Raw genomic sequence first — 68134 nt, 5'->3', positions numbered from 1 at the left:
AACAGCAAAGAATCTATCAACGTGTCTGAAGTCACAGGGATTTAAAGAAAAACTGCCTTCCTCTTTACTGAAGACTCGATCTATTTATTTACATTCCGTGCCAAGTTTCTTTTTAATGCCTGGTCAATGGCAATGTCTTTACCCCGGTACTCTTAGTGAATATAGAATACCGAGTCCATTACTCTCAGGCATTGTATTTATGTATTTTTTTCCCTATTAAATTAGAGTTAAGTCTGCAAGAAATGCAAGTTACATGTGGCACGGAGATTTTAGACGCAGGCTGTGTTTCGAATTCTCATTTTTGTTTGGATTTGTTTTGTGATCGCTTTTACTACCCCATAGCCCTCCTTGTCCTTGGTTCACACACCACAGTGAGCATTTGATGCATATTAGGAACAGAAGTGGATGTGCTGGCTGCGTCTCTATGAGGGGTAATAGAGGTATTTCAGATCAAGTGTGTGTTTCAAACACCTAATCAGCATTACAGTCTCCGGGTTACACTTCTGTCAGTGTCAGCGTCCATCCTTTCCAGTGTTTTTCACTTGGCCGCCATGTTTTTCGTGACATTTTAACGACCCGGATTTGGATTTAGAGTTACCTGCTGAGAGAAAAATCAAATCAAACTGCTGTTCGCTTCTGAGCCAAAACAAGTGATTCCGCCAAATCGAATTCTAACTTTTTCTCTTCCTCGAAAGCCAAGCATAAGGGTGACTCAGTTCCAAATTCTTCTTGTATTTGATGCAATAAAAATTATCATGTGAAATACAAAATTGACCTGAAAAAGACAATTATTCAAACATATTTCACATTTCAAACCTTTAGTGCACATTTAATATTTACTAACAATATTATTCATCCTTCGGGAGAACAGAGAATATTGTACATTCCCCAGGCGGAATGTCACAAACTATTAAATCAAATAATAAATGCACCGTGTAACTTGCTTCATTTTTTAAAAAAAATCAATAACTTATTCGAAGCAAAATAAGATTCAGTGTTGTTTATATACATTAAAAGGTGGCAGTCAGTCTCCTACTAGCAGTCAATAAACTAATTCAATAATTAATACTTAACCATGAGTAAACACAAGGTATTGATAGCTGTTAAAACATAGGTGATGAGCCAGACAAAATGAAAGAGACCACCAAACAGCATCCCCATGTCGTGTTATATTGACTTCGTTAGACCTATGGGAGTGTTGGTTCCCAAATAAGGCAGGCATTTCTACCCAACCAGCAATAAATAAGCAAAATGGCGGGAGCTTTACGTTCCGACTGGGCTATGCCCCAAAGCTGTAAGAACCAAAACAAAAACTTCTGGCATTGTTTTTGCTGCATGCTGGAAAGGTCGCGGATTTCTCGACGGTGTGAGGGCAACTTTTCAGACAAAGCCTCCTTGGGCAGATATAAAGCGAAAATGCAGCATACTTTTCAAATTTTAGCAGGAATGTTGAGAGGAACTAACTATCACAACCATTCGGGAGAGTGATTCTATGTCCACAATAAGTTCTGAATTCAATTTATACGATCTGCCCAAAGTTTTTTGTTTGTTTGTTGTTTTGCTTCTACTTGCTAAATATTTGCTCAGAGTACTGATCATTAGGATTTCGCTAATACTTTGCATATATATGTTTATTCATCGCATGGTGAAGCATAAGATGCTATTCCACCAGCAGAAGCATTGGTGATATAAGACCAACCATGTCATTACACTGGAGCTCTATATCTGTATTTATATCCATATATCTTTGAAACATATTCCGAAAACTTTGAAGAAAATGTTTTTTTTCCGAACTAAGCTAAAACTTTAAAGACCTACTGGAAGCACTGAAATTCTCTGGAGTAGCTTATATATGTAGAAATCCCTTCATGTTTTATTAACTGTTTGTCTATTTGTTTGATTATCCAATACAGAGCTATCCAATACAACCTTTGTCTAATACCTTGCTGGAGCAAGCTATACACATTATGGACACATGCGCCTTAATGGCTGTTTTGTCTGGTTAGTTCACTGGCTAGAAGAATCGCCATCATCAGCATTGCATTTTAAACCTCTATCTTCACCATAGCGTTGCTAGGATGAATATGAAGCGCAATAAACTGAATTCGTATCCCTCCCAATACAGATTAGGGAATCAACCTGTTCAACTCAGGAATCCAGTGTGAGGCCTGCATGGCATTCTTATAGTGCACGTTATTTTCGCCCTTGAAAAAGCACATGTTATGATGAAGTCTGTCAACGTCATTTCATGATGTCCCGAGATTGCACAATGACAGCCAAAGAAACGTTCAGGATACGTTTTGGATTGATTTGTGAGGGGGTTGAGGGGGAGTGTATTTCGCAAAGCCTGTTCAACGTATTTTTTTTGGTGATTGTATTAATCATTTCACGGTAATGTAAATCGTATTAAACGGATACACTGGGTCCTGGGTTGGGGGTGGAATGGAGTGCGCTGAGACAGGACAGAGGCGAATTCGTATTGTATATGACAAAATGCACAGCATTGCAAAGGATGGTACAATACCCAGTGCCTCTAGACGCCGTCAGAAGTGCACCACTAAATAATTAAAAAAAAACACCTAACGAGGGCAGCACAATGTCAAATTCACTTTGACCCCTTCGATGTTCATCACTTCTGGAGTCCTCTCAAAATGCTAATCCTTAATGTGTTTAAGGAAGATTGGCTCCTTAATATTTAATATTTTACCTGAAAGGATAATTCATCTGAAATTCGCTCCACGGTACCAGTATTTTTTTTATTGTACAAATCTTTGGAGTCAGCAAGATTTATCATAGATAGGGCGATAAATTTCCAACAGATCAGCAACACATGGATGCATCAGAGGACACAATATCTATTTTATATAAGAGTAGTAAATTAGTACAGTCAGCTAGAGCAGGAATGTTGCTGCGATGTTCTGGTCTGACTACCCTCCCTGAAATAGCAAAATATATGGGTCATGCATGGGGCTCTGAGAATCGAGAGTCCAACTTTACGCTGGTTTTCTTTTCTCAAATGCACTGAAAAGCGTTGCATCTTCATTGACGAGCCGCTCTGCTGAAACAGTGCGAGGGCACAACTCGCTGGCAATTAAAAGGACAGTCGCCCGAGTAATCAGTCATCGGTTTAAAAATTGAGTGTCACCAATAAATACGTCATGAAAGAAAGCGTTTTGCGTCCGTTCTGCTCCACCACTGAATTTAAAGGCACTATATTGAATTCTTGAAATACTTGGACAAACTTGAATACAATTAGCTTTGTTATGCAGCAGAATATGTTTCCAAGGTCCTAACCCTCCACCTAATTACTGGAATATTAACATAACATTCCCTTTAAGAGCTTCCGACTATCGATTTGGGAGCGTGATGTGCACGGCGTGTGGATTCCGAATGTGTAACTTGTTCGGAGTCTCATAATAGAATTAGGAGGTGGCAGTGATAGGGGTGGGGGGTTGGGGGGGAGGAGGGCGGCAAAGAATAATCTGGAGAGTGAAAACTCCCACGCAGTGCTTTGATCTCCTACCTCCTGGCAGTTTCAAATTGACAGCCTGGCTGAATTGCATTTGGAAAGGTGCAGCACGCTCGGGGAGTACTCCAAAACAATCGGACACATAGGAGCTACACCTGTACTATAGGAATTTACAATGCAGTCATTTCCAGACGGAATTGATTGCCTCCTACAAGCACAAACATTTTTTTTTAAATGCACAGGCTCAGCCCTCCAGGACAATGAAGAAATAAACTGACATACAACTGCAGCTGGTGAGAGCAATTGCATCGACGCCTGAAGCCAAATTATAGTGACACGAAATTGCAAGCCATGGAGAGGGGTGGGTGGGGGAAACACTCACATGGCTAATGGTAATTAAGTAAATCCGTGACCAACTTGCCGCTTCTTGACTGGCAGAGAGAAAAAAAAGGCGAGCTTAAACTTTTGTGTTCACAAATAACTCCACAACCCCAATTAAGACTGGAGTGTTTTGAAATGGGTTATCGAATCGTGCCAACAACAGCTACGATTATGTGTTGTTGGCTGACATTAGATATGTGCATTATCTTGAACGTCACCTGTACTGTCAAATAATCTTGGGGGGAATAAGAGAGGGTGAGATGCACAAAATAAAACTACAGTTTCGAAGAAAGGTCATTGGTGTCGAAACGTTAACTTTTTTTTCTCTCTCTCTCTCCATAGATGCTGTCGGACCTGCTGAGTTTCTCCAACGCTTTCTGTTTTTATTTCAGTGCTCCAGCATCCGTAGTGTTTGGCCTTTATTTTAAGGTGACATCTCTCCGCTCAGTGTTTACACGACTCGAGTTTGAAGTAATGCAGAAGGAGTTAAATATCGCAGCAAATAAATAATCCCGAAATTTACACTTCCAGTGAGCTGTATTGTTAGATCGGAATCAAAATCTCAAAGATCGGCAACTAATATTTTGAAGTGGGGATCTTCTGCTGGTGTTGAAATGCAGAGACCGGAAAATTAGGTGAGCAGAAATCTTTTTCTCTCTCTCTCTCTCCCGACGGGGATGTGTGTACAGCTGTGTATTCGAGTCAGAACAGATACCCCCCTTAGTCCTCGTTCAGCTTCTCTTACGGTGCTATCACGGGCTGCTTTTTGTTTACCAATGGTTTCTCCAAAGATGTGAAGCAATAATGATGCTTTAACCAGGGCTGTCAATCAGGATCAGATCGAGGAGCTGGCCAGAGCACTGACAAATCAGACACGTGGCGAAATTATCATGCCTCCCACCCACTGCCCAAATAAACCCAGGCGAGGGAGCCTAGTAATACAGAGTGCGAACCGAAAATGGTTCCATCCTTCCCTTGCCGAGGCGTGTTTAAAATATTGGGCATGATATTATCCTTATGCCTAATGTTAAGCTGCATTGCAAACGCACGTTAACTTTTTTATCAACCAGCATGTTCAGAATACGGGACAAAACGCTTTCTGTAGTCCAGGCGCGGGATCCACTGATACCACAAACTTTTTTTTCACATCCATAGGTCCATGACACTTGTTACCCACAGTAGCCTGCGCACTTGATCCGACGTCAACTCTACCAGATGATCCTGCCATTATTTCAGTGGGCCCGTGTCACTGCTAACTGGAGTTTGAAACGACCACCGTCTGATATGTAATCAGTGATGGTAATGATTATTGCTGAGCCGCATGGTCACTCAGCCGTATCTGCCACTCATCACTTCTACGGTTTTCATCAGTCACTGCAAGAGCCGATAAAAGGCATTTTTTTTTCAAAATGAATCAAAACAAACTACAATCGGACTTCCTTGACTGTTTGGATCATTAGAATCTTCAGCATTATCTCTTCTTTGACACAGATCATAGTCTTTCTTGAACAATTTAAGCAAATAGTCATAGTTTGGGTTTTGTTAAATGGTAGAGTCTCTGCCTCATATAATTACGTTAAACACCCTTTAAGTTGCTTTAATTTCTCTTTCCCAGCCATATACTGAACTGTTATCACCGTCCCACCCCCCCGTCCCCCCCCCCGTCCCCCAGCAGCTTAAGCTATTTGCAGTCACCATCATTGTCATCACCAGCTTCTGAGAACCGGAACGCTTTATCACTGCCATCTCCAGCCCCCAAGAATTATTTCCAACAAGTTCTCAGCCCTGTCCCCGGAGCCAGAGATGTGTTCCGCTGATTCCCATCGCTCCCCTCTCCCGCTTCGGGTCATTTTTAGCAGATTCTCCGTCTTGCTATCTTTCCATTATTGCTTTCAGTTTAGTTGGATGGATCATAAATACTGCATTCTTATCAAGTTGTTCTTTAATTAATTTGGTGATAGTACTTACCGCATGTTTACGGACGACAGCGGAAAGAAAGCTGATATCCTTTTATCTACTTGGCAACACTCTACCCCATTTGACTACAGAGTTGTACTTTAAAAAAAGGTCAGGCAGTACTTTGCCGACATGAGAGAATTGGACAACTTATCTAATGGGGTAAAAAGGACTCAAGGCTTCAGGGAAAAGGCGTGAGTTTGGGACAGGACGGGTTGTTCCTTGGCGAGCTGCCATGGGCACGACGGGCCGAACTGTCTTCCGTACAGTAGCCATTTTATTATAAAATATGTATTTATCTTTTCACCCGCATGAATATGCAAAACAGTATAAATATCTTTAAATACTGTTAGTATATGTACTATCGAATAATAAAACTGACAAACTCACGTCGGTGATCAAATGCCACAGTTACAAATCTTAATGAGAAATGAAAATCTTTAAACAACATGTTCATGCTTTGCTATTATCTGCAAACGGAGACTTTAGTAATTTTGCGTTTGTTTATTTACTGAGTCAGACAATATTTTCCATCCTTGAAAGGTCACGACCATTCTGTTCTATTCTGGCTATTCTATTCTCAGATTATCCTTCCGGGTCCTGCTTTAACATATGATACAGGTACCCCCTTCACTGTTTGGTTTCAGAAACCAGGATGCAGTATCCAGGGCACACCCCGGAGGCAATGGATGTGCCTCTGCTTTACCGCTCGTAAATTCTCTGTCATTCTTCGTCTATTCTAAACACGACCGTCTTCCAAAGATAATTTGATATAGAAGTGTCAGGTCTCTTCTCCATAGCCATTGACACTAACCACATTTCAGTACCACACTGTTGTGTGACTGCAACAATACATCTTTAGGGCTTTTGCCCGAAACGTCGATTTTACTGCTCCTCGGATGCTGCCTGAACTGCTGTGCTCTTCCAGCGCCACTAAGCCCGAATACATCTTTATAGCCTGATCTTTGTTCTGGATGCGAAGTCATTCTTCCTCCAGACACTTCATCTGTTTTACCGATTCTAGATCGCAACACTTTCCAAGAATAGAAGGCCAGGGTATTGTTTCAAAGCAGTGGAGCTGTCTACTTCGGTAACCTCAATGTTCAAAACTTGCACTTCTTCACTAATTAGCTGGAAGTATTGGTTTGACTCTACAAACATTTCCCTAACCCTTTGCCTTAATATTGTTTATGTTTTATTTTGCTTGCGCTGCCAGTTTTCAAGTTACCGGCCCTAACATTCTGCTATTCACCTAGATTCCCAAGTCACTGTTGCGTACTCTATCCCATCGCCCACTCTTCGGTTCTTTCCAAGAGGACTGTTAGCTTAAATCAAAAGGACAGCCAGGCACATCCTTGATAGTATTGAATTTGAGCCATAATGTGGCTCCAACCACTACTTAAACACAACATACAATTCCATCATGGCACTGATTAATAATGCCATAGTACTGTGCAGTCCACCATGTGTAGATCTATCTGGGCTCTCAAATGCCTTTTCGGAATCAATCAAGTTCCTGTTAAATTTAACTTTTATTTTTTTTGTAATTTCCTCTCGGTGTATAAAAACGTTGATTGCTGCATGAGTTACATCGAACATAACAGCACGGTACAGGCCCTTTGGCCTTCGATGTTGCACCGACCTGTGGACGGAATCTGAAGCCCATCTAACCGACACTATTCCATTCTCGTCCATGAGCCTATCCAATGACCATTTAAATGCCCTTAAAGTTGGCGAGTCCACGACTCTTCCTCATCATTTAAAATCTTTCCTTCGTGCGTTTTTGTTCGCAAATGGACATTTAAACAGCAAAGTAATCTTGAGCACTTTCCCTAAGATATCAGGTATTGCAGCTTGGTGTTTTGTTTTCTCCCTTTGTTGGCCTGAGGCCTTTAGCTTGTTTCATAAGGGTCACATTTATTAGTACAGGTGGACACATTTTCCTTTTAGCTATGACAGCCCCCCATATTCACACAATCACTGGCGTGATTTAGTCATCTCATTGTGCTTTTCATTAGTTTGAGATTTCTTTGCCTCATTCAAGTTTCAGTTTATCGACGCGTTTAATTTTCGCTGCAGTTACAACTTTGCTGTTGTGATTCGCCCAAGGTAGCGAGGGCGTTCCGGTTTAATTGAGACGATATCAGCATAAAAGACAAAAACACCAAGGGAGGGTGGTTAAATAAAATCAGTCCTTGGTAGAACATACAGATAATGTTACTTTGCCTGCACATTCAGTACCGTCGCATATTCTGCAATGGTCTCTGAAGGTGGTGAAGTTACGCATCATTTGGGAGAAGATAAGGCATTGCATCTGATAACTATGGGGTTGGAATGCGATGAGAGTTTAAGTGAGACGTATCAAAGAAGTTTCACGTGATTGATGGATGTACTAAGTGGCAAGTTAACCCCGCGGGTGGGCGACGATCATTTAGGTAACTTGCGAGAAATCAACTGGGTGTGGGCTACACACGGACCTCGCAACTGGTCTGAGGTGAGATCTCAGACGCCGTCAAATCTATTTGAGGATATCCCACCTGAATTCACAATCGATGTTCAGCAAAGCGATACAGGACAAGCAACTCCATAGTTAACCAGAGGAATTGAATTAGGTGTCTGTCCAAATGTGTTCATGATTAGACACAGGTTTAACTATGGAATTAAAGGCTACCATCTTCACTCACGTTATTTTGTAAACAGTTTTGTGTTATCCCTATGTAAAATAATCCTTTCAAAGCACGACCTTCCGGTTTTTTTTAATGCTTTTGTTGGAGGGTTGAGAGGGTGTGGGGCTTGATGAAGAAAGAACTTTCTTGACGCCATTCAATATTTTACATGTCCAAACTGGGTCAGCTTGTTGCAATCTTCCGGATTGAACTGTTGCAAACTCTTTTTGAGGCAAGTTGCACCGGGAAACTGCGAGCAGACCTCATTTTGTTTTAATAATCACACAAATAAGTTCTTGGAATGTATCACTATTTCAAAATTCTGCCGCGATCCAGTGACCATAACAGAGCCCAGACATTTCCTCGCCCGCCAGGTTTCCAAAGCAAAGGCTCCATCTCTCCGTTTACCTGTAAGTAGGGCAGCTCCCGGTTCAGTCACAAGGAGAGGGGACCGGACCAAAAACAAAACAAAAAGCTCCAATTCCTGGCCTTTCCTGATCACTTTTCAGTATCTCCACCAACACACACACACACAAAACGCAATGTTGCTTGCCTGTAGACGCAGGCCATGTTTAATACGGGAAGGCAACAGAACATAAAGGCGGCAGTTGTGAGAGAAAGGTTACAGCAAAAAAATATAGATAACACAAAGAGAAATAAAAACAAAGACCTGACGCCCTTCTTTATTGTTAATCCCGAACACACGGGCGGTCCGTTCTGTTTAACAATGCATAAATAATAAATTGCCTGGTATTCGTTATTTCATCAGGTTCTTTCTTGCGGCCTGTCATCACATTGACACCACAATAAGCACATATCTGGTGTAATTTAGGGTAATTGGTAATGATCTATCTTTTTGAGTTTTAAAGTCAGCTCCCTTTCAGCTCAGTACAGTACAAGATTTGTCTATTGGCCCTGCTTATATGACTAAATTATGCGTGTATAATAGCTGTTGGCTGGTGCGAGTGTTGACACTTGTTTTATTGGGGGCTAGAAAACAATCCGAGAGATTGTACAAAAAAAGGGACACCGGACGGTTTAAGAAAGGGGGGGGGGGGAGGAATAGCAGTGTTGGACAGCTGTAAAATCATGTAGACAGGTTGTCGTACACCAGTGGGTGCTCCACTGAATAGATCCGAATGCAAAACATTTAACACAACACAACACAGAGTGGCCCAACCGTGCGAAGCCACATGTTCCAAACTAGGCGGGGCTTGCCGCTAAAGTGACCTGTCAGTCAAAACATCAACTTCAAATGATATCTACGGATCTGCCAGGACCTATGGGCAGACACATCAGTTGGAGTTGAATTGGCGATCAGATCGCTTACAGGGAGACTCTGCAGGCTAGGACAAAAAGAGACGGGATTTGGAGACGACCGGGAGCGACTTCTTTTTTCCCCACCCCTCGATCTTTTTTTTTGTTTTGTTTTGTTGTTGCCGTTTTCTGCGTTTTGAGTTCGTGGAGATCTCTTCTGAGGAGATGGCCTTCCCTCAGCTCGGGTATCCTCAGTATTTAAGTGCGAGCCAGGCTGTGTACGCTGCCGATCGGCAGGGAGTGCTAGCTTCTTCCCGTGGAGGCGCCGAGCTGGGAGCTAACCCCGCCGCCGCCGCTGCTGTAACCTCGGTACTGGGAATGTACGCGAACCCTTACACAGCCCAGAACTACAGCGCTTTCCTCCCCTACACCACCGACTTCACCATGTTCTCCCAAATGGTAAGTGCGATCAATCTTCTGCCACACTTTGTGCGGGGCATTCTTACCCAAACGCTTCAATATTATTCTCTTCTAAAGAAACCCAGTTCTGCGGCTACAGTAAAGTTTCCCAAAAAAAAACTGTCTCGTGCGCATCCCCACAAATATGTAAAAGACCTGAGGTGAGAAACAGATTTCCCCCCCCCACCCCTAATTTTCACCAAAGCAATCTACAGTTACAGCACCGAGCTTATAAAGCAGCGAGACATTATCTGGCCGCTCGTGTACTGCTAAACGTAATATCAGTAAACGGCGATCATTATGCCTTTCTTATTTTGGATTGAAGTTAGTGCCATAAATACGGTGTAAACGTTCAAGAATCACTGTTCCGGATTGCACGACGAAAGGAATATTGGGCCCGTGGGTAGAGAGAATTAGAAACCAGCTTTGAAAAGTTTGACATTCTCTATCGTCCGGCCATATTCCCGGTTCCTCTTGTTAACAGCGCGCAGGGACACGTTATAAACTCTTATCGTAGTATTTTCTGATTAACTGTGGCCACCTCGCCATGTCCGAAGATCATGGCAGTTGTCTGTTGTCTTAGTATAATTATGGACGAGCTAGGCCAAAGTTGTCTTGAGTTTCGCTCCAGACAGCAGTTAATATATGCAATTCCGCAACTGAACGTAGAGCTTTGTTTTAACCTGTCATATCCACACACGGTACAGGGAATGAAGGCACCTCACTCTATTTTATGCGTCATACAATGTGACTAAAAAATATCATTTATTTTGCTTATTCCAATTGCGGATACCACAGTTTAAAAAATGCAAAAGTTTTGCAATTAACCGTCTCTATATTGATTGTATAACCTTGAGAATGAATGAAAGATCACTGCAAATTCGGCTCAAATGTGATTTTAGAATAACTCGTTTTTCGCTTTTAGACTGCGGTTCTCTTCCTGTCTCGTTTCGCCCTTTCTTAAACAAATCAATAATCAGGCAAATTTGGTAATCTGGGTAATGGACTCTGGGCCCTGGGAATAAGGGTTTTGCATAGATTTGCAGGGGTGGAAATCCGATCATCTCATGTCGAGACTGAAGAAGTGCAAGGAGATTTTTTTTTGAGATCAGCCCAGACAATTATCTACAAAATATTGAACGGTGACCACTGATCCTCCAGTTTGTGAAGATTTCCTGTTGGCTTGATAATAATCCAGACGCCCTGTTCATTCTCCTCTTGGAACAGATAACAGGCGCTGCCGTTGAATTTAAATTCGTGCAGGTTTCCCAGAACAGTTAAGATTGTTCACGATTCTTTTGATTAAGCGTCCTTGGAGTTATCGTACAATGCCAAAAGCACATAATATAGAAATGTAAATGGTCAACCCAGAATCCTATCTAATATACGAGAAAGTTGGCCTCTGAAAAACTAGAAGAGCATGATGTTTGTAAGCAGAAAGTGAAGAATTAATATAAACCTTTCCAAGTTTACATTAGTGGAAACTTGCAAAACAAACTGAGCAGAATTTGTATTTCTGAATATCAGAACAGTTAAAGATCCATAAATAGACCGCTTTCTGTTGTATTGTTTACATTGCGGCTATGTCAGTATGATCTGAATTATATAATGTTTTCAACTTTTTAAATTTAACATGGAATTTTTTTTCAAGGAGCTGAAGTAGACTCAGGATCACCGATGTAACTACAGTCCAGACATTTAAAAATATTCCTTTTCCTCCCTCTAAAATGTCCATGCAATGTTTGACTTGTAACACTGAAACGCAATCATGAGAAAAAGATCTCCGCCATTGAAATCAGTCATTCAATCTTGAAAAAGATATTCTGCCTACTGTTTTAAAACATGTTTTGGAAAAGTGAGTCCCTTGAAAATTAAGTGATTGAAATGATTGGCTCAGTATTTTAACAGTCTTTCGCAAAGATTTGTATAACCAATTACAAAACAGAAAACACGAGGCTTAGATTGTATCCCTGCAATTTAAATCTCAGTTAAAATATGTTCGACATTGCAGCCCACTGATAACATAATTTAAAGTTGTAGTGTCGGTCTTAAATGTAGAATATAGGTTTTCTAATAAGTAATTCTAAGTTTTCTATTTATAATTCGGTATTTTAGTCACTAACAGCTATGTTACATGCATTTCACTGCGAGTGGTGCTTGGCAGCTGTTTTGGACTACATGTTTGAGTTACTAAAGTTTGGTCTAATTATACAATTGTGACGACAAGATTTCTCTTTTGCCTGTCTTGCGGAAAGTTTAATCTACTTTCGTAATTTTTAAAAAAAAGTTTGAAAACTTAACACTAATTCATGCCAACACCAAACTTTGAATTGCTTATTGTGTGCCCTGTTTTCGTGACAAATTCAGACCTCAAATGGCCGACTGCAGATAATGTATGAGACAAACCTGACCTTGTTTTAACGCACTCTCCCTTCTGCATCCCCCGTCCCTTTGTCTGACTTCATTTCAGGGATCACAGTATGAATTAAAGGATAATCCTGGGGTTCATCCGGCGGCATTTGCAGCACATGCGGCTCCTGCTTATTATCCCTATGGACAGTTTCAGTATGGAGATCCTGCCAGACCCAAAAACGCCACCCGGGAGAGCACAAGTACTCTCAAAGCCTGGCTCAACGAGCACAGGAAGAACCCGTACCCGACCAAAGGGGAGAAGATCATGCTGGCCATCATCACCAAGATGACCCTGACCCAGGTCTCCACCTGGTTCGCCAACGCCAGGAGGAGACTCAAGAAAGAGAACAAAATGACTTGGGGTGCTCGAAGTAAAAGTGATGACGGTACTCTCTACGGCAGCGACACAGAAGGGGAGAGCGAGAAAAAGGAGGAGGATGAGGAGATTGACCTGGAAAGCATCGACATCGATAAAATTGACGAAAACGACGAGGAGCAGAGCAATGAGGAAGAGGAGGAAAAGCTGAACCTCAGTAATGAGGGGGAGAAAGCAGACGTGGAGAGGGAACATGATCGGACATTGCAGGGGTCTGAAAGTGACAGTAAAGCAAAGGAGACGGATAGAGTAGATGGAAGTGTCGTTGAAAACAATGGCACCAGGGGCGTATCTCTAGCACAAGGAAATTTGCTAATCCCAAATCATAGCAAACCCAAAATCTGGTCTTTGGCAGAGACTGCAACCAGCCCGGACAGCGCCCAGAAATGCTCTCCGACCAGTCACACACCGTCGACCATCCAGCACCCAGCTTTTCTCTCAAACCACGGACTCTATACTTGTCAGATCAGCAAGTTTCATAACTGGACAAACGGCGCTTTCCTGGGCCAGAACTCTTTGCTAAATGTCAGGTCGTTTCTGGGTGTAAATCATCATCACCACCACCACCACCATCACCCTCCACAACATCCTCAGCAGCAACAGCCTTCTGTGCTAACAGCAGCCCTGGGAGCAGTCAGCAATGAAAAATCAACAGACATCCCCAGCCCAAAACACACAGGTATTTTACACACACAACCCTCCAGTGAGCTTTACATTTTTAATGTTATATATTCAGCGCTCAGCCGATGCCAGATCTGACGGCTTCCAGCGATGTAACTGAGCTTCAAAGGACAAATGCAACCGTTCCCCCCGCCCCCCCCCCCCTTTCTCTCTCTAAACTTGCATTTTAACTTCAAAACTCAAATCATGTCTTTGCCTGGAGACTGACCCGGAATGTTTATTTTATTTTCCAGAAAGAGAATGTATTCCAGGCGAATCTCCATCACAATCGCTAAAAATATCGTTTCAGCCCGTAAATGAAAGGTGAGTTTTTTTTATGGTTAACGCATCAATTTTGTTTTCAAAAGGCAGGCAGGTTACAGGAATACACAGTATTCTGCACATTGTTGACGCGGTTTATTTATTTTAAAGGAAGAATTCTTAGGGAATTATCCGTCAGTGTTTATACATTTGGTGATAACAGACGTATTTATTGAGTCTGGAACTTTTGTTTTGGTCTTTTTGAGATGCATACTGTATTTACACAATATCTTATAGGACTGGCCACTCAAATATTTGTGCTTCTGTACTTTTCAGCTCACGGTCCCAGAAGGAAGGAACACCAGTTCTGGCAACCATCTCTTCCGTCTGAAGAAGTTTTACCGTGAAAGGAAAAAAAAATTAAAAAGAAAATTGAAAAAAAGCTAATTTTGCTTCACTTTTCTTGCCGCAGTGTCAAGCAACACAAAATCCCTTTCAAAACAAAACTTGACAAATATGTAACGATTTGTTTCACATTGTAACATATCAGCACGTGTTATTCTAATTGATTTTGTTTTTTTTCCCTGACGCGATCATTATTGGTTTGGTAATTATTTTCCCACGTTCCGTGTTTTTTTTTGTATATAGAGTGATTATAATTGTAAATAAGCGCGTGAGCAGAACTTGTCAGAATCATATATTTTTGTCTAATAAACTAAAAGAAATTAGAGCAACCTCCCATCTCCACGTAACCTTACGTGACCTTGTATTGATTTTCAAAGCGTCACATTTTGCAGGGTTTTGAAAGGATTGTCAGTGTATTGGGGATGGGACGCTGACGAAAACAGCCTGAACGTATTTTTGTAAACACAGTTTTATTGCTGCTGTCCGGACTACTTTATCTCCAATGTGACATTGAATCCAAAGGTGAAGGTGCGAGAAACAGACAACAAAAAAAAACTGTTCCAAACTAGGTTGCGATCTCAGCAAAGTAAATGTCCCAGTGTTTATTCTCCTGGTCCCCTATGAAACCAATCAGTGACCTTTAAGGTGCTACTAACACGACAGATGGCTGCTCCTGGTGGAAAAGGGGGAGCTCAATGAAGCAAACAGCTGCTAAAGCAATTAAAAAATAATATGGGAAGTCTGTGTCCAAACAGGGAGGTGGGGGAGAAAGAAAAAAAGAGACAAGCTCATCACGGATCGGAAATAATAGCAACTGTGAAATAAAATAGTAACAAAGAGTCAGAGCAGCGAGTATCGATTGCTTGGCTGATTTCACCTCATTGGAATAACGCTTTCTACTGCTGTCTGACAAGCACAAAAAAACCCTTCCTTTCGAGCGATACAGTTACATTATCAATGGTATTCAGACACATACGCCATTTGTATGAGGTTATCCTGAAAGAAATGCTATATTTGATTCTGATGAATTTATATACAATGCATTTTTAAATGATGATATTTAACGAAAATGTTTTTGTCGGGATGTGACAGATTATTTAATTTTTAAAAAAGGCGTGTGTTGACACCAGAAATAATAACTTGGTCATTTTACAAGATTCTAAATGTATCTAAATGTATTTAAATGATTTGTTCGGAACTTAAAAATGGAATCTAAGTGATTTATGTTGCATATGTCAGTTATTAAAGAGGTGAAACGTTAAAGTCGGTTCCAAAGTACGTTTAAAATAGTAACTTCAAAAATTTGGCATTTAGTTCTCAGATCCTAACTATTTCTTCATTTATTTAGCAGCAATATTATTAAGGTACCGTGTGGACATTTTGCTGGATTGTAATTCGTATTGTGTTTGAGGTGACGCGCTTGCCTTTGTGGAACCTATCACAGTCCGCACTCTCTTCAACTCCACGTTGCCACAAGGTTGGCTCAGTTAGATACAGAGTTTCACTTCAGACGAAGAGGAACCCTTCTCTTTCGGATGAGACGTTGCTAATTTCGACGTGGCGCGCCGATTGCATGTGCAGAGTGCTGCGCCGAAGCAGCTGAGTATGGGGAAACTGTGGACCGACAGCTCCCTCTATGGATAGCTCCAGAGGCTGGGGGGTGGGGAGGAGGGAGGTGGGGAGGTGTCGGCCCCCGAGCACATACATTAGTCTGTCGATTTGACTCACCAGTCACCGAGGAGATCCACGCCGTCTATTTACACACGTGACAAAGGTTCCTTTTCTATCCAAAATGCTAATTGAGGGGGAGGTATAGCTTTTACAGTATTTACACACTAGGTAGAGAGTCTCACAGTTACTCATGTGAATGAAAAAAAAAGTTTCAGATGCTTGGAAACAGATGATTAACGTTTCAAGTCTATCAATTTCCATCAGAACTTTATAACCCTAGAGTTAACCCTCTCTCTCTCTCCACAGATACTTCGTGACCTCCTGGGTATTTCCACTTTGTGCAGACTTGAAGCATATACACTGTTTTTTTTAAATATTCGTTTAACCTATCTTTTTTTTTACACGACGAGCGAGTGACATGAGCGAGGCCTCAATCTTTTCCGCACTTGCACTCTCAGCCGTTGTAGTGCGAAGCGCGGAGGAAGCTGCCAGCCGCCGACTGCGCCCATTGACTAGTTTCGCAAATCCTTTTCGGCGGTTAGGGTTTCGAAAGGGCAGCCCCTATTTCCACACCTATTTTTCGGACAGGGTGGAGGGAACAGAAACGCGCGGTCACACGCACAAAACAAAAAGAAACGCAGCCAGAGGCAGTGGCACCCTTTGACACGCTGTGACCGAGAAACTCAAGACACCGCGTCTTTATTTTTTAGCGGCATTTTACCCCCGCCCCAACTCCCCAAGAGACATGTAGAGAGAGAACTCAATCACAGGCTGCCACCGATGGTACCATTCCTGTCGTTTTGAGCACACTGCCACATTGTTGCTCGGCTGCAAACCTGTCCCGCCACACTGGGAAGCTTTAAATCCCAGTTATGGTTTTTTATTTGAGTGGGGATTCCTTACACTTGGCCTGCTGGGAATTTGTAGACTACACTTTCCGATTTATTTTGAATAGAATAACTAACTCTTCGAGCGCCTTGCTGCTGCATTGATTGCAGCATGTTTGAGACAGACTTGAGTGTTAAAAAAAAGGATTTGAATGACAAAGGATGCCCAAACGACAAAACACCGTTGGCAAAGCATTCACCGAAGAACGGGATAGAATCGATCCTGTCAATTATTTTATGTTATGCTGTTTTCTCTCCACCCCCCCCCCCCCCCAGACTTTGATTAAAAAGCCAAAAACACCCTCTCAGTTCCGCTTTTTGTAAACAGGCTCTGGAAGGATTGTATCTAGTCTCACTGGTACTGAGGTCAAAAGATAAACTTTGTAAACGACTTTTAGGATTCAATTCGCTTTAAGTGAACGAACTGAACATTCCGAGTCTCTCTCTCACCATCCCCGCCCTTTAACTTTTCGGGTTCATTCGTCACCCGCTCACATGTTCCCAATGAATTTCTGAACAGAAATCGTCAAAGTCCTCCTGCTCTACCAACTGAAACCGTGACGATCACCACCGTTAGCAAATAATTGTGTGTTGCAAAAGATTCGTCTCCGAACCCACCTACATGCGGGAATCACCACACACCACACCACCCCCCCCCCCCCCCCCGCCGCCAAACCATTCGCTTCTAATATTTTCCAAGTCTTCCCCAGCAGCTAGACCCACACCTGCTACTCTGCCAAGTCAACTCATCGTCCAACTGGGTGTGTGACGTTGAAAAAGAGGCAGATAAATAGATGGAGGACAATAGATGAATAGGTAGATAGTAAACAAATAGAGGGGAAATCGTACTGTGTATTTCTTGCTGGTTTCTTCCATTCCACTGACTTCACGGCCGAACATACTCAAGAGGCATTCCCCCCGACCTCCCCCACCCCGTAACCCCGCCAACTGAAGACAATATTAATTATTGTTTGGGAAAGTACCACAAATATTACTCTGAGTAACTCTGAACAAACAAACGTTGCTGCAGATGCTGAGACAATTTGCAATCTGGCAGTAAGCTTGCTGGTTACCAACAACAGAACGAACCACTCTGCAGCACATTTATTTAAGACAAATACCCTGTAAAGTTAAACGTCCAGCGGGTGCGAAAACACACTGCGACAGATTTTATGGCCACCGTCCTACTCAGTAATTTTCAACGCAGTTTCTCTGAACGGCCCCACATTTGAAATCCTGAACACTGCAGTAAAAAGTTTACAAATATGCTACTACCATATTACACGAGGATACTTTGGAAGTGACTGGGATGGGAAATTGGTCGAATAACATTGGCCGAAGCAAAATGTAAAACTTATCTGTTCAGCGCCGCAGAAAGAAAATGACGTACTTATGTACAGATGATTTAAAATTAAGCATCTGCTGATTCAATATAAACAAATAAATTAATTAAAGGGCAACTAAATGATGCAGAGGATGTTTTGAGCTAGTTAGAGAAAGGGGGAGGGGGGGGGAGGTGGGTGGACTTATGAGGCAGAGAACCCCCGCCTGTGTTTGCGGACCAGCCACTTCGGAAGTCAATAATTCGGGGCTAAGGCTGCAAAAGATATTCCACCAGAATGCTCCCCCCCCACAAGACCCCCATTTAATCCGACAATTTTAATTGTAACTGCACGTGTCGACATCACAAAGCTGCTCCCAGCGTGACCGTTCTCTGATGTGTGGGAACAGAATCGGAGGAGTTTCCTCGTCTCAACTGTTTTAAGTTGCAGACAGGTCACGGGCAGCTGTTTTGGGAACGTGTCCGAGGTAAGGCAAAAGACCATGTGATGGGGATGTTGCATGAATGCACAGTTCGCTTCGCGGTCATTTATTGTTCGCTCCATTTTTACGGCTGTGCAAATAACCACGGAGCACAAAATGCGCTAAAATGTTGCTGGGACGGGTGTGGAGGAATGTCACTCTCCCCGCGAGTAAACACGCCGACTTATGTCAGAACATATCCCGAAATTGTTGCCTGTTCGGTCACGCAGACATTAGAAATAAACACTTGTGGGGACGAAAATAAGAGGGAAAAACAAACAATGCGATTCCTCAAAATTACCAAGTAGCCAAATATATTAAATATAAAAGTATTGTTAAAGCTCAGCGCATCCACATCAACCCATTTGCTCGTTAGTGTGTTCCTTCCCCGGCTCCCTCGTATAAATGGAATGAAATGATTGCTGAGGTTTATTTGCTGGATAAACACTAACTAGGAAAGCTACAGTTTTAAAAGGCAGACGAATTCTTCCTAAATTCCGGTTGCTCGCTGGAAAGATTCCCAAGTTTCTTTTTTTTTGGGGGGGTGGGGGGCGCAAGGGATAGGGCGTGAGTTTTGCCTCTCGTTTTTATCCTCTTTTTAAGCATTAATCAATTATTCACAAGCACATTTATCTCCTGTAGAAGGTGGTGAATTCATATTCATTTCTGTGTTTTACTACCCTGACACTGATTAATGTAACATGCACCACGGCTCCTGTGTACTATAAGACTCTATGAATCATACGCTATAAAGTTCCAATCGTCCTTGTAAATGACTCTAGAGAAGTCCCTGCAGTCATGCCCAACACTGAAATGTCAAACAGACTCTTACTTAAACAACTGATGAATGATTATTAATAAAACGGACCGATTAGTTCAATATTGCAGTCAGAGCCATTAAAAAAATCTCTCGCTGAAATGCATTCACTTCAACAAATAACATTTGGTTTATTTTCACGTTTTACATACACAGGCGAACCGCTTTGCTCCACAATGACGTACAAAATAATCTGCTCGTGTCACATTTATTTGCATTGTTACAAGCCATTTTGAGATTAGTGAATTATTCTGGCCGTGAGCTATAACACTATGGTTTTATATGGATATAATTATTCATTTAGTAATAAATGTACAGTGAAGTGTCTAATGAGCAATAATCACGGTTGAATCCCTCATTATTCTATTCCTTGCAGCGTTATTTTATTGCATCCCGCCAGGATGTGGGGAATGGCAAACATTAGATAACATCCCTTAATGGAACACTGTATTAGTCATTCCCCGGCGCACAATAAACACATATAAACACATCATTATTAATAATCATAATAAATGGCTAATGAATGGATATCAATAGCATTACCCAAAATAGTGGAACCAAAGATAATATACATGCACAATAACTGCTGACTGCCTCAGGGAGGCTGACTGTCTAATGTTTTAAATTATTAATCTTAACAATAATTAGAACTACACTAACTGTTTTATGCATAAATGATATTACCTTCAGAAACCAAATGGTGCACTAAGGAGATTTCTGTCCAGTGTTGGTCCAGTGTTGGAAAACTATTGAATAATAAGTAAAACTGCCTAGGTTCTTTTTAAAAAGGAAGGTCCTTGTATATGTTTGTAGGAACTTGATTTTGAAAGGAAGTAAGAGGACAGGGCCACACATGTCGTTAACAGAGGGGTGTTTTGATATTGATTAAAGGGCTGTGGTAGAAAATGGAAAATAAACCTCCCAGCTGAAAGAATGAGGGAGAGAGAGGTAAACAAGTGTTGTCACCACATAACCTGAGTTGTCTGCCCCATATGTCCATTCACTGTTTTCATGGCACTCGATGGCAGTGAACATATTGGTCTGTGAGCAAATTCTCAGAGTCTGAAGTTTACTCAATCTGTAGAAATGAAGAGCAGAAATTGCCAATGTATTTCATGTAACAGGCACTTAATTTGCTCCAGTTGTTGAGTTACAAGTATCAGTAACTTACTATTAATAATTATAATCATTCATAAGCACTTATTTATAAATGCAGCCCTAAATAATCTGACATGAAATCGGTGAAAAAGACAATTTAAAGGAAAAGGTCCTGCTACCAGATTTCAGAGGAAGAATGCAAATTTTATGCTTGTCGGTGGCACATTATTTTGGAACAGGACAGTGAGACTATACTAGATAAAATTAATGAAAATCTAATCATTAGCCTCAGTGTTATACAGACATAAATAATTTGGATGAAATGTTATAAACCAAAATGCTATAGTTGTTGGTGTAATCATGGAAATACAGTGAAAGTATATAATGTGCCACCTACATAAATCACTGGTCAGTCTGAAGTTCAGAGCTGTGTTTTGGTTAAAATAAAAATGTAGAACAGTTAAAGTGTCTATTTAAAAATTGACTTAAAGCATGTAAATTTGTGTAAAGTGCAGGAAAAATCAGACAAATTCACCAATGCTGCAAATATGCTACAGACTTTAAATTGTGCATTACTTTATTTAGAATGCATTGCATTATAAACAGTCCATTCATAAGGTGTTTTTAGTTTGTGGATCTTCAACGCAGATGCAGACTATTTGGACCAAACTAAAAGGGTATGTTCTATAGTTGACACAACCCATATTTTTGTGGCCCAAATAGAAACAAAACAATAATTACAGATGCATAATTTTGTTTCATATATTTAGAATGGTATATAATTGAAACTGAATATAGCAACCTGGATGGAGATGGTGTATTTTCCACAAACATGCTTAATTTAGTTTTAACATCCTTCCTTTTAAATTGTGCAATTGAATGCTGTGTTATTTTAAACAGGAATCCTGTTTTTTTTAAGTGTGGGGTGAAAGTAGTCATTTTAAAACAGACATTATTTCACATTGCAAAGTACACTGCTGAACGATGTTTAACAAATACAGGTTTTGAATTTTTTAGGTCCATTTAGTTGATCACTATTTATTACTGATGACTTCACACTAGTTGAAATAATTCTGCAATAAGAAATATTTGATAAGCATGAAGATTTCGAATGGAATGATGTGGCTGCTGTTAAAAGTTTATCACTTGTCCCTTTGGCAAAGGCAGAGTATTCACACACCCTCTGTCCTGATACACAAATGTCATCCCTTTTGTAAGCTGCTGCTTTCCTTTTCAAGATGTTGGCGGTATCTCTGATCCTTTTAATCCAGTTATTCAGTTTCACGAGTGCATTGGGTGAATCTCTGCACAATAGCATAGCCCAGCTGGTAACAGCAAGTCACAGAGTTCAGCAGACACACCTACTGCTGCTTGACACAACTTTCAGCTGTAGTTAGGTGCATCTTACTCTAATGACATTGTAACTGTAACCTCATGTGAAAGTTGTGAAAGGGGAAATAAAATAGAAAAAGAAGGGAGGTTCAGGCGATCCTTGGCATGCTGTGGTGGGCTTTGGAAACCTTTCTTAAGATTATTTTGTGGAGAAGGAAGAGGCGGGCAGATTGTACAAGGTTACATTTCAGACATCACAATTTATGTGTGGCGTTAAATTCTAGGATGGGTAGAATCAACCAATGGAATAACAGAGCCTTAAATTTATATCTATAAAATATATAAAGTTCAGTTTTGCAAACATGCACCATAAAATTGTTATGTATTTGCCCATTTTACTTGGTAAGGCTGAACATATAAATACAGATTTTTGATGCAGTAAAGTATCACAATTAACTGTTGAGTGACTGAGTTAAAGCATAATATTTTAATAAATTATGAATGCAATTGCATAATTTCCTCTTATCAACTTTTATCATGACAATTATGTTCATAAAAAGTTGAATTTGCAAAATAAAAATTACTGAATTGTATCAATATTCCATAAATATTACTAGTTAGTATGAGAGAATTATTTCTAATTGTAATGATCTACTTATATAGAAACCAGCAGGACAAGTCTGATGCTATCTGAGTGAGATGCCACTATACTCAAATCTGGGGATTTGCTTCTTTGAACTTCAATTTTTCCAGTACTCAGAGCATCACTCCACATACTTCAGCCTTCCAATGTACACAGGGCACCAACCTTTGAAGATAATCAGTCCTTACAAGTGCATCCCACTTTATTCTACTAAATTTGCTAGAAAAGTTCAGTGCAATGCAAAAACATTGGATTTGCACTGGGTCAGAGCTCATTCACAATGTGTTGGCTTCAAATCTTATCCAGCAGTCAATATAACATGGATGCACAACCATTCCAACTTAAAAGGGGATCAAATCTGAATTGATCGCTATATGTGAATTTATGGCAGTCATTTGGTGCCAGTGTAAGTCTTGCACAAAATTGATAGGCAACAGCAAAAAGGTTCTTGAAATTTGTTTAGAAAAATAGATAATTTACAAATATAAAAGATAAGCAACCTGTTTAGTTATTTAGTAGTTGAGTAAGTGTGCCAATGTATAACTATTACATAACTGTACCTCACTGCTCTACATATATAAATTTTAAAAAATTGAACAATACATTTAAAATTCAATATGAACCCTAGGAAAATGTAATTAAAACTGTCAACATTCAAGCGAACATATAAACATCGATGGGGCTAATTTAAAATGGAAATAAAGATACACGTATGTAAATCTGAAATGAAAATGGAAATGTTGGAATGCATTGAAATTCAATCAACATGTGAAAGTTGTTTCAGATTTATATTTCAGATGTAACCTTTCATCAGTCCTTGTCCTGTTTCCAGCATTCCTCTTTGCTTGACTCTTCCATCTTGCTCTCCCTTGATCTTTTCATTGTGAGCTGCTTTTTTAAAATGTCTTGCTCTGGGTTCCTACTAGAAATTTCATTTACCAAGCTTTTTTTTTACGGAAAATGACATGCAAAACCTTTTTTTCAGAAGTTTATGACTTTGTTTTCATTAATTGATCAACGTTCAGCAAGTAAAAATGTAAGAAAATGTCAAGGGCACAATGTTTTTTTTTCTGTCCATTGAACCATATCACCTTCATTATTTGGTATTTGTATTTTGAATATTTCTAATCTTTCTCTCTGTATTACCCAGTCAGACAGATTATTTCATACATTCATCTTTGAATGACTGAGGAGTTTGTCTTTAACAAGAATTTGAAACTATTTCCATTTATTAAAATTATGCACCTCAGCCTGATGTTCCTTTGAAGGGAATTCATGTGAATGCCTTATCAACATTTTTTTTTACAGTGTGGAAACAGGCCCTTTGGCCCAAGTCCACACCAATTCTCTGAAAAGTAACCCACCCAGACCCATTTCCCTCTGACCAATGCACTGAAAACTATGGGTAATGTAGCATGACTAATTCACCTGCCCTGCATATCTTTGAACTGTGGGAGGAAACTGGAGCACCCGGAGGAAACCCACGCAGACGCGAGGAGAATGTGCAAACTAGACACAGACAGTCGCCCGAGGCTGGAATTGAACCTGGGACCCTGAGCCAGCGTGCTGTTGAATATTTTGTATGCCTCCTTCATTGGTTTTCTCACTAGAATAGGTTGAGCTGCCATCAGTTTGCTTCATAACCCATCACATTTAGAGTTGACATCAACATCTCACCAGGTGTGCAGGATTGGGGTTTAGAGTGACAGGCTTTTCAAAATGTCCTTCAGTCCATCCTGTCCATGTAAGTCCTCAAGCATTTATCTGTTCTAATCCCATTCCCTTGCACTTGACCTATAGCTTTGAATACTATTGGCATTTTAAGTATTCATGTAAATATCTCTTAAATGTCTTCATGGTTCCTGATTCTCTCACCCCTTTAGGCAGTGAATCCCTGATAGCCACAATCCTTTGAGTGAAAAAAGAATTTCCTTAAATCTGCTCTGAATCTCATGCTCCTTATCCCACCTCCCTCCCACCTCCATCCAGTTATTGATGTCTCTACAAGGGGAAATTCTTCTCCCTCCCTACCCTATCTCCGTCCCTCATAACATTCATACTCCTCATTCAGATTCCCCTCCCAGCTCCTCTGTTCCAGAGAAAACAGCCCCAGACTATTCAGTCTCACTTCATAGTTTGCTCCAGGCCAGGCAACATCCTGGTGAATCTCCTCTGCATCCTCTCTAGAGCAATTACATCCTTCCCATTGTGTGGGGACCCGAACTACACAGGGTACTCCAGCTCTGGCCAAAATAATGTTGCATACAGCTCCACTGATGTCTTGACAAAGAAAGGCAAATCCCATATGTCTCCTTTAACACATTATCTAACTGACCTGCTATCTTCAATGATTCATAGACATGCACACCATGATCCTTAATATTAGCTTCAGCACCACTCTTTCTCTTGTCGGACATTTTATGTGTTGACATAAAAAGCTCTCCAGGACAAGTTTAAGAATGCTGCCCCCCTAAACCTTTCACACTTTGTTTCTTCCACTTCGTACTGGAAAGCTGAAAATCTCTGCTAAAGTTATTAAATTATATTTACACTTTTCCGAGTTTTGCCCACTTATCCATCTTTGTATCTCACCCTGATAGCATGTGCATAGTATGCTCCTGGCAGAGTAATTTTTTTTTTAACCTAAAAACACTTGGCCTAATTTGAAGAATCTTCCAAGATACTTTCTGTCCTTACTGCAACGATTGACTCCTTGACCAATATTGTGACACCACCTCCTCTTTCACGACCTACCCCACCTCAGCTGAAGATTATATACCCCAGAACATTCAGTGCCAGTCTTGTCCACCTCTCAAACGTGTCCCTGTGTTAGCAGTGATATCATTAGGTCAAATCTGCCATATGTTAATAGCACCCTCATGTCAACCATCTCACTTGCAAGACTGCTTTAAAACAAATGCCATGCAGTCTTGCCATGCTCCCTTGTCTGGAACCACTCTGTTTGCACTGCCTTCTAGTTTGACTTGGTTTTTCTTCTATACAAGTCTGTGCATCACCTCCAATTTTAGCTCCTCCCAGTAAGTATCCCCCTGTACAAGTCCCATCTTCCCCAGAGACAGACCTAATGACCGAGGAAGCTAAAGCTGTCTCTCCTTCTCCAACCCTTCAGCCACACATTCATCTGTTCCAGCCACCTATTCCTATACTTACTAGTACATAGCCCATGAGTAATTCAGAGATTGCAACTTTTGAGGTACTGCTTTCTAATCTACTATCTGTCTCACTAAATAAGTGCTACAGGACCTCATTGGTTCTAATGTGAATCACAATCTCTGAATGATTTGGAGGTGCCAGTGTTGGACAAGCGTGGACAAATTTAAAAATCACAAAACACCAGGTTATAATCCAACAGGTTTATTTAGAAGTGCTAGCTTTCGAGGTGCTGCCTCTTCATCAGTGCCTCGAAAGCTAGTGCTTCCAAATAAACCCGTTTGACTACAGTGAGGTACTACGTGATTTTTAACTTAATCTCTGAATGTTCACCCTCCCCTTTAAGTACCAGCATTCTAAATGTTGTCTGACCAGCACATTATTATGTCTCAGAATAATCTTTTGAAATTTATGTTGCACTGTTGCAATTATGTATTAGGTATTCTATTCATCTTTTGATTGTGTTTCCAAATTATCAAATTGCTGAAAGAGAATAGCAAGATGTACAATACTTCGTTGCTGAATGTAAGTTGATCCAATTTCTGACTCTGTTAGAAAAAGGAGTGAGTTGGTCATTAGCACATTTAGTTCTCACATCCAGTACATTCTACCATCTCTCTCAGTTTTGTGTCCAATTATTTCTTTAATAATCATAAGTATTACTTGGTTTTAATTCCTCCATCATCTCAATTCTTTCTTTTTCTAAAACTTCCTTTGGCCCTACAGTCCACTTCAGAAGTTTGTGCTCTCCTACTTTTGATACTGGCACATTCCTAATTTTAATTTCTCAGTTTACAGCTTCCTAAACTCTAGAGTATATTCCCTAAATCTCTGAACTGCTCCACATCACAGTCCACTGTTTTAAATCTTCCTCTTCAACTACATTTGTGGTCACATGGTTCCAACATTTCGTGTGGCTTGGTGTCATATTTTGATTGACAGTTTTCCTGTGCAGAATGAGCCACGGGATATTGTTACAATAATGAAGATACTGTAGAAGTGCAAGCTCTTGTTGGTGATTACTTCTGTACAAACATGTTACTTTGTATGTATGATTGTTGTTGTGATGAACCGTTCCATAACTGAATTGTTATAGATCTGATTTATCCAACAGCTACTGGAAAGAAGCACTCACTGGAAGTGCAGGCAATCTGATGCTTTTGTTTTCCATAACATTCTTCCCAAAGTTCCCTGACACGGCCATTGTGGATTAAGTATTATACTCGAACAGTAGTCTGACCAGCACAATATTAATAAGTAAAGTAAGTTATACATCATACATAAAAATTATATATATAGTGAAAAATGATATATTTTATCAAAATGTTTCATGTTACAGTCATCAGGACATTTTGCAAGTCTACAAATTCAGTTGGAAAACCAACATTTGTGCCTCATGAGAGGAGAGTGCTGATTGGTTTGCAAGTGGAGTCTGATTGATAGAACTGTTGCCATGGAGAATGCACTCATTAATGTTGATTGACAGTCAACAGCCAGGCTTTGTTAAATATTACCAGACAGGTTGACTCTGATTGGTCGGACGGCTGTCACTTATTTTGTTGAGTCAAAACAGGCACAATGTGTGTACATGTTCTTTCTACCTGCAAAGAACAAGGTTTTACGTGTTAATATGTATAACTTCCTGTATACACAATTATGCCGCATTATGACAATCCTAATACTGTTGTTAGTCAGAAGTCACATGACAGTAGCTAATAGTCCAACAGGTTGAAGGGCATCGCTTGTCACTGGCCACTTGGTTGTTTCTTTTCTTCCTGGTGGTGGAAACGGAATAAAGATTCATGCACCTTGTGCCTTTCACTGTGTCTTACACCTGCACACACACAGCATGAGTGCTAAGGAATAAATAAGCACTACCACATTTAGGCGGTAGTGTGGGGGTAAATTAAGAAAGGAAAAAAATAGAAAGAAAAGAACAGGAGTGTCAGATGTCCTGGTTATTGTGAGCTGGCTATGAGAAAGCTGGACTCTTCACATATAAGTAAAGGGTGACTTGATGACAGGATACCAGTCGCTGTGGTGTTAGTTCAGGAGTGATTTGGGTAAAAGCAAGAATCTCTAGATGCTGGAGATCTGAAATAAAAACCAAAGTGCTGGACAAGCTCAGTGGGTTTGTGCAGAAAGTAACAAAAAAGAAGAAAAAAACCAACAGGTTTATTTGAAATCACAAGCTCCTTCTGATGAAGGAGCAGCCCTGCAAAAGCTTATGATTTGAAACAAAGCTGTTGGACTATAACCTAGTGTCGTGCGACTTCTGACTTTGTCTCCCCCAGCCCAACTCCAGCACCTTGACATCATGGTTGTTTGTGTAATTTCTTGCATATTCAGGATACATAATAAAATATTCTGACTTTATGTAATAATCAGTATCAGAATCAATTTTTGAATACTTTGTCATTAAATGTGAACAGCAAAAATGATACATTTTTATTCTCCAGTGTACACCACTTTGGAATCCAACTTAGCTCCACTTCTGGCTGCAAAGCAATTCAATATAATAGCTGGTAAGTTGGTTTTTGAGCACATTCTAATTCTTCCAACAAGTAAAATCCTAAAGATCCACTGTGTAGCAACTAATCATCTTTAAGCTATTGTCTCCATTACTTCAGATGGAAGCTTTTCCTATGTGTTGATCAATTTGAGGAAAATGATTTGTAATCACCAGCTGAAAAATGGGAGACAGCAAAATTAGAGTTTATTTTACCACTTGTCCTGTTTTTGTTCCATTAGAAAAGGTCTAAAAGGGGAACCCAATTTACAATCATGCTGTTCACATGTTAAATAAAAGTTAAAATGGTTTCCTTTGTGAGAAGAACATCCTGACACCATTCTGAATATAAGGTAAAAGTAAAGTTGTCATAGTCCTGTGAGACCATAAGACTGCTGTTTCCTTTTTTTTGAACTTCCTCTTGATCATTTGCAGCAAATATTTTGATTTCTTTTTATAAAGCAGCTTTTAATTCTTTAATTAAAGATATAACTATATAGATTAAACTGAAGAAACCATTTACCGAGATTTTCTTGAATGAAAGAAAGTAGAATTTTATACCCACTAACTTTGAAAAAAGGTAACAAAAATGTGAGATTGAACACATGTTGCATGCGCACTCACACACACGTGTGTGTACAGGGTACTTTATTTCGCTTTGTGTTGCTTATTCATGTTTCATAAATGTGGAACTGTGACTGGTTTCTAGTGATAGGGATACTTGTTTTCAATTATTGTGGCTCACGTATGTAAACAAATTAATTAGCATAATTCTTCTGTAATTTGAGATTGCATTCATGAATTATTTGAGGAAGAGCTGTTATACTTTAAAATATATCCATTTAATTTATTAAAATTTGTTTAATTATAGCTTGGTTCTGTCTTATGACATTTCCACTTTGTGTAGGCTGGAGTAAAGAGGTCAACTTAACTGTATTCTTATGCAACTTGCAGGTTCAATTCCATTTCAACCTCTGTAGACTTGGTTAGAAGCTATTATATGGCTGGAAACTAGCATCAAAACAATTAATTTCTGCACTGTTCACTGATAAAGTGATAAAATGCAACTTCAGTGGCAAGGAAATAACTAAAGCCATGAGTAAAATCAGGTGGATAGTCATAATGTTGAAGTGCAGTCTTATTCAGTCTTCATCATTACATACAGTTCAGCAAATTCTGAAAATCAACAATATATATAATTTGTTTCTCTCAGTAATGTTAATCTGATTAATGTGTACCCAAATCTTCTGGCCTCTCAGATCAATGGAGACCAGATATATGTCTGAATTTGCATGTCAGGAATGTATATCGCATACGAGACAAGCTTCTATATCAATTAAGTTCTTTAGCTCAGTGAGTTGAGAATGGAGCAGGAAGTTAGGGTTCAGATATTGGTGGAGATCCAGAGGAGAAAGTGGCGAGCTAGAGCTGCCAGGTTACCATTCTGACTTTCGTTTCAGGACTTGTCACCATCAAGTTTTGATCCAGCAATTGGGAAGATGTGAAACAGCTCTCAATGGTGGGAAGCTCCTTACTGTTGACTTCATACAATTTTCCTAACTTTCTTGACAATGCTCACATTGTTCACTGCCTTCCTTAGAACTGACCCTGACCAACATGGGTTATGGTGAGAAAGTTAGGAAACTTAGGTAACATGTTCATTGAGGAGTTTCTTCACGTTACGAGAAAAATATCCAATTTTCTTTCAAGTGTTAAACAGCAAAATGGGATTCTCAGTTGTGAATGGTGAGAGGTCTTTTTGCAATGCATAATGGAATCGAATCTCATTACAACTTATTTTAACTTCATTATTGTACAGTTTTCCATTCTCTCACATGCTGGACATAAACTAGATGCTGAGAATTTCTGACAGGGAGGTCAGAATGGTGATCTAGCAACTCCACTTTGCCACTTTCTCCTACAGACCTCCACCTCCACTGATATTAGTCATCAGATATCACTCTTTGGGGCTGTCCAACTAAATCACTCAACAGGATAGACGACATGGGAGCCTGTTAGAAACCACTGCTGAGGGAGGGAAGCTGAGGAGCTTAATTGCAGGGATTGGTAGCAGCATTCTGGAATGCAGAGGGGTTTACAATTTTGAAGGAGCAACCCAATATATAAATGGAAGGGATGATGGAGTATTGAAGGAGAAGAACAATGTGGGACAGGGGATCATTGAGAGTTAACAGCACACTGGCTTCTATGAAGGGATGCTATACTACTGTATGTTTCATGTTTACTTGATATTCCTGGGGCTGGGAAGGTGAAGTGGGAGGTGAAGATATAAATAGATAGATTGGGTGGGAAAGTAGGAAAGTTTAAAGCTGATCGGATTGATGGTGAAGGTTACTTAAAAAGTGTACATTTGAGGGTTCGGCAAAAGGAAGAGGCTAACCTGAGACTCACTGTGTGAGGAGCAATCAATATTTCCTTCATTGTATTATGAATAACAAGTGCACAACAGAGATGAAAATGGCTGCCACTAAACCTGGTATAGGTTGTGTAACTGTTTTTTTCTGTGAGGAAGAAGGTTCCTTTTCATAAGGTGTGGGGACATTAAAGGGCTTCTGTATTATACAGACATCCATAGAGTACAGTTGGAAAACACTTACGAGCACTACATGCTATGTCAACCTTACATATTAGCCTACGGTGTGAAGTTCAGATTCTTATCCCAAGCATTCTTGACCATATTATGCAACATCAGTAATCAATCCCACCAATGGCTGCGATGCACCAGCAATGTGTTGAGGCCTGGAAAGATTCACCCTTTTTGCCAACAATCACCTTCCAAGGTCTGTGCATGGTCCAGAAGCTGCTAATTTCACACCTTGGACCAGAAAAACTTTTGTAGCCTCAAGAATAGTTAGCCTCAATATATTCAATATTTTTGTTAATGTCAGGCGTATGTTCACACAAAAATAACTGATGATAAAAAAAACTTTTACAATTATGAGAACATACTTACAATGAGAGGACACCATGACACCTATGTGCCCTTACAAGATCATTGTCCTTTCCTTCCCATTAGGCCACAGTACAATCTCAGGTGAGTTGAACAGAGCCTGTCCTACAGTGCAGGTCTTGGAGTTTTAGTCAGGCAACCCCTGGGACATTTGTGTCTAGAGAATGCAGACTTGGTGAGTGTACCCTGTCTAGAGGCTTGACCTCCCAGAGGCAGGATGAGGTGGAAATTACGGCCACTGCTGGACTTTTCTGGGAGGAGACTTGTGGCAGGGTTGTACGTAGTTCCTTCTCAGGTTGTGTGCCTTGGCAGTAAGCCGTTTCTTTGTGAGGAAGGGGAACCTGGAGTGAGGGCGAAATCCCTTTGCATCTCTATCACCTTGTCACCTTGTCATTGAGCACCAATAACTCGAGCAATGGAGTGCAGGTTTATGCACATATCCAGCTGACTCTGAGAATACTGGATATTGCTCTTCATGGCAGCCGCCAACATGACTGTGGAGGCAGACAGATGTTTGTGTGTCAGAGGGACCAGGTCCCAATGGTGTTGGTGCAATCCTGCAGCATTTATGTTAGTACCTGCTACTCCTGTGTCTGCTTGTGTATGCCAGTGAAGTTACAAGTAACCAATACCATGGGATCATCTCCCACTGGCGGACAAGCAGGTACCTGCTCTAGCAGTCCTCTGATTGCCAGTGACCTGGGACATCTCTCTTCCTCGGAGAGCTGCAGAGACCTGGCAATGATTTGCATGAAAAATTGAGCTCCTGACTGTAATCTAGATAAGCGACCCACCAAGTGTCACTATCTGATTGATTGATTGTTGTTACACATACTGGGGTACAATGAAAAATGTTGTTTTGCATGCTATACAATCAAAATCGGTTAGAGATTAAAAAAAATTTGCAGATGCAACAGATAAGCAGGAGGCTGGAAGGACACAGCAAGCCGAAGCATCAGGCAGTAGAGAAGTCAAAGTTTAGAGTGTAACCTTTCTTTAGGACCTTTCTCCACGTCCTCATGCTGCCTGGCATACTTGTCTATACAGACGAAATCACCGTACAAAATGCATCAGGGTAGCAGAAGAGAGTGCTGATTGCAGTGTTACCGCTGCAGAGAAGGTGCAGAGGGAGAGAGATCAAAATTAACATTTCAGAGGTCCTGTACAAGAATCTGATAACAGCAGGGAACAAGCTGTTCCTGAATTTATTTGTACTTGCAAACAAATTCTTACATCTTTTGCCTGATGGAAAAGGGTGCAAGAGAGTATAACTGGGGTGGGAGGGGTATTGGATTATGTTAGTTGCTTTAATTAAAATCTGAGCTGGTGGAGGATACAGGAGGCAGTAATGCCTGTGTATCCTCTGAGGCAACAGTGTTTTCTTCCTCAAGATGTGGAGGAGAGGATGTCTTTGAAGGGCCAGACTCTTGGCGTGGAGATCATGCTAGCAGGGGACAAAAGAGAAAATGTGTGTTGACAACAGATGGAACTATACCAAGAACATATTCACAGTACTGGTAACGCAAATGCTGGCCCAGCAAGGGACAGTGCTTCTTACTTGCTTGCCAGGAGATGCATGTTTCGGTATCTCCACAGGACTGGTTCTGGTCCTTGCCAGCAAGGGCCAAGATCCTCTCTTTATTGGAGTTAAGGAGCCAAGTGTCAGGCATTTCTGCACCCACCCAAGTGCTTTCAGCCTGATTATAGACTAATTTCTCTTGGAATGAGGCAAAGGGAGGAATTATGTGAAATGAAAATGTACCTGGTGTTGGTGCAGGTGGAGAAAAGGTAGTGAGGTATCCTAAGTGAGTGAATAGAGGCATGCAGGAGTATAGGGGTGCAGATGGGGGGGATTGTGGGAGTGGTTTGAACCGATGAGGGAAAATGTTGCAGGTCATGGTGAGAGTAGTAAAGCATGAGACTTGGTGGAAGGTGGACGCAGTAGAAGAGATAGAATGAATGCGAAGCAGCAGAAGAAAATAATGGCTGTTAACCTGATGATTTGGAGAAGGTCATTGACCTGCTTCCTACAGTGCTGGGCACCTCAGTGGATGGCTGAGCAAGCACTGACACGGGTGGCACCTTCAGAGCAGTAAGACCTCTTGTCGTGGTCGGCTTTGCCAGTCTTTGGGGAAGAGATCAGCCCTCTTCTGCACCATCCCAACCACCAGTACATTCCCAGATATGTTCACAAAACGAGTTGCCAATTTCCCCCTCTCTGCCAAGTCTGGGATAAATGACAAGAACCATGCATGGCAGTTCCAGATTGGCAGCGTTTGACTGGGCGAGCAAATGAAAAGTCTTTTAAATGGCTTTTTAAAAGTCCCAGCAGTTGTGAATGCTGCTTCATACTGCAAGTGGGACAATCTGCTGAGTGGGTCGCCTGAGAGAAGTGGTGCATAGTTAATGAGGCAGGTTTGGGACACTCCCACAAGGGAAGTCACTAGGCCTCGCTAAGAGAAATATACCATGAAACTTGGCAAAAATGGCACTTAGTTGTTTTCTGGTAAGACTCAGCCCATCCTTTATGTACAAGCTTCTCCAGCCTAAATAGGAAAGATAATCTCTCTTCTCTTCTGAGTCAGTAATACCACACCCTAAGGGTGTGGAAAATATTGTCACTTCTGTGCCAATCAATATGGTTTGGGGTACATCATAAGATGAAAGTTGCAGCGTAATGTGTGTACCATTTCTTGTAGATCTTTAGCTGCACTGAAACTGACCAGTGCAAGATTTCATCCAGGCAGTCAGCTCAATGGGACTTGAGTAAAAACTGGCATTTAAAACGATGTTTGTTTATTCTTATACCATGGATGTTGAAACTTCAAGGTCCAACCAGAGTTTTTAAAAAACTTGGTCAAGGGAACATAATTGGACGGGAGCCAAAAATTCAGTTTCCAGTTGGCATGTTAAATTTCCCTATTAAGTTCTAAGGATATTTCAAACAGATCAATGTTCCAGCAGCAACCTTTTTGCATTCATTAGCATACTATGAATAGATATTAACACCCCAGTTCACTGGAATTACAATTGTGTACAATCTTGTTCATGATAAACAGGAAACGTGTGTGATCACAAACCCGACTCTATATATGTGTGCACCTAGTGGGGTAAACTATTTCATCCAAGGTCCAGTAAGTAAAAACATCTTCAATTACTTGGTTTCTTCGTGTAAACGCTGATACTGCTAGAGGTGATGCTTCTCCATTTTGACAAGTTCATGAGAAGCTTTAGCCATATGCTGTCTGTGTTGTTGTTAAATGCTTTCAGTGTTAGCTTTACTTGATGAAGGGGCAGCACTCCAAGAGCTTGTGATTTCAAATAAACCTGTTGGACTATAACCTGGTGTCCTGTGACTTCTGACTTTGTCCACCCCAGTCCAACACTGGCACCTCCACACCAGAGATGAAGCTAATCAGGCCAAATGATGAAAGCGTACTGACTGACTCCAGCAAACCGGACCAGGGCAGGATAGTAGGGATGAATGTAGTGCAAAGGCACGTCTTTCGTGGTTGTGTTGTTGTCCCATGCAAGTTTTTAGTGAAAAGCATTCTGATGTATACATTCTCCTCGTTGCAATGAAAGGTCAATGACCTGATGGTGGAAGCGTTCCTGAATGTTATAGTTCCTTTTTTGGTTTAAGTGCTAACTATGGCAGATACGTGAGAGGCAATGCAACCTGTGGTGCCAATTGTGCTACACTGGTCACTGTAATGAAGTGGAAAACATTAATTGCACAAGAGGCATCAAATTGACATGACAAACACCTAATCTCCAATCACAGAATGCAAGTGTGACAGCTTTCTACAGTGGCAACCTTACAATACTCATTCATACTCATTGGACTATGAAGTATTGAATAGACAATGATATACACCCTGACAGAATGCATCAGATCAGTTACCTTCTTATGGCACTGTACCAAGAACTCTTAAATAACCCAAGGGTGCCTACTTCCGTAACCACTTTTGTCCTGGCTGCATGATAGCCTCTTGTTGCAATCCCTCGGGTAAAGAACTTCCTGTCTCTCCTGGACGGATTTCAGGAGAACTTATAGGCAGGTAATACTGATGTGTGCCTGGTTTCTGACATCTCCAGAGATTGGTGCAAGTGATGAGCAGAGGTTGAGTAATACTCCACCGATGTGCTGTCCAACTGCCTATTAAATATGGAACCCAAAAAGTCTTGAAGGAATTCTGAAATGCCTGCCCACAATATTTGATGTTGTACCTGTACATGAATGTGTAATGATTGGAAAATAATATAATTGCTTTGGGAAACCCATCCCCAAACAGGAGTTCCTCCAACTTGTAAGCTCACCTTGACATTTAGTCTCCACAAAAAAAGAAAATATTGCTCCATGAGAAACGTGGCAGAATTACTCTGTTTAAAGTTAATCGACTGGGAATGGTGCTCCATAATTGCATCTAAGAGAGACACAGAACTGCTTTGTGAGTGAGAGTTGCATCCACAATATAAATCTGTTCTTAAGAGCAAGAAAGGGGTCTCCAAGATTGCACATGGCAGGTATCTAATTCGGATGAAGTTATAAAATAAACAACTTTCACTTGAAGCAACACAAGAGCAAACTGCTCTACTTGCAGTACTTTCATGAAACACTTATACAGATGTATTTTCTAAGGTCAGACATTTAGAGGGGAATGATTGTCCCTGATATATTGTTATTCGAGGGACACATTCAGTTGAGTATCATCAGTTGAGTTTAGAACCTTGGCTTATAAATTAGTGACAAAATGTATTTTGACCTTGCAATACATTGCACAAATTATTTTGATAGAGCAAGGGATTAGGACTCTTAAATCTTACATTGAAAAATTGTGTGTGTGAAGAGATTGGCATTCACTTTACAAATGTGAAATCTTGACGATTTTGTTTTCTCCAGTGATCTGAAAACTTCTTGATCATGACCAGCTGGACTATGATCTGACTATCACAGTGGCAGAAGGTAAAGTGGATGAAGCATATTTGTCCAAAAGTTGCCATGTTGCTTTGCACTAGGTAAGGATAAACAGTCGATAAATATATACAGACTTCCAAACATCAGAAATGTAAATGCCAACATTGTTTTCATAATTTTAACCCAGATATATGGAATGTAAATAATAATTTGAATTAATTTGGAAAAGGAAGGTTGAGATGGCAATCTTTGATGTTACTAAGCATTTTCATCTTAATGTTCAAACAGCATTGGAAAGATGTAAAACATTAATGGAATTCATGTTGAACTAAATTTTATAAAGTAATACTGAGAGCTCTCAATAGAGAAAGAGCTCAGAATATTAAGTTGTTGATAGAAAACTGAGGATTTAAAAAAAAATGAAATATGTTGTCAAAGGTACCTTACATTCGTGAGATCAGACGCAAGAACACCAATACTTAAAATAATCAGAGTCCATTTGCCAATTCTTCAGTATCATGTTCAAACTCTGGCATACATTGTTATTTCCTTTGAAATTTGGTATTTTTATGTTTGTCCCAATGAATACAAAGTGAAAAGCTTCAAGAACACATCTCTCATTTCAGAAATACTCAAGAATTTAGAATATTAGGAAGATTTTGATAGTTTTATGTTTGGGCAAAGTCAAGCATTTAGAGAACAGAAGCATTAAGGAACCTACCTAGCTTTTCTCCATTGAAATTAATACAAGAATAATTCTGGGGCAGCATGGTGGCTCAGTGGTTAGCACTGCTACCTCACAGCACCAGGGAGCTGGGTTCAATTCCTGCCTCAGGCAACTGTCTGTGTGGAGTTTGCACATTCTCCTCGTGTCTGTGTGGGTTTCCTCTGTAAATTACCTGTAGCATTAGGTGCATTAGTCAGGGGGAATGGGTCTGGGTGGGTTGCTCTTCGGAGGGTTGGTGTGGACTTGTTGGGCTCCAGGGCCTGTTTCCACACTGTAGGGAATCTAATCTAATAATGAACAGATTACTTACAGGTTCCAACCCATCTGACTTTACTATACTGTAGGAATACAGTGTGAAAGCAAATGAAAATCTTTGTGCTGTTTTAAGTCTCATTATGCTGAAATAAACACTGAAATTAGAAAAAGTACAGTAGATAATTTTAAGATTACTTCAAAATGAAGAAAGTTTTGAGATAATTCAATCTCAGTTAAGTAGCAGGTTATCTCCAGGAGAAACTTATTTTTACATTGTAAATGTTCAGAATGCGTAGTTCAAATAAACTCAAAATGTTATTTTAATATTCAGTATAAGAAATTGTGAACTAGAAATACTGAAAAAAATATTTAAACTGATGCCAAGAGAAAATTTTTTATTGAAGTAATTATGTATACTTGGAATCATCCACTGAATGTGAAAATAGGGACAAAAACTTTAGAACTCTACATAGATATGACATAAATAATGTGACTACAAGAACAAGAATAAATTAGTGGCTAGGAACCCTGCAGCAAGTAACTTATTTCCTGATTCCCCAAAGTATACTCACAGTTTAGAAGGCATGACTCAAGAATGTTTTGAAATACTCCCTAGTTGCATACCATCCAGGAGAAATCAGCCTGCTTGATTGACACCATATCCACTAGCATCCATACTCTCCACCATTGATGCTCAGTAGCAGAGTGTGTACTACTTACAAGGTGCACTGCAGAAATTCTCCAAATATCCTTACATAGCACCTTCCAAACCCACAACTGTTTCCACCTAAAAGAAGAAGAAGGGCAGCAGATACATGAGTACTTCAGCACTTGCAAGTTTCCCTCTAAGCCACTCCTGATTTGAAATATATAGTCGTTTCTTCACTGTCACTGCATCAAACTTCTGAAACTCGTTCCCAAACAGCATTGTGTGTCTACCTGCAGCACATAGAGCCATACAGCACAGAAACAGACTCGTTGGTCCAAACAGTCCATGCCAAACATAATCCCAAACTAAACTAATCCCACCTTCCAGCTCCTGGCACATATCCCTCCTATGCACATACGTATCCAAATATCATTTAAACATTGTAATTGTATCCAAAATTACCACCTCTCAGGAGGTTCACTCCATATGCGGATCACCCTCTATGTGAAAAATACGCCCAAATATATTTTTAAACCTCTCTCCTCTAACCTAAAAATGTGCCCCCTTGTATTGAATTCCCTTTCCTATGGAAAAGACAACAACCATTAACTTTATTCATACCCCACATTACTTTATAAATTTCTGTAAGGTCACCTCTCAACCTCCTACGCTCCAGTGAAACAAATCCTAGCCTATTCAGCCTTTCTTTATAATTCAGAACTTCCATACCTGGCAACATCCTGGTAACTCTCTTCTGACCCTCTGTAGCCTAATAAAATCCTTCCTATAACTGGCTAACTAGAGCTGGACCCAGTTTCAATTCCAGCCCTGGGTGACTGTGTGTGGAGTTTGCACATTCTCCTTGTGTCTGCGTGGGTTTCCTCCAAGTGCTCTGGTTTCCTTCCACAATCCAAAGATGTGCAGGTTAGGTGAATTGGCCATGCTAAATTGCCCATAGTGTTCAGGGATGTGTAGATTAGGTGCATGAGTCAAGGGTAAATATAGGATAATAGAATAGGAGAATGGGTCTGGGTGGGTTAGGCTTCGGAGGGTCAGTGTGGACTTGTTGGGTCAAAGGGCCTGTTTCCGCACTGTAGGGACTCTATAATCCTATAGGCATGGTATTCAGAAGAGGCCTCACCAATGTCTTGTACAACCTCAACGTGACATCCCAACTCCTATACTCAACAGACTGAGCAATGAAGGCAAGCTTGCAAAACACCTTTTTCTCCACTCTGTCTATATGCGACACAAACTTCAAAGAACTGTGTAACCTACAACCCTCGGTCGCTTTGTACTACAACACTACCCAAGGCCCTACCATTAATTGTATAAGCCCTACCATTGTTTGTTGAACCAAAATGCAATACCTCGCATTTATCCAGATTGAACTCCATCTACCATTTTTCAGCCCATTGACTCATTTGATCAAGATCCCTTTGTAATCTTAGAAAACTTGCTTTACTATCTACTGTGCCACCAATTTTGATGTCGTCTACAAACTTACTAACCACACTTTCTATATTCTCATCCAAAATAATTTTATAAGTTACAAACAAAAGAAGACCCAGAACTGATCTCTATGGTACCCCACTGGTGACAGGTCTCCAGTTCAAAAAGCAACCCTCGACCACTACTCTCTGTCTCCTGCCTTATGTATCCAATTGGCAAGCTCACCCTGAATCCCATGCAACCTAACTTTACTATTAGTCTACCATGCAGAACCTTGTAAAAGGCTTTACTTGAATCCAAATGTAGCAATTCAAGAATGCAGCTCATCACCATGTTCTCAACAGCAAATACTGGTGATATGGTGGACACTGACGTATGTTATCTCAGGGTACAACGGGATCTGGATTAGATGGGCCAATGGACTGAGGAGTGGCAGATAGAGTTTAATTTAGATATATGAGAAATGTTGCATTTTGGTAAGGCAAACCAGGGCAGGACTTATACAGTAACTGGTAGGGCCCTGGGGAGTGTTGCTGAACAAAGACACCTACAGGTGCTGGTGCACAGTTCTATGAAAGTTGAATTGCAGGCAGACAGGATGAAGAAGACATTTGGCACATTGCCTTCATTGGTCAGTGCATTAAGGATAGGAGTTGGGGTGTCAAGTTATGGCTGTACAGGATGTTGATGAGGCCACTTTTAGAATATTGTATTCACTCTGGTTTCCCTGCAACAAGAAATATGTTGTTAAACTTGAAAGGATTTACAAGGAGATTGCGTGAGTTGGAGGTTTGAGCTATAGGGAGAGGCTGAGTAGGGTGGGTCTTTTTTCCCTGCCCTGTCAGAGGCTGAGGGCTGTTCTTATGGATGTTTAAAAAATCATGAGGGCCATTTAAAGGATGAATAGCCAAGGGTATTCTTGTTCCCAGGGCAGAAGAGTCCAAAACTAGAGGGCATTGGTTTAAGGTGAAAGGAGAAAGATATTAAAGGGACCTGAGTGGTAACTTTTCATGCAGAGGGTGATGCGTGTATGGAATGAGCTGCCAGAGAAGGTGGTAGTGGCGGATCCAATTGCAACATGTTGAATGAATGAATAAGCTTTATTGTCACGTACTCAAATGAGTACAGTGAAAAGTGTACAAGTCGCTGCTTATGGCACCATCTTAGGTACAAAGGTCCCTAGTACAGCTTTTTCTTGGAAAAATAGAGAAGGAAACAAAAAGTACAGCATTGTAGATTCAGGAATAAATTATAAAATGGAGAAAAAAATGTACAGAAAGTTTAAAAGGCATGTATTTGGTGCATAAATAGGAAGGTCTTGGAGGGTTATTGAATAAATGCTGGCAAATGGACTAGATCAGTTTTGGATATGTGGTTGGCTCAAACCAGTTGCATTTGTTTCTTTGTTGTATAACTCTATATCTCTATCTTGGGATGGGCTGCCTGCAATATCCATATCTCAAAAGTGAATAAAAAGCATTAAATGTACAATGATATCCCATGATAAAAGATTACACTTAGTTAAGGGTTGAGCAATATCCTACCTGAATGACGGTGGATTTAAAACATTTCTTATGGTGTTATATGATGATTTTCAGAAACCCACAATATATTCACATATAAATAAATTTTACTGTACTTTTCAGGTTTTCCCCTTCACTTGAAGCCTAATTCACTCAATCTCATCATAAAAGGGTACATCACTGCTCACTGGCAGTCCAGATGCTGTGTGATATAACCAGTGAGCCAGCTGGTAAACTGATGTGCCAGACATGTTCAAGGACGTTCTTTTAAATAAGGCACAGCAACACTAATACAAGTTCAGATGTTTGTGGTTTTCATATCAATGTTCAATGAAGATACAGTAACGTGTATCTGAGAGAGTATAACATTTAATCATAGATCTGGAAATCTTTTGGTCAGAGGAGTAATCTCTGGGAAGTCTTTATTTTTGGAACCAATTTTTGTACACAACCTGTGTATTCAGCTAGGGAAGTTAAGGTGGAAGCAGGAATAAAAAAAATGAGTTGTTTAATTCTAAATTGTCCATGTTTCCCCCCAAAAAAGAGAGTGGGTCATTTGTCTCTACCTCATTTTCATATCCAATTAGTTTGAAACAAAAAGGTGGGAGATTTAACTTTACAGAATCTGACAAATCAATCGGAATAATGTTTGTCTTTTTTCACCATTCATCAAGATCATACATCATTATAAACATAGAGAAACGATGGCACAATGTGCTGCAGACACACCCAATTAATTAGAGACCTTGAAAAGGAGCCAGATACAAACAATGTTTAGGATGGACTGAGAGAAAAGTTTACCAACATAAAATAAGAGCTAATGTAATTAGTTAGCAGTTCAATGGCTCAAACAAAAAGGACTGACCGTCACTATTTCTGCCACCTCCAGCACAATGACACCAGCAACTATTGAGAAGACTAGATACAGATAATGCAGCTATTTTGTTGAACAGCTCTGCAAGCACGGTTCTGAGCTGACAGTCCATCTGTAATTTAAATTCTCCAAATTGTTTTCACTCTAGTCTTTCTGTTCTTGGCATGCTTTAGTATGTATAATAGGCCTTGAGGAATAACACTTCATTTTTTGACTGAGAATCTCACGACTGTTGTATAAGATAATGCTTCTGAAGGGATTAATGTTCATGTTACATTGGCTGCACATAATTTCACTGATGCCACACACTCTGTACGGCAAGGTAAGAAGTTTTACTCTAGCTTTCGGAGGGAGCAAATGCATCTGAACTAGTTCCGTAAAGTCTTAATAATTATGCCTGACCAGTTATGTCCAATTGTTATCATGCAATAAAATTTCTTGTTATCTTCTATAGATACTGTACAAGGATGTACCCTATACTGCAATTATAAGATAGGCCCAAAATGTGGCAAAGTCAAAGATGGATTTACATCAAACAACCTTTACTCTGTCCCACATACTAGGAGTTGTGACAAATAGCACAAAATACCACATTTATCTGAAAACATACCACAACTGCCTTCTAGATTTAACTTTGAGTTCAACAATTTTAGTCCATATCTGCTTCACCCATTTTGATTCATATTACTTTGATTAGATTTTTACTCTCTTTATTCTCTAATTTCCTTTGCTTGACTGGCAAATATTAAGTGCTGAAATTTCACAGGCTCTGAATGATATGGATAATAGTAAGTCAGTCGGCGATATAGAGTGAAAATGAAAACAAAAAGCGATTCTTAAGATCAAAAAGTCCAATTTTCTGCATAAGGCTTTAGTGGGTAGATAGGAACCTGGAAAAAACCCTCAAAGAATTGCAGATGCTGGAAATCTGAAACAAATTGCTGGAGAAACTCAGCAGCATTTATCGAGGGAAAGTGGAATTAACTAAATTCTGAGCAAGCATTACTAGACCCGAAATGTCATCTCTGCATTGATCAAATCTCCACATCTGTGATGCTAAAGGAAGTAGTTCTTAGTTCAGTCATGAGGACTATGGTCAGTCAATGGGCACCACCACTGTAAGTCAAGGTCAGCATCCGATCTCAGTCCAGGTGGTTGGCTATAGTCAGCCAGCTACTTGGTACGATGAAGGTTCAGTCTAGGTAGTGGGCGAAAGAAAGTCCTGGGATCTGTTCACTAAATTTGGGGATATCAAGTGTGGGCAATAGTGGTAGTATGCTGGGATGCAGAAGGGACAATCACTAGCAGGGGTCCAAATCAACACATAGGGTAGGAGATGATAGAACAGGGTAGGGCTCAGGATACTTCAGGATGGGGATTCAATGACAGACACCATAGCCTTGGCTTTAATGGAATGATTAGTACATGTCCATGTTGGGCATTACTAAGTAGTAGGCTTAGGTTGTAAACTGAGGAGATGAATTGTTAAAAGCTGGGTCAGGTGGGAACATCCGAGGCTCAAACTCCTTTTAGTTGACAGGGAGTGCAATGCAGAAAGGAATATGAAGGTCGGGAGATAATGGGGCACCTAAAATAACAGATACAGCCAGAATCAAACTCTCTGAGTGACGATTTGTGAAGACTTCTGTCTCCACATGGTTCTCAACTGAATGATGAAAATGAAAAATGTCTGCAGCAAATGTGTCCTCCAATTATTTTTTCTGCTTCACTCTGCAGTGGAAAAAATATCGCGGATGAATGTTGGCTGGTAGCACACCAGAGTAGAGGAGATGACCTGGGGTGTGCAGTGAGAGAGGGACTCACTGAAATCCTTGTAGAGGGTGGAAGAGAGCTTCTTCAAGGAAGGCATCCTTGTAAGAGGATTTGCAGTAGGTTAAAATCTTCAAGGAGAAAGTGAGGACTGCAGTTGCTGGAGATCAGAGCTGAAATGTGTTACTGGAAAAGCACAGCAGGTCAGGCAGCATCCAAGGAACAGGAGAATTGACGTTTCGGGCATAAGCCCCTCTTCCTGAAGAAGCCCGAAATGTCGATTCTCCTGTTCCTTGGATGCTGCCTGACCTGCTGTGCTTTTCCAGCAACACATTTTCAGCTCTGATCTCCAGCCTCTGCAGTCCTCACTTTCTCCTCCAGCACACCAGAGTAGGCGGGTGATCTTATTAATTTTGTTTTTTTTCTCACCTTAACCCTCCTCACTTGCCCAAAAATGATGACTTTTCTCACTTGACTCAGCCCTGCATCAACCTGAAATCTTTCTGGGCAGTGGGTACTGCAGATGCTGGAGATTAGAGTCAAGATCAGAGTGGTGCTGGAAAAGCACTGCAGGTCAGGCAGCATCCGAGGAGCTGGAAAATCGGTGTTTTGAACGAAAGCCCGGAAGTCCTGATGAAGAAGTCAGGATGAAATCTTACCTCAATTTCTGTCTCCACAGGTGCTGGGAGACTTGCTATCAACAACACTTGTTTTTATTTAAGATTTCCGGCTTTCGTTTTGAAACAAGAGCAACCAGAAAAGTTGAGCTGACATCATGATATTGGATTAAATATCTATTGTGCTGCGGTCACTGATCAAGATTTGAAATACATAAAGGGTAGATATCTCATAAAAAACAATCATAGACATGTAAAGTGATAAGGCTGTGGAGACCTCCATTTGCCATCCTATATTACCACGTTAGCCATCAAAAGCCTATAGTCCTGTAGAGACGTACAGCACAGAAACAGACCCTTTGGTCCAAATCGTTCGAGCCGACCAGATATCCTAAATAAATCTAGTCCCATTTACAACCAATTCGTCCATATCCCTCTAAAGCTTTCTTGTGCATAAATCCACCCAGATGACTTTTAAATGTTGTAATTATACCAGCCTCCACCACTTCCTCTGGCAGTTCATTCCATACACACACCACCCGCTGAGTGAAAAAGTTGCCCCCTTAGCTCCCTTTTAGATCTTTTTCCTTTCATCTTAAACCTTTGCTCTCTAGTTTGGACTCCCTCACCACGGGGAAAAGACCTTGGCTATTCAGCCTAACCATGCCCCCACATGATTTAATAAGGTCACACCTCAGCCTCTGACACTGCAGGGAAAATGCCCCAGCCTCTCCCTATTGATCAAACCCTTCAATCCTGACAACATCCTTTTAAATCCCTTTCATGCTTCACAACCATCTACCCTATAGCAGGGAGACTGGAACTGCACGCAGTATTCCAAAAGTGGCTTAACCAATGTCCTGTACAGCTGCAAAATGACCTCCCAACATCTGTATACAATACAGTGACTAATAAAAGCAGGCAAGCATACCAAACGTCTTCTTCATTATGCTATCCACCTGTGACTCCACTTTCAGGGAACGATGGACTTGCGCTCTAAGATCTCTTTGTTTAGACCCCATGATCTTAAGTTGCACCCTGATTTGCCTCTCCAAAATGCTTATTTAAATTAAATTCCATCTGCCACTCCTTGGCCCATTGGCCCATCTGATCAAGATCCCATTGTACTCTGAGATAACCATCTTCGCTGTCCACTACACCTCCAGTTTTGGCTTCATCTGCAAACTTACTAACTATGCCTCCTATGTTCACATTCAAATCATTTATATAAATTATGAAAAGTAGTGGACCCAGCACTGATCCTTGTGGCACATCACAGGTCACAGGCCTCCAGTCTGAAAAACCCTCCAACCGTCCACCACCACCCTCTGTCTTCTACCTTTGAGTCAATTCTGTTTCCAAATGGCTAGTTCACCCTGTATTCCATGAGATCTAACCTTGTGAACTGGTTTCCCATGGGGAACCTTGTCGAACGCCTTAACGTAGTCCAGATAGATCAAGTCTACCGCTCTGCCCTCATCAATCCTCTTTGTTACTTCTTCAAAAAATACAATCAAGTTCATGGGACATGATTTCCCATGCACAAAGCCATGTTGACTATCCCTAATCAGTCCTTGCCTTTTCAAGTACATGTACATCCTGTCCCTCAGGATTCCTTTCAACAACTTGCCCACCACCGATGTCAGGCTTGCTGATCTATAGTTCCCTGGCTTTTCCCTACCATCTTTCTTAAATAGTATCACCACAACAGCTAATCTCCAGTCTTCCAGCACCTTACCTGTAGCTATTATGATACAAATGTCTCAGCAAGCGGCCCATAAATCACTTTCCTAGCTTCCCACAGAGTTCTTGGGTACACCTGATCAGATCAAAGAACAAAGAACAAAGAAAATGTACAGCCCAGGAACAGGTCCTTTGGCCTTCCAAGCCTGAGCCGATCCAAATCCACTGTCTAAACCTATCACCCAATTCCTAAAGATCTGTATCCCACTGCTTCCCACCTACTCATGCATCTATCCAGATGCATCTTAAATGAATCTACCATGCCTGCCTCTACTACATCTGCTGGCAATGCGTTCTAGGCACCTACCACTCTCTGTGTAAAGTACTTTCCGCGTGTATGCCCCTTAAACTTTTCTTCTCTCACCTTGAACGTGTGACCTCTTGTTATTGGATCCATCACCCTGGGAAAAAGTTTATCTCTATCCACCCTGTCTATACCCTTCATGATTTTGTAGACCTCAATCAGGTCCTCCGTCAATGTCCTTTTTTCTAATGAAAACAATCCTAACTTACTCAACATCTCTTCATATCTAGCACCTTCCATACCAGGCAACATCCTCGTAAACCTTCTCTGCACCCTCTCCAAAACATCCACATCCTTTTTGGTAATGTGGTGACCAGAACTGTACACAGTATTCTAAACGTAGCTGACCCAAAGTCTTGCACAATCTTAACAAGACCTGCAGCTCTTATACTCAATACCCCTTCCGAAATCACAGGAAAAGATCACAGGGATTTATTCACTTTTATGCATTTTAAGATATCCAACATCTCCGCCTCTGTAATATGGACATTTTTCAAGATGTCACTATTTATTTCCCCACATTCTTCATCTTCCATGTCCTTTTCCACAGTAAACCCGGATGCAAAATACTCATTTAAGACCTCCCCCATGTCCTGTGGTTCCACACATAGGTGGCCTTTGGGTTTACCCTTTTTTCCTTAATGTATTTATAGAATCTGTTTGGATTCTCATTAACCCTATTTGCCAAAGCTATCTCATGTTCCCTTTTTGCCCTATTGATTTCCATCTTAACTCCTGCTGCCTTTGTACTTTTTCAGAGACTCACGTGATCTCTCCTGTCTATATCTGACGTATGCTTTCTTCTTTTTCTTAACCAAAACCTCAATTTCCCTAGTCAACCAGCATCCCCTAGACCAACCCATGCCCTTCTACTTAACAGGAGCACACTGTCTCTGGACTCTCATTTCATTTTTTCCAGCTGTCCCTTTATCTGTGAACATCTGCCCCCAGTCAACTTTTGAAAGTTGTTGCCTAATGCTATCAAAAGTGGCCTTCCTCCAATTTAGACCTTCACCTTTAAGATCTGGTGTATCCTTTCCCATCACTATTTTAAAATAAATAGAATTATGGCCACTGGACTCAAAGTGCTTCCCCCGCTGACACCTCAGTCCCCTACCCTGCCTTATTTCCCGGGAGTAGATTACATTTTGCACCTTCTCTAGTAGGTACATCCACATACTGAATGATAAAATTTTCTTGTACACACTTAAAATTTTCTTGTACACCGTGGGCGGCACGGTGGCACAGTGGTTAGCACTGCTGCCTCACAGCGCCAGAGACCCGGGTTCAATTCCCGCCTCAGGCGACTGACTGTGTGGAGTTTGCACGTTCTCCCCGTGTCTGCGTGGGTTTCCTCCGGGTGCTCCGGTTTCCTCCCACACTCCAAAGATGTGCAGGTCAGGTGAATTGGCCATGCTAAATTGCCCGTAGTGTTAGGTAAGGGGTAGATATAGATGTAGGGGTATGGGTGGGTTACGCTTCGGCGGGGCGGTGTGGACTTGTTGGGCCGAAGGGCCTGTTTCCACACTGTAAGTAATCTAATCTAATCTTAACAAATTCATCTCCATTGAGCCCTTAACATTCTGGGAGTCCCAGTCTATGCCTGGAAAGTTAAAATCGCCTTTGTCAACCACCCTATTATTCTTACAGATAATTGAGATCTGCTTTTAAATTTGTTTCTTCATCTCACGGTGATTATTTGTGGGTCAATAGTACAATCCCAATAAGGTGATCACCCCTTTCTTATTTCTCAGTTCCTCCCAAATAACTTCCCTGGATGGTTTCTCAGAAATATCCTCCTGAAGTACAGCCATTATGCCATCCTATATCAAAAGTGCCACTCCCCCTCCTCTCTTGCCCTCCTTTCTATCCTTCCTGTAGCATTTGTATCCTGGAACATTGAGCTGCCAGTCCTGTCCATCCCTCAGCCACATTTCTGTAATTGCTATGATATCCTAGTCCCATGTTCCCAACCATCCCGAGTACATCTGCCTTCCCTGTTGGACCTCTTGCATTGAAATAAAAGCACTTTAATTTATCAACCCTAACTAACTCTGCCTTTCCTGGCTGTTTGACTCGCATCTATTCTGAACTGTACCAGTCTCAGATGGATTTCTTTCCTCACTATCTCCCTGGGTCCCCCCGCCCCCCCACCACACACACACACACACACACACACACACACACACACACTGTCCTCCTGAGCAGCTCTAGCAAATCACCCTGCCAGTGTATTAGTCTCCTTCAGGTGCAATCCGTCTTTCTTACACAGGTCACTTCTACCCCAGAAGAGATACCATTAATCCAAAAAAGTGAATCCTTCTCCCCTGCACCAGCTCCTCAGCCATGTATTCATCTGTCTATCTTCCTATTCCTATCTGCACTAACTTGTGGCACCAGGAGTAATCCAGATATTACTACCCTCGAGGACCTCCTATTTAAATTCCTGCCTAACTTTCTATATTTTCTCCTCAGAATCTCATTCTTTTCTTATTCTATGTCGTTAGTTCCAATGTCTTCAACAATCTCCTGCTGGTCCCTCTCCTTTTTGAGAATATTCTGCATTCTCTCCAAGACATCCTTGACCCTGGCACCAGAGTGACAGCACACTATTCTAATGTCTCACTGCCGACAGCAGAAATGTCTGTCTCTGCCTCTGACTAGAAAGTCACCCGTCACAATCAATCACTTGGTACCTGGCATATCCCTAATTATATTAGAGCCAGTCTTGGTACTAGAAACCTGGCTGTCAGTTTTATATTCCTCTCAGAGTCCATCACCCCCTACATTTTTCAAAATAGCATATTTGTTTGAGATGGAGATAGCCACAGGAGATTCCTGCACCACCTGTCTCCCTCTCCTACCTTTCCTGGAGGTAACCCATCCACCTGGCTGTATCTTCAGTTTATCTCCTTCCTGCAACTGTCATCCATTACAACCCAGCTCCTGTAAATTCTCATTGCCCCTAGCTGCCACTTCAACTGATCCATTAGGATCCACAAACAAACACACTTTCTGAAGACGTAATCTTCAGTAGCATTGAAAGTCTCCCTAATGTCCCACGTTAGGCAGGAAGAACACATCACTCTAATAAAGGCCATCTTAACAATATACAGACCCAGAAAATAGTACAGCCTTCCTGCTGTAAAAACAGTGCTCCAAGATAAATTAGTATCTATGGCTTTTTAAAAATTTCTAAAGCTTAATCAAGAGATAGATCTCAATAAAAACATACAATCAAAAATGCCCCACTCTAGTCACTATTGTAGAGTTACAAAAAATACAATAAGGTTAAAATTAAAAACGAACAACTTAGCTGCTCTCCTGCTGTGAGTTCCCCACACAGGTTTCTTCAAGGTCTGCTGTGAATTTTGCTGTCTTTTTAATTTTTCTTAGATGAACTCCGATGTCCACACATACTTGAAAGCAAACAGCAGAGGTAGTTAGCTGTGCAGTTACTGCTGGGTCAGACAGTTAGATCAGATGCCAACTGTTATTTAAGAAACTTTATAAAGAAACTGGAATGGCCTAATAGCTAGTGGTGATGTCTTGAACCAGAGGTCTCTGGGTTCAAGTCTCAAAGATTTGTTGGCTGTGAAAACACTTAGTCACTGATGCAGGCAGGCCAGTACGTATCAGTCAAGATTAGAGTGGTGCTGGAAAAGCACAGCAGGTCAGGCAGCATCCGAGGAGCAGAAAAATTGACGTTTTGGGTAAAAGCCCTTCATCAGAAATCCTGTCCCTCGGATGCTGCCTGACCTGCTGTGCTTTACCAGCACCACTCTGATCTTGACTCTAATCTCCAGCATCGGCAGTACCCTCTTCTGCCTAGTACGTATCAGTGCAGATCCCTGCCTGGATAAATGGTGAATATTAGCAGTAGGAAGGACACCTATCTACAAAACAAAAAGTTTTGTTTCATGGGAAGATGATCAATCAAGACCCCATGTTTGTATGGAAAATACAGAAAGAATAACTAATCATTAATGCGCTTGTTGTAAAATATTAAGGACTATTAACAAACGTAACTGTGTGTTTCTATTTTGCTTCAAAGTACCTTACTTTCTCATACTAGCTATGTATAAATAAGATATTTGTAACAATGCAACATTAAACAAATTAGAAATACTATCCCACTTTGAGCAGTGCTCTGTACCTCTGACCTAAAGCAAACGTTTAAGTGGAGAAAATGTTCATGTTGAAATGAAATTACATTCATTTATGCGAGTGACATCCTTCAACTCCCACACAGCAATAAAATTCTAGAAACAAACTCAAACCATAGGTTGTGAAATCAGGCCCTGCTTGCATAGCCTTCTATTAACCTTCCAATTACTTTAAATTGAAGGGAGGTTTGTGTCAAAAAAAAAATACATGTTTAAGATTGTTAGTATTTAGTCATTTCCACTAAAACCACACCTTGCCAGAACTGGGTTATGTGAAAGCTTACCCTGAATTTTTCATTTTGTTCTTGACCTTTAGTTATCTTAACCCATTTTTGAACTTTTCAGTAAAGTCTGTTCTTTCATTATAGCAGTCAACAGCATTTCTTTCTTCCTCAAAATATGTAATTGGTGTGATGTTTTAGGGATCCAACAAGTGTGCATGATTGAAATTCAGACTGAAACAGGGAGGTTAAGGTTAAAAGTAATGCATTGTATGATGGGATCAAATAATCTTTAGGGACCGAGTCATTAAGATTGGAGTCCCTACAGTGTGGAAACAGGCTCTTCGGCCTAACTAGGCCACACTGACCCTCCGAAGAGTAACCCATCCAGACCATTCCCCATATTTGCCCCTGCCTGATACACCTAACTCTATGGGCAATTTAGCATGCCCAATTCACCTGACCTGCACATCTTTGGATTGTGGGAGGAAACCCACACAGACAATGGGAGAATGTGCAAACTCCACACAGACAGTCACCTGAGGTTGGAATCGAACCCAGGTCCCTAGTGCTGTGAGGCAGCAGTGCTAACTGCTGTGCCACCCATTAATGCTGTCATGACAATGATAGAACTGGGCCCAAGTGTGTATGCTTTCAGACATGTTCTCTCCCACCCTCCTTCATGGACACTGATATGTTTACTAACATTTTTTAATGTTCACTTGCCTGATCTGACGACATGGTGACAGCAGTTCATGGAGTCAGGCAGCAGCCAGGAATGCAACCTAATGAAACTGAACATCCACAAGGAGTCCCATCTGAAAGTGAAGAAAACATTGTTAGCATTGTGGGTAATTGGAGAGCTGAAATTGAAATCCTCCTCTTCTGCATTTCATACTTGTTGGTACCAGAAATCCCCTTCCACAGAATCCTCAAATCCATGCAGACTTCGCAACTATGATAGTCTGTTTTTATGATGTTCAAATTGTTCTGAAATTTTGTCCATCCTCATGATAATATTGTAATTCTGATGAAGCTTAGCTTGTGCCAATGGGCCTTTTAATGGCACGAGCTGCATGTTACTTCTTCCTGTACGTTCTGCATGCCCGTTTATGTATGTCTGTACGCTGTAGTCACGTAGCACTTCTTGTTCTTCAAGTGGTTTGGATTGACACTGCAAACATTTTGTTTTTTTACATGGCCCTGATTGCTCTCTGCTTTGCCCATGGAGCTCAGAGGAGTTGGTGATATAGTGGCAGTGTCACTGGGCTAGCTATTCAGAAACCTAGGCTAATGTTCTGAAGACCTGGATTTGAATCCTACCACGGTAGCTGATGGAAATTGGATTACAGAAAGATTTGATGAAAATAAAACGAGTATAATGACAACCGTTGTTGTGAAAACTCAGTTGGTTCACAGATGTCCTTCAGGTAAGGAAACTGCCATGCATACCTTATCTTGTGTACATGTGACTCCAGACCCACAGCTGTGTGGTTGATCCTTCTGGGCAATTAGGGACGAGCAATAAATATTGGCTTAGCCAGTGATACTAACATCCTGCGAATGAGCATTTAAAGAAAAACATCCTGCTGCAGCTTTGCCATGTTGCCTTTTCAGCCCAATGGATTCTGGTGGTCTGTTTCAGCTTCTCCATACACCACGCACCCCCCTCCCTCCAACTGAGGCCAATTACCCAGAAAAGGAATATTGTTTGCTAGCATCATGGTTAAGGGCTAGGAGATTATCCAGGATCTGCAGTGTCAGTTCTTCCAGATTTTGCACAGGGCCTGAAGTGTAGGCTTCTTCAATTATCTGTCACTGAGCTTCAGGGCTAGGGTTTCCTTTTTGCCACAAAGGAAAAGAGATCACTGATAATCCATACATCACTTCTCATCATCACTTATCTTTATTAAGTAGAGATGTTTGTGTGACGTTTGGATCTTCTTTATTTAGCAATTGCAGAAAGAAAACCAAAATGAATCTTGTGTACAGAATGCCATGCCTAGGATCTTGCAGATAGTTGATTTCTTTCAAAAGACAGATTAGGAGCACTGGGTGGAAATTGCATTTTATGTGAGGATGACCAGCCACAACTGGGTATACTAAACCTCGGTTTGCTCTTCCAGAAAAGAATGGAAGAAAGTAAAACTGCAGCTGATATTGCTGAGCTGTGAGAAGTTCAGAAGAGGTGATGACCTAGTAACATTCTTGTCTAGATTTCTAATCCAGACACCCAGGTAATGTTCTGGGACTTGTTTGAATCCTTCATGGCAAATAGTGGCATTTGAATTCAGTAAAAATCTCGAATTAAATGTCAAATGCTGACTACAAATCATTATTGATTGTCAGATAAGAAAAAAATCTGGTTCAATAATGCCCTTTAGGGAAGGAAACTTCCACCCTTACCTGGTCTGGCATACATGTGACTCCAGACCCACAGCGATGTGGTTGCCTCTTTACTGACTCTGGGAATTTAGGGCAGGGAAATAAAAAACTGAATGAAAGAAAGATCCTTTCTCTATCTTTCTATATGCTCAGACTCCAACGTTAATGATCATGAAGTCTTTGTTCTCTATTTTGCAGAGAATCTTCTTTTTGATGGAGAAGTTAACAAAGTAGACTTTGTTTTCTTATCCAACTAAACACACCAGTGACGAATAACACTGCAGCTGAAACTGCAGATAAGTGTGGAAATTCTGCATGGTGAGGGATGCCAAATCACAATGGGAAGGAGAAGGAGACCAAAATTGTAAAGTCACAGCTGCTATCATTTGCAGTGCAACATCCATTAGAGATGGACAGAACCTTGGCAAGTTGTAGGGAGCCCAACTGAAGATAAATGACCTGCCAGCGATACAGGCTAGGTGCAATGGACAGACAAATTGTAAATGCCTAGCAGCTGAACAAGAGCTTAGAGTGGGTCACTCATAATTGAATACAAGTGATGTTTCAGAACTTTCTACAGACATCATGGTGGCCACAATATCTGAAATATCTTAGGTCAGGGAGTTCAAGAAAGGAATCTTTAATAACCTACTTAAGAGGCCTTAGAGCTTAAACACAGATTTGTGAGCATTGAAGCTTCAGGCAGGGTGCAGAGTACTTCCCCTCTATTAGCAGAAAGCAACTGTATGTGACACAAACTTACAACAAAGTGCAATGGCCATCAAGATGAACTTGATAAACTCAGAGAAAAGCTTCACATCTCACAAACAGCTCAGTAAGAGCACGTGCAACAAATGTAAGCCACTGGTGAAAAGCTATCCAGGGAGAAATTTGAATCCAAATTGTGTCAGACCAATATTGAGTATCCAGAGATTATTAATCTGCACAAGTGTTGATGAAGCCTGCAACTGAATCTCATTACCAAATGACACAAGTCCTCCAGTTTTCTTTTGGTGAAGAAGCAGAGGTCCAGGCAACAGAGCTCCTAGAGCATAGGAGCACCTCAGAAAAACATAAAGCCAAGCAAAATTTTAAGATGGAACATATTGAGATTAAGTAATCTAACCAACTGAAAGAAAAAAAATCAAATTCACTGCACAACTATTAGCAGTTACAATATACTATCAAGCCTGATAAGCATTAAGTCCTCAATTCCAAAAGGGAAAGAGAGGGGAACTGAGCATCAGAGATGGAAAAGGAACAGTCTCTTACGGAAATCAAATGTCCACAGCAGCTACTTGACAATGAAACAAAATAAAACAAAGATCTGCAAATTTTGCATTCTGATTACCAGAAAATCAGATAAATGATAAGGAAACACAATTTAAATAAACAAAACTACTTCAGTAAAAGAAGTTGTTGTTATAAGGCCATTAGAGGAAAGTAAACTTGCAAAATTGCAACTATAAAAGAAAGCTTTCGGAAAACTTTTACCCTGTGCAGAAACAGGTATTGTTCTTGACAAACTTACAAAATAAAGAAATGCTTTGAAGATGGAACAAAAATCTCTTTGACTGAAATAATCAAAACTCAAAGATCACTATGAATTGTTGTCTGAGGAAAACATTTCACGAAAATCGAAAAGGGAGCTTTGAATTCTTTGGATCTTCCACATTCTTTGATTGTTTGTGACAGCACTTTCTCCGAAGGTCTGAGGAACCATGTCTTACATAGAGGAGCAGCCTCCAGCTCACGTGTGTGTTAGTGTCCCATTAGTAAGTCTTACCTTGGATCCAGAGATAATATCATCCACTTCGGACCAACCTCAAGTTCTGAAGAGTGCAGGAGGCTGCCTTTACAGTCAGGTCATACTCAGAAGCTGGAACCCCAACCTGACAAACTTTTACACATCTAATGGAGAAACACATAGTGTTTGTCTATTATACCCTTCTCAAAAAAAGCCAAGAATACAGATAATATCCTAGACACCATCATGTCCCAAACTCTGTCCTTGTGTATATCCTGTCCCATTAACAGGACAAACCTACAAGAAGTAGCAGCACTTAGTTAAGTACTCAGGGTGGAGTTGTCCTGTGAATCCTGAACTATTATTCTGGACTTTATGATATCACATGGCTTCAGGAAAATAATTGGGCAAGGAAACCTGATTACCACCTACTACGAACCAAAAAGCATTTGGCGGGAACACTGAAGATGGTAAAGGTACAAAATGTGCTCACAGCGTGGGGGCCTGATATCTATGAAATAACTGGCTCTGTAGCACTATTGCTAGTCAAGTCCAAAATGACATAGCTGTTAGAATGGATTTTTTAAAAAATTGATTCATTCATGAGAAAGTTAGAATTTAGGAAGTCTGTGATAAGTAACTCACCTCTGTCTTCCCAATGCCTGTTAACCATCTACGAGGCACAAATCAAGCTTGGGAGCTATAGACTTGTGAGTCTGACCTCAGTGGTGTGTAAGTTGTTGGAGGTACTTCTGTAAGAAAGGATTTAAAATCATTTGGCGAGACAAGGAATGATTAGGGATAGTCAACATAGTTTTGTGTGAGGGAAATCATATATAACAAACTTGATTGAGTTTTTTGAGGAAGTAACCATAAAGATTGATGAGGGTAGAGTGGTAGACATTGTTTATTTGGACTTTAGTAAAACCTTTGACAAGGTTCGGCATGGTACACCAATTAGCAAAGTTATTCACATGGAATTCAGCTTGAACTTACCAATTGGATACAAAATTAGTTTTATGGTAGGAGGCAGAGGACGATGGTAGAGGGTTGTTTTGTGGACTGGAGGCTTGTGACCAGCAGTGTTCCACAGAGGTCGGTACTGGGTCCACTTTTGTTTGCCATTTACATAAATGATTTGGATAAGAATATAAGAGGCATGTTTAGTAAAGTTTGTGGATGATACCAAAATTGGTGGTGGTGGACAGTGAAGAAGGTTATCTTAAATTTCAAAGAGATTTTGATCAATTGGGTCAATGGGCTTAGGAGTGGCAGATGGAGTTTGATTTCGAGAAATGCGAGGTATTACATTTTGATAAAATAAACAAGAGCAGACTTATAAATTAATGCTAGGGCCATGGGTAGTTTTTTTTTTAAGAACAGAGAGACTTAGGGATTCAGGTACCTATTTGTTTGAAATTTACATCACAGGTAGCCAGAGTAGTTAAGAACACATTTAGCATGCCTGCCCAGACCTTTTAAGAATAGGAGTTGGGATGTCATATTGAGGTCATACAGGACATTGATGAGGCCTCTTTTGGAGTACTGTTTGAAGTTATGAATGCTTCTTTATAAGAAAGACATTATTAAGCTGGAGAGTGTTTAAAAAACATCTACCAGAATGTTGTTGGGAATGGACAGTTTGAGTTATAAAAATGGACTGGATAAGCTGGGATGTTTTTCACGGGAGCCTTAGAGGTTGAGGGGTGAGCTTATAGAGGTTTATAAAATCATAAGGGTTGTAGATAAGGTGAATAGCAAAGGTCTTTTGCCTAAGGTTGGGAGTTCAAACTAGGAGGCATATTTTTAAGACAAGAGGAGAAGGATTTTAGAAGGACATGAGGGGTAACTTCTTTACATAGAGAATGGTTATTGTGTGGAATGACTTGCCAGAATAAGTGGTGGATGCAGATTCAGTTGGAACTTTTAAATGACATTTGAATAAATACATGAATAGGAAAGGCTCAGCATGATATGGGCTGAACATAGACAGGTTGGACTAGTTTAATTTGGGAACCTGGTCGGTATAGATTAAAGTCATAAAGTCCTGGAGATGTACAGCGCAGAAACATACCCTTCAGTCCATTTTGTCCATGCTGACCAGATATCCTAAACTAATCAAGTCCCATTTATCAGCACCTGGCCTATATCCCTTTAAATCCTTGCTATCCATATACCTGTTCAGATGCCTTTTAAATGCTGTAATTGTACCAGCCTCCATGACTTCCTCTGGTAGCTCATTCCATACACGCCCCACGTTCTGCATGAAAATGTTGCTCCATAGATCCCTTTTAAATTTCTCCCCCCTCACCCTAAACCTACGCTGTCTAGTTCTGGACCTCTCCACCGCAGGGAAAAGAACTTGTCTATTTACCCTACCAATGCCCCTCATGATTTTATAAAGCTCTATAATGTCACCCCTCAGACTCTGACACTCCAGTGAAAAGCCCCAGCCTATTCAGCCTCTTCTTATAGCTCAAGCCCTCCAACCCTGGCAACATCCTTGTAAAGTTTTTTCTGAATCTTTCACGTTTCACAACATTCTTCCTACACCGATTGTACACAGTATTCCAAAGGTGGCCTAACCAATGTCTTGTATAGCCGCAACATGACGTTCCAACTCCTGATGAAGAGCTTATGCTTGAAATGTTGACTCTCCTGCTCCTCGGATGCTGCCTGATCATCTGTGCTTTTTCAGCATCACATTTTTTGACTCTGATCTCCAGCATCTTCAGTCCTCGCTTTCTCCTCCCAACTCCTATACTCAATGCTCTGACTCATAAAGGAAAGTATAACAAACGCCTTCTTCATTAGTTGGATTGAAGAGTTTGTTTCCACGCCATATGGCCCTATGACTCTATGAAACATTTATACATTATGAGAGGAAAATACTGATTGGTTAGTAAGTGAATTCTAATTGGTAGAGGTATTGCCATGCGAATGCAAAAGTTTGTGATGACTAAAAGTTAACTGCAGAGCGTTGTTTTAATTTTAAGCCAGAGAGGTTGACTATGATTACTTAAGGCATTGCCTTGAAAAGTGAATTAGGGAATGGTTTATTAGTTTCAGTGTTGGCCTAATGCTAGATGTTAACCTAACCTGCCATTTTGATTTAATTAGCTCTGTCTTCATTCCTGCATAATTGCACTTATTTCAATTTAAAATACTGGTCTTGGATCCACACTTCTCTCCACCAAACTAAATCCACATTTGAAGAATCATTACAATAATAATGGAAAGACATTTCCTTTAAAGTTTGTACTGTTACTGACCTACTAAAATCAACATAATTCAATCATCAATTAACAAATGAAGATTAGTACAAATAAAAATGTAAAATTCACATGAAATTATCGAAAGTATGTCATATATATTTCCAAATACTTTATGATATTTCCTATGACCATGTGCAGAATTTATATTGATTCAAAACTAAACACAGAATAGGAAATAGGAAAAACTAATTTTCTATCTTGACAATGTAACATTATGTCACAATTGTGCAATACACTGCAAATGATGTTTCAAAATTTAAAGTTTAAAGATTTCAACAAAAGCACAGAGTAGAACACCTATTGAAAATTATGGTAATCATGTGAAGGAGTACGACACGTTATATCTCAGACTCTCACCTTAGCTCCTGTAATTGCTGAAAGTTTCTACTTAGGGGTGACGTGAGCCAAGATCACATTTTCACACTGGCAGTTTATTTCTTTTTCCATTATTAGTGAAAATTCACAACCGCGTGGCATTTTACAAATTAAGCCCAAACTTCTGAAACAATTCAGCAAAGCATTTGTCAAAATTAAATGCACAATAATTACTTAGAAAATCAGAAAAGACACTGTCCTGAATCCAGAATTTTTAAATGCCAGATAGTACTTGAGAATGAGGGAAAGGCCAATATATCTTCTTTTTCTGGTATTAATCAAAGCGTTGCTTTTTGGCTGGAAATCATTCCATAATGCAGTAAAAGGACAAAGAATCGAAACTATTCAAATTCAATACAAAGCTAATTTTTGGCCAGAAAGTTGTTCAATTCAGTGCATGGCCAAGAGAGAAAGAAACATTAGAAAGTAGTTAAAATTGATGCTAATGTTAATTTCTAAGTTTAATATTGGTCTACATTAGTAGCATGTGAAGGGAAAAGACATGATTATTTATGATCCTCAGTTAAACCTATCATAGGCACTGAGTTTCACTCAACAGTAAAATCTTTAATCAGCTCCTGCTGTGAAGTCTCAAAGATCATAAGTGGGAATGACTCATAAGTTAAAGAATAAAGAAATATTAATTGCCAGTCAGTAGCAATGAAAGAACTCAATGACCAGTACGTACCTACATTATAATCAGGATGATTAGATGGAAATCTCAGTGTTATTTATTATTGCAGTTAAAGATCTCTAGATCTACCTAATACTGTATTTTTAGTACAGTGTGTTGAACTAAAGAAAAACATATTTTACTAAAGTGGTTTATGACAATTTTAGCCACAGTTTTTCTTTCACTTTGTACACTATGAAATAAAATATGAAATGTCTTCAACTTTATTTGCTTTATGTGCTGAGGGAAGAGATATTCTGAGTCGAGAGGAGGGAGACAGGGATTAGGTACTTACAATTGTCTGTTATCTTTATTGAAAGTAACATTGCCGATATCACAGTAAAATGTTTCAGTGCTGAAAGTAATTGGGAATACACGGAACATTTTTTTTGGACCTTATTAGTAGTGTGATTGTCTGGGGCAGCATTAAACAAATGGGAGCTCATCAGATGGGAGATTGTCCTCTATGAAAATTTCCAGTATGTCAGATAATGAAATCGGAGGGTTTTGATCTTGTGCCACTGCGGTATTGGGATTATTCCAGCAGGCTGCACAAAGGAAAGCAAAGGCATCTGAAGTGTCACTCTACAGCTGTGGCAAAGTTACAGAATTTCCATTTTGTTGATGCTCACAGCACATGTGTGCAACAGAAGGTGATATCAAAGGAGCTGTTCTTCCTCAGTTCTGCACATTATTTTTCACAGTTGTGATGAATCTCTCTGAGCTCCGTGAACCAATAAAACACAGTGCCTGTTTGAGTTGATATATTAATATTTACTGAGGATTTGGAAGGTCAGGGCTAAATGTCAGCAGATGCTGGGGCAGTGCAATGGGGAATAATTAAAAATCTCACAGCAGTTCAGCTTCTAAACATCTTTATTAATCCTTAAAAGCAAGAGCTTCAGGACTCGGTCTTCTGAATCCAGCCAGTCACATGAAAAAGATGAGAAGACACTAGCTGATAAATTTCTGTGTGAAGAGTATTTGTTTCTGACAGTTTCTGACAGCTTCCTGGCCTGCAGTCTGGCAGATGTTAGTTAGCTGGGAAGACTCTGGTGTTTGAATTATCACCAAGCTGTTGGCATCCACACCTGCCTTTCCATCTAAGTCACCCTGACCTGTCTGACAAGCTCACTACCTGATTCATTTACCAAAGTCAGTCTGTGCTGACAGCTGGACTTTAGATAAGTTTCTAGCTTGTTTTTAAAAAAAGTCATAGTTCGCTTTTTTGTTGATTTACCTTCCAGTATCAAATGCTGGCCAACACTACAACCTGCTTAGTGGCTTTCTAACCACTTGCAGTACAATCAATTTCTGTTCAGACCTGATATAAGTAAGTTCTTAGGAAATCCCTGACATAAGCAAATGTTTACTACATTTCAGTTTAATCTTGACTTAGGTAGTGCAGCCTACACTTCAACATGTAGGCCCACTTGAACACCCAGCTGTCTCTCTGTTCAGTTTTATGAACAGCCATTTCTGTGAATGTATAGTAACCTGGATAAGGTAAAGCTACTGTGCAGCTACGCAGCCGAAAGCTTTATTCTGACCTTTTGAAAGGTACATTTCACTGCAAATTGTTTTCAAGCAGCCTCAGGCCACCCTTTTTATTCGACATATAAAAAGCACATTTTTTCTGAAATAATTGCTCTACAACATACTTCATACTTATCCTAATTAGATACAGTTTTGTAGAAAATTGATATATGCAAAATCTAAATAATGTTGACATTCCTGTTCTGTACTAAATTATATCCATCCCAATTTTCTGTGTATAATAGGATTAAGGTATATTTACTTAAGAATATGATTGTGTACTGTGCACTGGAACTAAGTGCAGGTTGTTTGGCTACAAATTATTGGGTTGGGTACTTCCATTAGGGTTACAATTAATACAAAGCAAAAGAAAATGATCAATATGAAAGTAACAAATTGACTGCAATGCTGCCTTGCGTAGATGATTTAGCCTCTTGAAATTTACCTGCAATTAGCAAATATCAATAGTACACATTTATATTTGGAAAATTAATTCTGTCTGTCTCCAGATTACAAACACTTAACTGTTTTGTATGTACTATTTCAGAGTATATTCACTGAAAGCATCAGCAAATACAATGTAATCCAAATGTAAAACAGTTTAATGGATTAAATACTGAAATTGTGAAATCCAAAACAACAGTTTACACATGGTGGTTAAGATTTAACACGAACAATTATCAGAGAATGGTCAAAATTTACAATGATACACACGTGAAATCATCATTTAGCTTGTAAATAGATAAAATGCAGCACTGTATCATATGTCCTCATTAAATGTACATGTAATTGTGCTGAAAAATGGTGACAAATTAATATAAAATGACTTCCAAACCTTTAGACTTCTTTCTCATTGATTACCCATTCCATAATTAGAAAATGTATTGTGGAAATATGTTTTACAGAAAATGAATCACAACTTTTGTCATTGGCATAATTCCCTAATGCTTAAATTGTTCATGAGTTATGCTATTGAGGCCAAATGGATGTATTTTCATATGTTTGAGCACTTGTGGATTTAATACAAAAAAAGTCAAAATACGGAAGTTTGGAAATCTCAAGCTATTGCGATATGATGACATACACTTGTAAAAGGGTATATTTAAACCGCTGCCAATCATTACTACCTCAACTGGATTTGATAGACTGCTCCCATAACTTGTTATAAAGTCTGAAGCAGCAATAATGGGAGTCAGATATACTTTACTTAGCTCCCAGTGAACATTATCATTATATGGTCTTACCTTCAGGCGAAGAACCCACATTATTCTTTCACTAATACTTCTGTGCTACTTTGCCTCTAATATCTCCTGCTGCTGCACAGAGATCCATGATCCATGGCTGTCAGCGACTTCTGAGATGGGAGGTCAATTCCATTGGGAACCCATCATCATGCGCACACCATTCAAGTGGCTGCACAGCTAAGAGGTAACATTGCTTTAGTGTGATTTTTGTGTCTAAGAGGGAAATGCAGCAGGACAGCAGTCGGTGGTTCGTGAAGATTTTTAGGCTTTACATGCAATATCTGTAACATGTTGTGAGCACAGTTTTGAAGATTTCTGAGCAGAATATTAAAGTCAACTCTTCATACACAGGACGAGCAAAGAGCTGGTGTGAAAATGAAGCAACTATCAATGAACCACATCATGTGCAACTCCACATTGACTCGACACTGTACCTTCACTCTGGGATCATACCACTCCACAGGCATTGTGTCTCAGTAAAATTGTTCAAATCTGGCAGAGCTTAATATATAAAAGTCTACTCATTGCAAAGGTTAAGTGGGAACAGAGCTTAACTAGCAGGATATCATGGGTCTGAGGCAATACTCACAAACACTAAATTTCATCCTTGTTTAAGCTAAATACTGCAGACTGGACTGAGATGATGAATCTTTTCAGTAACAGCTCAAAGCAGCCAGAACAAACCTGTGTAGAAGAATTTTTACTGTTTGCTTTCACTCCAATAAGTCTGCAGCTATCTTCCCAGCAAAAGAGTGTTTTGTGAGCAAGGCTGATGAGCGGAAACTTTGAAAAAAATAGAAAGATCACAACAATTGCTGTCAAGCAATAGACTATGGCCAACTAATGCAGAGGCTACTCTAGGTACTCTACGGTTAAGTTAATTCCAAATGAGCTGAAAGAAACCTGAAAAGCTGTGAAAAGCTCTCAAAGTATTAAAAATCTGGCAAAAAGCTGAAAAGTCAGCACAAAATTTCCAACATCTCCTTGGAAGCCAATATGTCTCCTATCTGAATTTTCTGTATTTACTGTGGAAAAGGACATGGAAGGTATAGAATATAGGGAAATAGATGGTGACATTTTGAAAAATGTCCATATTACAGAAGAAGTAGTACTGGATGTCTTGAAATACATAAAAGTGGATAAATCCCCAGGACCTGATCAGGTGTACTCGAAAACACTGTGGGAAGCCCGGGAAGAGATTGCTGGGCTCCTTGCTGAGATACTTGTATCATTGATAGTCACAGGTAAGGTGCTGGAAGACTGTAGGTTGGCTAACGTGATGCCACTGTTTAAGAAAGGTGGTAAGGACAAGTCAGAGAACTATAGACCGGTGAGCTTGATGTCGGTGGTGGGCAGGTTGTTGGAGGGAAGCCTGAGGGACAGGATGTACATATATTTGGAAAGGCAAGGACTGATTTGGGATAGTCAACATGGCTTTGTGCATGGGAAATCATGTCTCACAAACTTGATTAAGTTTTTTGAAGAAGTAACAAAGAGGATTGATGAGGGCATAGCGGTAGATGTGATCTATATGGACTTCACTAAGGCATTCAACAAGGTTCCCCATGGGAGACAGGTTAGCAAGGTTAGATCACATGGAATACAGGGAGAACTGGCCATTTGGATGTAGAACTGGCTCAAAGGTAGAAGACAGAGGGTGGTGGTGGAGGGTTGTTTTTCAGACTGAGGCCTGTGACCAATGGAATGCAACAAGGTATGGTGCTGGGTCCACTACGTTTCGTCATTTATATAAATGATTTGGATGCGAGCATAAGAGATACAGTTAGTAAGTTTGTAAATAACACCAATATTGGAGGTGCATTGCACAGTGAAGAAGGTTACCTCCAATTACAACGGGATCTTGATTAGATGGGCCAGTGGTCTAAAGAGTGGCAGATGGAGTTTAATTTAGATAAATGTGAGGTGCTGCATTTTGGGAAAGCAAATCTTCGCAGGAGTTGCACACTTTATGGTAAGGTCCTGGGGAATGTTGCTGAATAAAGAGACCTTGGAGTGCAGGTTCATAGCTCCTTGACAGTGGAGTCACAGGTAGATAGGATAGTGAAGAAGGCATTTTCTTTATTGGTCAGAGTATTGAGTACAGGATTTGGGAGGTCATGTTGTGGCTGTACATTGGTTAGGCCACTTTTGGAATATTGCATGCACCTCTGGTCTCCTTCCTGTTAGAAGGATATTGTTGAACTTGAAAGGGTTCAGAAAAGATTTACAAGGATGTTGCCAGGGTTGGAGGATTTGAGCTATAAGGAGAGGCTGAACAGGCTGGGGCTGTTTTCCTGGAGTGTTGGTGGCTGAGGGGTGACCTTATAGAGGATTATAAAACCATGAGGGGCATGGATAGGGTATATAGACAAAGTCTCTTCTCTGGGGTGAGGGAGCCAAGAACTAGAGGGCATAAGTTTCGGGTGAGAAGGGACAGATATAAAAGAAATCTGAGGAGCAATTTTTTCACGCAGAGGGGTGTGTGTATGGAATGACCTGCCAGAGGAAGTGGTGGAGGCTAGTATGATTGCAACATTTAAAAGGCATCTGGATGGTCAGTGAATGGTTTAGGAATGGGAAAGGTTTAGAAGGATATGAGCCAGGTGCTGGCAGGTGGGACTAGATTAGTTTGGGATATCTGGTCAGCGTGGACAAGTTGGACTGAACGGTCTATTTACCATTCTGTACATTTCTATGACTCTATGGAGCATTTTCTGCATCTTAACATTTACAAACCAAACAAACAAGCTGTTAAAAATTAAAATTACAAGAGGAAATGAAGGTCGCTACAGAGTGAGCACATCAGTTTTGTCTGATGATCATCTTTAAAATCTAGAATAATAGGGTTAACACTTGAAGATCAATTATGTGAGGAGCTTAACTTCAGAACACACCATCTGGAATTCCTGTCTCTTGGCAAGAGCTGATAGAGACCATTGACCAAATCATAAGTAGATGCTGAGATAAGGGATGTGATTGTGACTTCATGGTAGCAGAGTCGGCCAACAGAATAATTGAGGTTGTGATAGCATCTACCCCAATGAAAGCATTCCAAAAAGACATCTTAGACCAATTGAACGGTTACACAGAAGAAGCCTTACTGCCATGTGGATGATAGTACGAAGCTGTATTAATGGAGTTGACAGAGCTTACAGGCTATTTGTAATTTGTTCACCTTTGACATGATAACCAGTGTAGGCAAGCCTGGTATGCAGTGTAGGTGTGCAGCCTGATCCACATCCCTGGAAAATGCTCAGATTTTAAAGCTGTATGCAAGATACATAGCAACAGAAGTCACTGGAAATGCCAATTCGAAAAGTACAGAACAAGTCCTTTCACGTCATTTAAATAGGAGCAGGAATAGGCCATCTGGCCTGTTGAGCCCACACCACCATTCAATAAGGTCATGGCTGATCTTTATGTAGACCCAGCCCCACTCACCCACCAGCTTATCATAACCCTTCATTCCTTTACTGTTCAAAAGTCTCTCTGTCTTTGTCTAAAAAACATTCAATAAGATAGTCTTAACTGCTTCACTGGGCAGGGAATTCCACAGATGCACAACTCTTTTGGTGAAGAAGTTTACCCTCAAGTCATGTCCTGAATCTTGTTCCCCCTTGTTTTGAGGCTTTGCCCCCTAGTTCTAATTTTCCCCGCCAGTGGAAACAATCTCCTCCCCCCCCAACCCTCCCCGCCCCCCCCCCACCCCCCACCCCCCCATCCCCGCTTATGATTAGATTTGATTAGATTAGATTCCCTACCGTATGGAAACAGGCCCTTCAGCCCAACAAGTCAACACCGACCACCTGAACAGTCGCCCACCCAGACCCATTCCCCTACCCTATTTACCCCTGACTAATGCACCTAACACTATGGGAAATTTAGTATGGCCAATTCACCTGACCTGCACATCTTTTGGACTGTGGGAGGAAACCGGAGCACCCGGAGGAAACCCACGCAGACAGAGGGAGAATGTGCAAACTCCACATAGACAGTTATCCAAGGCAGGAATTGAACCTGAGTCCCTGGTGCTTTGAGGCAGCAGTGCTAATCACTGAGTCACCATGTCACAATAAAATAAGTTTGATGATGTTCAGTCTTCCATAGCTCACCCTGAAGAGTAACCCACCCAGATCCATTCCCCTATTCTATTATCCTATATTTACCTCTGAATAATGCACCTAACCTACACATTCCTGAACATTATGGACATCTTAGCATGGCCAATTTACCTAACCTGCACATCTTTGGACTGTGGGAGGAAACTGGAGCACACCCACACAGATACAGGGAGAACGTGAAAACTCCACACAGTCGCCCGAGGCTGGAATTGAACCCAGTTCCTGGTGCTGTGCTAACCACTGAGCCACCGTGCCACCCTTAAGAAACAGGATCACCCAACAGAAACCTATGCCGGCTGATGCAGGAATTGAACCTGTATTGTTGATGTCACTTTGCATTACGAAACAGCCACCCAGCTAAACGAGCTAACCAACAACCTTATATCTTATCTATTTTCCTCATAATTTTATATGTTTCTATAAGATCCCCCTCATTCTTTGAAATTCCAGTGAATATAGTCCCAATCTACTGAATCTGCCCTCATACACCAAACCCCTCAATTCTGGAATCAACTTTGTGAACCTTTTCTGCACTTCCTCCAGTGCCAATACATTTTTTTCTCAAGTAAGGAGACCAAATCTGTACACAAGACTTCAGGTGTGGCCTCACCAGCACCCTATACAGCTGCAGCATATCATCTCAATTTTTAAACTCCATCTCTCTAGTGAAGCACAATATTCCACTTGCCTTCTTAGTTACTTGCTGAACCTGCAAACCAACCTTATGTGATTCATGTGCAAGGAACCAGGTGCTTCTGCACAGCAGTATGCTGCAGTTTTTCACCAGCTAAATAATACCCCATCTTTCTGTTATCCCTTCCTCACATTTACCAACATTGTATCCCATCTGCCAGACCTTTGCCCACTAAACCTATCTATATCTCTCAGCAGATTTTAGTGTCTTCTGCACACTTTGCTCTACCACTCATTTTAATATCATCTGCGAAGTTTGGCATATTACACTTGTCCGCAACTTTGAATCATCTAATATTAGTCAGACAGGTACAACATTACAGGCAGCCAAATGTATAGACAAGCTAGTACAAAGATACAATCCATGAATTTAGCCAAACTACATAGTTAGATGATAAAGATGACTAGACCATTGACACCCGACATGAGCTGAAATTCACCATAGGGAACATCAAAGAATACTGATACTGTGGTACCATTAAGAAGCATTTGCCTCTGTCCAGATTATATATTGAGAACTGATGGAGCAGCATAACCTAGATTTAAAATTAAATATTAAACTTTCTTGAACTTCACAGGCTGAAATGCATGCTCCCCCAGAAGTAGTGTGCGATATTCAACCAACCACTGTCAAATATACTCCATACTACAACTTGAAGATTCCATCCATTGGATCAAATACACTCAATTGTCACTACAAAAACTCACCCTGGTCTGCACAGATGTTTTATATTGTGGACACTACCGATCCAGTGGTTGCAGACTTAGCACCATGAGCATCTGTCACTGGCCACCATGTCCAATATTGTTAAGACAATAAGAAGAACCACACACCACAAGGAGCACCATTTGTAGACCACATCCTTAACTTGGAGAGAAAATCTACTAACTCTACAACATGGATCATCAGCCAACATGCTGCATGATGCCAAGTGGAATTGAATAAGTATATCCATTCTGAACATGTATATTCGATCCCTCTGCAGAGCCAATGCAGAATTGTAATTCACCAGATAAGTTCAGACCTTTCCAGTCATCACGTGTCAGTATTTTCCAAAAAACATGTATCATATTGCTTGAAAACAACAGTGACCAACATGCGGGTAACAAATGAGCCACCTTGAACATCAGACAGAAAGATCAAGTACTGCACCCCACTGATGGCACATTAATCCAGCGGAAGTTGTCAGTAAATGCCAAGATCAAGTACAACTTCCAAGTGATAGGTCATTAAATGAAACACATTCAATCAGAACAATACCATAATCAGAAACACCAAGTAATTCTATTGCAACTAATATATGGTATAAGACATAAACAAAACATACCTAACCAGCATTCTGAAAATGTATAGCCAGTGAAGATCACCATAAATCACCAGTACATTTCAAACTTAAAAATGTATTAGTCTGTGTTCAAGAACATTCAGACCAGAATGTCATTTTTATTATCTGTCATATAAGTAGTTTGCTTCTTTATGGGAAAAATTGCAGAAGAAGATTGGTTGTTGTGACATGCTGACCTATGTTTTTAAGAGGACGTGCCTTAAACTGGTGTCAATCGATACATACAGGACAAGATTTCAGTCCCAAAACTTGTTGAGGATTATTAAGCAAAGTAAAGTCACTATCGTCCCGGAGAACCACTCTTTGAGCTGATGCT

General features: G+C 40.5%; 1 protein-coding gene and 1 long non-coding RNA gene across 3 annotated transcripts; both read left to right on the top strand.

Moving 5' to 3' along the window:
- The first annotated feature begins 9759 nt into the window (after positions 1–9759).
- irx1b (iroquois homeobox 1b) lies at positions 9760–15544 on the top strand. The gene is made up of 4 exons (XM_072575158.1): positions 9760–10188; positions 12659–13655; positions 13891–13960; positions 14234–15544. The coding sequence occupies exons 1-4, from the start codon at positions 9955–9957 to the stop codon at positions 14286–14288; spliced, it is 1356 nt and encodes a 451-aa protein (XP_072431259.1). The 5' UTR covers positions 9760–9954; the 3' UTR covers positions 14289–15544.
- Positions 15545–18469: 2925 nt separating this feature from the next.
- LOC140480376 (uncharacterized) lies at positions 18470–61248 on the top strand. 2 transcript variants are annotated; one of them, XR_011961282.1, is made up of 4 exons: positions 18470–18669; positions 36108–36223; positions 51660–51853; positions 53007–61248. It is a non-coding gene; the product is annotated as an uncharacterized lncRNA (long non-coding RNA). The 2 variants fall into 2 exon arrangements; XR_011961281.1 differs by having other exon boundaries at positions 51655–51853.
- The last annotated feature ends 6886 nt before the right edge of the window (positions 61249–68134 follow it).

The sequence above is a fragment of the Chiloscyllium punctatum genome, chromosome 8 (assembly GCF_047496795.1).
Source record: "Chiloscyllium punctatum isolate Juve2018m chromosome 8, sChiPun1.3, whole genome shotgun sequence".
Classification (NCBI taxonomy): domain Eukaryota; kingdom Metazoa; phylum Chordata; class Chondrichthyes; order Orectolobiformes; family Hemiscylliidae; genus Chiloscyllium; species Chiloscyllium punctatum.
The sequence above is the reverse complement of the archived record's forward strand: the minus strand, read 5'-3'. Positions and strand labels throughout refer to the sequence as shown.

Excerpts from the sequence above, each read along its gene's own strand:
- irx1b (XM_072575158.1), top strand. The coding sequence starts at position 9,955 with ATGGCCTTCCCTCAGCTCGGGTATCCTCAGTATTTAAGTGCGAGCCAG. Across the intron at positions 10,189-12,658 it reads TCACCATGTTCTCCCAAATG|GGATCACAGTATGAATTAAA; the intron begins GTAAGTGCGATC and ends ACTTCATTTCAG. Across the intron at positions 13,656-13,890 it reads CCCCAGCCCAAAACACACAG|AAAGAGAATGTATTCCAGGC; the intron begins GTATTTTACACA and ends TTTATTTTCCAG.